The sequence below is a fragment of the Diprion similis genome, chromosome 13 (assembly GCF_021155765.1).
Source record: "Diprion similis isolate iyDipSimi1 chromosome 13, iyDipSimi1.1, whole genome shotgun sequence".
Taxonomy (NCBI): Eukaryota; Metazoa; Arthropoda; class Insecta; order Hymenoptera; family Diprionidae; genus Diprion; species Diprion similis.
Genome location: NC_060117.1, coordinates 6,614,569 through 6,686,657, shown reverse-complemented (window position 1 = coordinate 6,686,657; position 72,089 = coordinate 6,614,569). Strand labels below are relative to the sequence as shown.

At 38.3% G+C, this 72,089-nt stretch overlaps 2 protein-coding genes and 1 long non-coding RNA gene across 5 annotated transcripts; 1 reads left to right on the top strand and 2 right to left on the bottom strand.

The window, feature by feature from the left end:
• Positions 1–36,212: 36,212 nt before the first annotated feature.
• Positions 36,213–47,586, bottom strand: LOC124413945. 3 transcript variants are annotated; one of them, XM_046894758.1, is made up of 5 exons: positions 47,389–47,586; positions 47,107–47,260; positions 42,449–43,949; positions 42,237–42,328; positions 36,214–41,663 (listed from the first exon to the last, which is right to left on the bottom strand). In XM_046894758.1, the coding sequence occupies exons 2-5, from the start codon at positions 47,185–47,187 to the stop codon at positions 36,720–36,722; spliced, it is 6,618 nt and encodes a 2,205-aa protein (XP_046750714.1). In that variant the 5' UTR covers positions 47,188–47,260; positions 47,389–47,586; the 3' UTR covers positions 36,214–36,719. The 3 variants fall into 3 exon arrangements, with proteins under 3 accessions (XP_046750712.1, XP_046750713.1, XP_046750714.1); XM_046894756.1 differs by having other exon boundaries at positions 36,213–42,328; XM_046894757.1 differs by having other exon boundaries at positions 36,213–42,325; positions 42,449–43,943.
• Positions 47,587–47,643: 57 nt separating this feature from the next.
• On the top strand, positions 47,644–63,432 carry LOC124413946. The gene is made up of 2 exons (XR_006929910.1): positions 47,644–47,820; positions 63,303–63,432. It is a non-coding gene; the product is annotated as an uncharacterized LOC124413946 (long non-coding RNA).
• Positions 63,433–64,727: 1,295 nt separating this feature from the next.
• On the bottom strand, positions 64,728–65,385 carry LOC124413833 (putative per-hexamer repeat protein 5). Its single transcript, XM_046894620.1, has one exon. The coding sequence runs from the start codon at positions 65,346–65,348 to the stop codon at positions 64,728–64,730; it is 621 nt and encodes a 206-aa protein (XP_046750576.1). The 5' UTR covers positions 65,349–65,385.
• Positions 65,386–72,089: the final 6,704 nt, after the last annotated feature.

Here is a 72,089-nt window from a genome sequence, read left to right as displayed (position 1 = left end):
ATAAGATCAGAGTACAGATTGTTTTTACACTCGTGTTCGACTCAAATTGGTTCTCTTTGAATCGATAAAGACTGTCCTCCATTACCAGCAGTCAAATATTCACGTAATGATGCCAGCGTTATTAACCAGAATTAGACAAATTATATGTAAAAAATGTTTGCAGTCTGCCATATTTTTCCAACATATCGATGAGAACACCGAAATCTCATTTTGGCGACATTTGTTACCGACATGACGCGCATGCCGGTAATGTATGCGTGTAATATCGGTAAAAAATTACCGGCATGCATGAAAGGTCGGTAACAAATGTCGCCAAAATGAGACTTCGGTGTACTTCGTAATCGAAAACCAGATCAGCTGCCATTTCGTCATTTCACCATCAAATCTCATGGGACTGGACTCAAAATGTGTGTTTCATCACCGCCGAGTGGCATCATACCGGATAGTTCGATCCATTCAGTGCAACTGTGAAAATTTGGCTAATTTCTGTGGGTGGTAACCAATCTGTAAATTTTTTTTCCAAATTTTGAAAAAGTAAAAAGACGCTCCACTTTTTGCCAAAATAAGACATTAATTGCCCAAGTTTCACTCTGATCGCTTGAGCGGTATAGGAGTTTTGCTTCTCCGCGTTTTCGAGGTGCTTCATAAGCACCTTAATGTTAGGATTATGATACACCAAACCGTCACTCATGTATAAGATACATATTATACATATATCTGTGCACGACTTGATCCAGATTGTCTGAGAAGGAGTAAGATGTACGCGGCAGCGGTAAATACGTAAATGCAAATAGGATCAAATGGAGGGTAAGACAAACTGGTGGAAATACCGCAAAATGTCACGAAACATTTGGAAGTTCGTAGAAAGTTGTAGAGCATTCTCGACAGCGAATGAGAAACATAGACGTGCAATTCTAAGTCTATCCTGACAGATTGAGTTGACAAAAAATCCAGCACAAAACCTAAGTCACATGCAACGAAAGTGTCAAAAAGCACTCTTGCTGTTGGAAAACGAGTCAGGAATATCGCTTCAAGCTATGATCAACCGCCGTTTGGATTCCTAGATCAATGTCCGAGTGGATTTCACTTCCGTGTCGTACCTACCAATCAATTCATCCTGAATCCCGATAGAGAACTCCACCTTGGTTGTGGGACGGGTTATAGTTGCTCCACAAAACTCACTGACCATTGGGCAGGTCTTCCAAGAGAATTTTATTATACCATCTGGCTCTCTCGACATGGATTTTCACTACGCTGGACTGCAGATACTTTATCGTTACTACTTGTCTCGTAAACTTCCATACAGGTAGGTATACTATGGATAGAAGTCCTAACTCCAAAGCAGCAGTTAACTGAATATCATCCAGCAAAAATCTGATGTAGTAATGGTAAGTCTTCGTGAACCTTAACGTCAACTTTAGGGCCAGCTGTCAAAATCGAAAATACTGTAAACGATATTCTGAACACGATCGAATTTTCATTGCGGAAATAAAGTTTTCCCTACCTTGATCGAAGGGAACAGATGTTCCGTCATTCCCTTTTTTTTGATAAGATGAGGATGAGGTTTGTGAAGGTAATCTCATTCACACACTGAGTTTCTACAGGTCCTGCGTTTGATTTTCAGTAAAGAATTTAAACGTGATATTGATATTAATTATTATGATCATACCACGTTGCAGCTTTCCATAATCCAATAACGCCCACAACCAGCAGTGAATCAAAAAAACTAGAACTTGATTGAATGACTAAAAATGATATCATAAATCGCATGACGGAGATAAGCTCAATTAAGGGCTTCACTAATTAGCTTAAGTACTCTCGACGGGAACCTCGGACTCTCCTACAAAGTCTTTGGGGCTCGGGGCCAGAAATCCTCGAGGACGCGCCACCCTTGACTGTGCCTCTTCAGCTAAGATTCAAGTACACCGCTTGCCAATTACCATATTCTGAATCTAAAGGCAGCGAAGCAAGACAACTGGAATACAGAAGTTTTGGTGTAGACAGACTATCAATAATTTCCCACCGCGTTATCACTATGGGATAATTCATTTTTTAACCGGCTACTATGACGTGACTAATTTTTCTCTCGATTTTCCACCTCAGAATAAGATTGAAACGTTTTATTATACATATATATATTAGGTACAGACCATATGGAGTTTCGATATTGCAGAATCCGGGCACCATTTGAATGAATAGATACTTGTAGAGTAAGTTTTGCCCAGACGTAGCTATTCAGAGACAGCGCGCGTGGGCCGATCTCTGAATGCAGTTGCCTCGTTGTCTATCCGGAAACGCTTAACAATATTGACCAGGTGACTTGATCCAGCGTACTTTTCGGCTTTCATCCTGACAATACTCAACATGTGCGGTCTTATCGTTGGATCCAGAGCTAAACGTTACAGAAATCCGCACCCTGTATTGTGTTCAGTATCGTGGAACTCCGATTTTCGTACCACGTTTTATACTGACTCGCTATATTAACACTGCTTACATTGTGTATGTTAGCAACGCTTCGTAATCTGGTGAGTAAATATTAGGTATTTCATCGAGAGATAAAAAGAAGTGTGTAATTGTTTATCTAAGAGCGTCGGCAGAGAGAGAAAGAGAGAGAGGAGAGAAAAGGGCTGCGTATACGAAAAAAAATGTACGTAATTATTATTCCTTTTTATTGGACAGAACAAATGGTAAACAGGATTCTGTTGATTCAGCACAGTTTTAACAGTCAAGTGCCGGTTACCGGAAGTATGCTGGATTATAAAAATCTTTTTTTTTACCAAGCCTAATTATATGTCCCCGCTAAAGCATGAATGAGTGAACAGCCCAAAGTGAAACAGTTTGATGTGAACTTTGGAATGATGGACGAAAAAAGGAGTTAGAAGTGATTAAAATAAAAAAACAGCAGGAAATCCAGCGATATCTGGTGAATGATGAAATACCTTTCAATCTTATGGGTTTTGTTGAAAGCTTTCTTGGGGACATATCCAAGTAGTCTGCAGACTACGAGAGTTCTTCAGCGAGCGTGGTGCTGGAATTTACGCATATCAGTATAGCACGAATCTCTGTCGTACTTTCTCCTCCGGGACGGTGAGCTTTTATAACTGGTACTCCACTTCAACGTGCCATCGGCACTCAGTTCCAAGCTATATTTTGGAAATCGAAGCACATCGAATTCTACGTGGCTCCTTTCAGAGCTGAGAGTCTCGCCAGCTGACGCTTGTCGTGAACTAGAATCAGGGAATTACATCTTCGCCTATTCAAGACTGCTTTAGGAGGAAAATTTCGTCTCTACAATTCCTTCGTACGCTGAAAATATTGCCTTACTTATTGCATATGCAACTGCAGTGCAACGGTAATAAGTTGCGCGCAATATGAACCCAAAGTGCGGAATACGATCTGGCTCTACTCCATTCTACGTGCACTCGGATCAACAAAGCGAATCTAGGCGAACACGCAAAGTTAGCCAGTCTGCATGCAGACTTTAGATGACTCAAATTGACTGGCTACCGCATCCGTGTCACCCGATGAAAATTGCCACCAATATTGGGTAACGGGCACGTGATGTTTATCACGGATTCTATGGCTGGTGTGTCTATACGGAGTCAGATGCTTTGGTGGCATCTCATCCTCCTCCCTGGTCCTCAGGGCTTCGCTGCTCATTCCCCTACCGGTGTCGAGAACCTTGTTTGTATGCTAACATCCCGTGCTTCCTACCCTGCTGACGTAATAGACTGCAGACCACCCCACAAAGGCGTGTAGCTGAGTTGCGTAGGTACGTATAACCTAAATTACGACGGTATTTCAGTTGCTCCGGTAAGTCAATCACCGAATATTTTACCGATTACTTCTTTTAAAGGCACAATGAATTTACATCTGCAATGAATTTTGTAGTAAACTGACATTTTTCAATATTCAAGTGCCTGCGAAAGTCTCCACTTAGGTATTACTTTTTGATTATATGTTTAGAACAGAACATAATCAGAAAAATACCAAAGGGTGAAAGAAATTTATGAGGTACAACACATCGAGTACTTCCTTGTTTGTTGTGAAATAAACTTGAAATTTCTGTCACAGAATATGATGTAATTTGATTTATTATACCCATCAAACTCGTTCCAGTACTTCCATTTCACGCTCCTCGTTCCATTGAACATTTAAATAACTGACGATTTACCATAGACCCTCGAATTCTGACTAACAATAAGACGGGATCTCGAATAAACCGAAATACATACTCGAAGTATTATTCATGAGAAAACTTATACAGGATTTCATTTCTATCTTGATTTTTTTTTTCTTTTAAGCACTGCTACATACACATTATCGTCCCACTTTTCAATTTCTGACGCCTACAGCTTGTGTGCCGGGAAATGGAAGTGCGATATTATTTTCTTCGAGACGATAATACGATGACTTGAAAGGAACGAATCCAGGAAACCGACTACTAGACGTCGCTCCATCAAGTCAGAGGAATGTTAAAGATATTGCACAAAGTGAAATATACGAGTGGGCGTATTCCTTTGCCTTAGACCTTAACCAGCCGCTTTACAGAGAGGTTCGGCGCGACACGACGCTGGTAGATATATACACGCATAATATCTGTATATAGGTATACTATACCGAGTTTGGTTGGGCAAAGTACGGGGAAGTAAGGTAAGGTTAGATTATATGTTACGCAAGGCAAGGTTGAGTAAGGGTGGGTACCAACACTGCCTCAGGGACCTGAATTACGCTCGGGATTTATGCGTTCCAATATTGTGTAACTGGGAGGAATTTAAATCCTCCTAGATAAACTTCTATTTTCCAAGTTTTGTTTCTAGCTTTAGTCTCACGATCCTCCACGGCTATGCCGAATAATGGATGCAGATCGTTGATACAGTTACAAGTGGTGAATCGTGGAGATTTCCAATTTCTCATTTAACTTTATAACAAACAATCACATTACACGTCTATCGGATCGCTGATTGGTTGAGGGATTACTTACACTACTGAATTACTAGCGAAACAGTCAGATTGCGAACGATAATATCCACGGAATTCATCTCCAGACGAGGCTACTCGGGCTGCTCAGTATAGCTTAACTAAAAAACTTATACTGGTAGTGAAACCAATGTGTAAAGTTAGATTAGAAGAACAATATTCTAAGAGAGCCTCATCAGTTTTCAGTGTTGAATTTCGAACGAATACTTTTTCAAATCAATATTTCTAGTGCGACTTTTTGATGGAATGTTTTCACACGAACAAATTTTTAAACGGTAGGCTTTCTAATTCGTAATTTTATTCTAATTCGTTGCAACCTGCCGCAACATCCAAGTTAAAGAAGGAACGAAAATACTGATGAATTTGTTTGCGACTGTCCTTTGAGGGAAAACCATATCCACCATTTTCAAGCTTGCGATAGGAAGGAAACGATCCACCTTTTGTGGAAGGAAACGATCTTATTCGTGTTTTAACCCTCAAGATTGAAGTAGTAGCAATATTGTTCTCTACAAAAATAACCTCTATTTAACCCATAACGCAAATTATTGTTACACTGTGAATTTTTTCAGAATTCCGACAGAATCCAGAATGACTTAGCCTTGGTATTTTAGATGTTCATCGAACGCAACCATTTCAAATTCAAAATCGATTCGCAGAGATCTCTTTTATCCAAATTGGACTCCAGGAATACTGAAACCTCAACAGACATCGCAAGGTGAACTTCTAAGAATGCGTGACAAAACATTTGCGGTTCTTGTTCTAATCTTTTTAATTATGATCCGCTACCGTGTGTGGCAATTCACAGTCGTTTGCTATCGCTAAATGTCGTTGAAATAGTGTGTGACAGGGTAACAATTGTAATTCATGCGGAAGTCGAGAGCGTGGATCAATGTGTGTACATGCTGGCTGGTAGGGAGAATGAGAGTTTGGAAGGACATGCAAACTTCTCATTAAGATAAGGCTGATTGAAAAAATATCAGTGGAAAACTGCTAGTGATATCAGAAAAATATTCGATCCGACGAGGTAACTGAAAAACAGGGATTGATTAATTGATTGCATGCAATGTCGGTGCTTTGTGTCTAAATGCATGCCTGTTTGCTTGAAAGGGCAATTAGATTTGAACTAATCGGAATAATTTTAGCTTAAGACTGCTTCTAGTATCAAGAGAACATCTGAGGCGAGGTAGTCGCCCGAAAACAGGGACTAATTGTTGGATTGTTTGTGGTGTTGATGCAGTATGTCGAAATGCGTGTTTGCTTTCTTAAGAGGTCATGCGATTCCTTGCTTGCATGCCACTTTCAGTAAGAATAAGGATGAAATTTAAGCATGAAACTACTCATGGTATCAGGAGAACATCTGAGCCGAGGAGGTCGCTCGAAAACGAGGACTGACGGATGGATTGCTTGTGACGTTGATGCTGTATGTTTAAATGCATGCCTGTTCGCTTGGAAGGGCATGCAATCGCTTAGTCGATAAGATCAACATTTCAATAAATACAACCAAAGTACGGCAAATCTTGCTAATTTATTTATATTGATCTGAGTTTATTACAATAGCAACAAAACAATATACATTTCATATCTTACAGAGCTGCAATGAACCAGTACGTTGGTCAGAACTCAAACTCTACTGACAACGGAATGTAGAAACTATCTTTTATAACATATGTTATTTAGGGCTTGATGTAGTGTACATTGCATTTTTTACATCCAGTATAATATTCTGATATCTCATGTTATCGCTAGTTATATTACAGCATTCATTTTTATGTGTTTTTTTGATATTTTTATCAACTTATTGGAGTACTTTACACTGGCACTCGACACTTCTAGTAATAATAAACTGAAACTGATCTGATTCTGGAACCTTATGGCTTTGAGTTTGTTATTTTTCCTTCACACCTTATTGGAGCTCAGTGTAAATTTTATATTTCACGGCCGTTACTTCGGATCCGTTGTTCGCAGCAAGTCAACACTTTGTAGTACGGGTTGCCTTCCAAAAATTACTCCGATATAGTGCATGAGAAAATTAATTAGAAAATATGAAACGGTTGGCCTCACTTTTTTGAGCAAAACATTCCATTTATACAATCATTTTGCATGATCTTTTCCGAACCAATTAAACCGCAGGAAACACACGAAAAAGAGCGTTGGACCAACAGCACAGAAACTACGATAAAAACCTCTCGGATTTTGACTGTGACTCATGTTAGCCGTTGCTCGCAGCTTATTAGGACTGCGCTGAATCGATTTCTCTCGCAAAATTACGTCGAAATAGTGCCTCAAAGAATTAATTGCAGCACTTCTCAGAATCGTCGAAATTGTCGCCACAGATGCAAAGGCTTCAGCCTCTTCTCCTTGACCAAGAGCCTTTATTATCAGTATTGTTATGTACAATCTTTTCCAGACTTATTGGGCCCGCAAGCACGCAGATAAACATACACATCAGCGGAGGACCAACCGCCGAGGAAATACGGCTGGGCGCGGACACATTCATAAATACGGTTTTTTCGTGCTTATAAAAATGGTCATACTACAATATAATGTATATCACACATCCTGCGTCTTAGACTATACTCACAAAACACAATTATAACTATCCTCAATCATATTTCACCTATTGTCGTTCGATAATGTACATTGTGCTACTCCTTCTTGGATATAAGTCAGATTATTTACGTCATATTTTATTATTTTAACTATATTTCGATCCTCTTGGAGTTTAATAGCATTTTACAATAAGTTATATATTGCTATACACTGACACCACAACAGTTGTACTAGAATTAAGGTTCCTGAATAAACTTGAATTAAAAATTTGTGACTCGTTATTAGTAATCCCCATATCCCTCCATCCGTTGCATGTAGAGGAATTGGACTGATTGCAATTGAATTCCCCTCTGACTATCAAGCAATATACAATCTAAGTAAATAGAACTAGGCCCTTTTTGAAGACCTCGAAGAACAAACGGTGACAATGGGTTGACATTCGTCCCGGTTCTACTAACCTTTTCATTCCTGATTATAGATACAAAAACCATCAAAATTTCAGCAGAGAATTAGTTCTGGTATCAGGAGAACATCTGAGCCGAGGAGGTCGACCAAAAACAGGGACTGCTTGATTGACTGCTTATGATATCGATGCTGCATGTCTAAATGCATGCCCGCTTGCTGAAGAGGGCATGTGATCGCTTGCTTACATGCTACAGACACTTAGAATTAAGCGAATCGGAGAAATTTCAGCCGAAAATTGCTCCTGGTATCAGGAGAACATCTGAGCCGAGGAGCTCTTCCAAAAACAGGGACTGATTGATTGACTGCTTGCAACGTTGATACTGTGTGCTTGATTGCATGCCTGTTTGCTAGAGAGAGCATGTGATCGCTTACTTACATGCTACAGCCACGTAGAATTAAGCGAATCGGAGAAATTTCAGCCGAAAATTGCTCCTGGTATCAGGAGAACATCTGAGTCGAGGAGCTCTTCCAAAAACAGGGACTGATTGATTGACTGCTTGTGACGTTGATACTGTGTGCTTGATTGCATGCCTGTTTGCTAGAGAGAGCATGTGATCGCTTGCTTACATGCTACAGCCACGTAGAATTAAGCGAATCGGAGAAATTTCAGCCGAAAATTGCTCCTGGTATCAGGAGAACATCTGAGCCGAGGAGCTCTTCCAAAAACAGGGACTGATTGATTGACTGCTTGCGACGTTGATACTGTGTGCTTGATTGCATGCCTGTTTGCTAGAGAGAGCATGTGATCGCTTGCTTACATGCTACAGCCACGTAAAATTAAGCGAATCGGAGAAATTTCAGCCGAAAATTGCTCCTGGTATCAGGAGAACATCTGAGCCGAGGAGCTCTTCCAAAAACAGGGACTGATTGATTGACTGCTTGCGACGTTGATACTGTGTGCTTGATTGCATGCCTGTTTGCTAGAGAGAGCATGTGATCGCTTGCTTACATGCTACAGCCACGTAGAATTAAGCGAATCGGAGAAATTTCAGCCGAAAATTGCTCCTGGTATCAGGAGAACATCTGAGCCGAGGAGCTCTTCCAAAAACAGGGACTGATTGATTGACTGCTTGCGACGTTGATACTGTGTGCTTGATTGCATGCCTGTTTGCTAGAGAGAGCATGTGATCGCTTGCTTACATGCTACAGCCACGTAAAATTAAGCGAATCGGAGAAATTTCAGCCGAAAATTGCTCCTGGTATCAGGAGAACATCTGAGCCGAGGAGCTCTTCCAAAAACAGGGACTGATTGATTGACTGCTTGCGACGTTGATACTGTGTGCTTGATTGCATGCCTGTTTGCTAGAGAGAGCATGTGATCGCTTGCTTACATGCTACAGCCACGTAAAATTAAGCGAATCGGAGAAATTTCAGCCGAAAATTGCTCCTGGTATCAGGAGAACATCTGAGCCGAGGAGCTCTTCCAAAAACAGGGACTGATTGATTGACTGCTTGCGACGTTGATACTGTGTGCTTGATTGCATGCCTGTTTGCTAGAGAGAGCATGTGATCGCTTGCTTACATGCTACAGCCACGTAGAATTAAGCGAATCGGAGAAATTTCAGCCGAAAATTGCTCCTGGTATCAGGAGAACATCTGAGCCGAGGAGCTCTTCCAAAAACAGGGACTGATTGATTGACTCCTTATGATATCGATGCTGCGTGTCTCAATGCATGCCCGCTTGCTGAAGAGGGCATGTGATCGCTTGCTTACATGCTACAGCCACTTAGAATTAAGCGAATCGGAGAAATTTCAGCCGAAAATTGCTCCTGGTATCAGGAGAACATCTGAGCCGAGGAGCTCTTCCAAAAACAGGGACTGATTGATTGACTGCTTGCGACGTTGATACTGTGTGCTTGATTGCATGCCTGTTTGCTAGAGAGAGCATGTGATCGCTTGCTTACATGCTACAGCCACTTAGAATTAAGCGAATCGGAGAAATTTCAGCCGAAAATTGCTCCTGGTATCAGGAGAACATCTGAGCCGAGGAGCTCTTCCAAAAACAGGGACTGATTGATTGACTCCTTATGATATCGATGCTGCGTGTCTCAATGCATGCCCGCTTGCTGAAGAGGGCATGTGATCGCTTGCTTACATGCTACAGCCACTTAGAATTAAGCGAATCGGAGAAATTTCAGCCGAAAATTGCTCCTGGTATCAGGAGAACATCTGAGCCGAGGAGCTCTTCCAAAAACAGGGACTGATTGATTGACTGCTTGCGACGTTGATACTGTGTGCTTGATTGCATGCCTGTTTGCTAGAGAGAGCATGTGATCGCTTGCTTACATGCTACAGCCACTTAGAATTAAGCGAATCGGAGAAATTTCAGCCGAAAATTGCTCCTGGTATCAGGAGAACATCTGAGCCGAGGAGCTCTTCCAAAAACAGGGACTGATTGATTGACTGCTTGCGACGTTGATACTGTGTGCTTGATTGCATGCCTGTTTGCTAGAGAGAGCATGTGATCGCTTGCTTACATGCTACAGCCACGTAAAATTAAGCGAATCGGAGAAATTTCAGCCGAAAATTGCTCCTGGTATCAGGAGAACATCTGAGCCGAGGAGCTCTTCCAAAAACAGGGACTGATTGATTGACTGCTTGCGACGTTGATACTGTGTGCTTGATTGCATGCCTGTTTGCTAGAGAGAGCATGTGATCGCTTGCTTACATGCTACAGCCACGTAGAATTAAGCGAATCGGAGAAATTTCAGCCGAAAATTGCTCCTGGTATCAGGAGAACATCTGAGCCGAGGAGCTCTTCCAAAAACAGGGACTGATTGATTGACTGCTTGTGACGTTGATACTGTGTGCTTGATTGCATGCCTGTTTGCTAGAGAGAGCATGTGATCGCTTGCTTACATGCTACAGCCACGTAGAATTAAGCGAATCGGAGAAATTTCAGCCGAAAATTGCTCCTGGTATCAGGAGAACATCTGAGCCGAGGAGCTCTTCCAAAAACAGGGACTGATTGATTGACTGCTTGCGACGTTGATACTGTGTGCTTGATTGCATGCCTGTTTGCTAGAGAGAGCATGTGATCGCTTGCTTACATGCTACAGCCACGTAAAATTAAGCGAATCGGAGAAATTTCAGCCGAAAATTGCTCCTGGTATCAGGAGAACATCTGAGCCGAGGAGCTCTTCCAAAAACAGGGACTGATTGATTGACTGCTTGCGACGTTGATACTGTGTGCTTGATTGCATGCCTGTTTGCTAGAGAGAGCATGTGATCGCTTGCTTACATGCTACAGCCACGTAAAATTAAGCGAATCGGAGAAATTTCAGCCGAAAATTGCTCCTGGTATCAGGAGAACATCTGAGCCGAGGAGCTCTTCCAAAAACAGGGACTGATTGATTGACTGCTTGCGACGTTGATACTGTGTGCTTGATTGCATGCCTGTTTGCTAGAGAGAGCATGTGATCGCTTGCTTACATGCTACAGCCACGTAGAATTAAGCGAATCGGAGAAATTTCAGCCGAAAATTGCTCCTGGTATCAGGAGAACATCTGAGCCGAGGAGCTCTTCCAAAAACAGGGACTGATTGATTGACTCCTTATGATATCGATGCTGCGTGTCTCAATGCATGCCCGCTTGCTGAAGAGGGCATGTGATCGCTTGCTTACATGCTACAGCCACTTAGAATTAAGCGAATCGGAGAAATTTCAGCCGAAAATTGCTCCTGGTATCAGGAGAACATCTGAGCCGAGGAGCTCTTCCAAAAACAGGGACTGATTGATTGACTGCTTGCGACGTTGATACTGTGTGCTTGATTGCATGCCTGTTTGCTAGAGAGAGCATGTGATCGCTTGCTTACATGCTACAGCCACTTAGAATTAAGCGAATCGGAGAAATTTCAGCCGAAAATTGCTCCTGGTATCAGGAGAACATCTGAGCCGAGGAGCTCTTCCAAAAACAGGGACTGATTGATTGACTCCTTATGATATCGATGCTGCGTGTCTCAATGCATGCCCGCTTGCTGAAGAGGGCATGTGATCGCTTGCTTACATGCTACAGCCACTTAGAATTAAGCGAATCGGAGAAATTTCAGCCGAAAATTGCTCCTGGTATCAGGAGAACATCTGAGCCGAGGAGCTCTTCCAAAAACAGGGACTGATTGATTGACTGCTTGCGACGTTGATACTGTGTGCTTGATTGCATGCCTGTTTGCTAGAGAGAGCATGTGATCGCTTGCTTACATGCTACAGCCACTTAGAATTAAGCGAATCGGAGAAATTTCAGCCGAAAATTGCTCCTGGTATCAGGAGAACATCTGAGCCGAGGAGCTCTTCCAAAAACAGGGACTGATTGATTGACTGCTTGCGACGTTGATACTGTGTGCTTGATTGCATGCCTGTTTGCTAGAGAGAGCATGTGATCGCTTGCTTACATGCTACAGCCACGTAAAATTAAGCGAATCGGAGAAATTTCAGCCGAAAATTGCTCCTGGTATCAGGAGAACATCTGAGCCGAGGAGCTCTTCCAAAAACAGGGACTGATTGATTGACTGCTTGCGACGTTGATACTGTGTGCTTGATTGCATGCCTGTTTGCTAGAGAGAGCATGTGATCGCTTGCTTACATGCTACAGCCACGTAGAATTAAGCGAATCGGAGAAATTTCAGCCGAAAATTGCTCCTGGTATCAGGAGAACATCTGAGCCGAGGAGCTCTTCCAAAAACAGGGACTGATTGATTGACTGCTTGTGACGTTGATACTGTGTGCTTGATTGCATGCCTGTTTGCTAGAGAGAGCATGTGATCGCTTGCTTACATGCTACAGCCACGTAGAATTAAGCGAATCGGAGAAATTTCAGCCGAAAATTGCTCCTGGTATCAGGAGAACATCTGAGCCGAGGAGCTCTTCCAAAAACAGGGACTGATTGATTGACTGCTTGCGACGTTGATACTGTGTGCTTGATTGCATGCCTGTTTGCTAGAGAGAGCATGTGATCGCTTGCTTACATGCTACAGCCACTTAGAATTAAGCGAATCGGAGAAATTTCAGCCGAAAATTGCTCCTGGTATCAGGAGAACATCTGAGCCGAGGAGCTCTTCCAAAAACAGGGACTGATTGATTGACTGCTTGCGACGTTGATACTGTGTGCTTGATTGCATGCCTGTTTGCTAGAGAGAGCATGTGATCGCTTGCTTACATGCTACAGCCACGTAGAATTAAGCGAATCGGAGAAATTTCAGCCGAAAATTGCTCCTGGCATCAGGAGAACATCTGAGCCGAGGAGCTCTTCCAAAAACAGGGACTGATTGATTGACTCCTTATGATATCGATGCTGCGTGTCTCAATGCATGCCCGCTTGCTGAAGAGGGCATGTGATCGCTTGCTTACATGCTACAGCCACTTAGAATTAAGCGAATCGGAGAAATTTCAGCCGAAAATTGCTCCTGGTATCAGGAGAACATCTGAGCCGAGGAGCTCTTCCAAAAACAGGGACTGATTGATTGACTGCTTGCGACGTTGATACTGTGTGCTTGATTGCATGCCTGTTTGCTAGAGAGAGCATGTGATCGCTTGCTTACATGCTACAGCCACTTAGAATTAAGCGAATCGGAGAAATTTCAGCCGAAAATTGCTCCTGGTATCAGGAGAACATCTGAGCCGAGGAGCTCTTCCAAAAACAGGGACTGATTGATTGACTGCTTGCGACGTTGATACTGTGTGCTTGATTGCATGCCTGTTTGCTAGAGAGAGCATGTGATCGCTTGCTTACATGCTACAGCCACGTAAAATTAAGCGAATCGGAGAAATTTCAGCCGAAAATTGCTCCTGGTATCAGGAGAACATCTGAGCCGAGGAGCTCTTCCAAAAACAGGGACTGATTGATTGACTGCTTGCGACGTTGATACTGTGTGCTTGATTGCATGCCTGTTTGCTAGAGAGAGCATGTGATCGCTTGCTTACATGCTACAGCCACGTAGAATTAAGCGAATCGGAGAAATTTCAGCCGAAAATTGCTCCTGGTATCAGGAGAACATCTGAGCCGAGGAGCTCTTCCAAAAACAGGGACTGATTGATTGACTGCTTATGATATCGATGCTGCGTGTCTCAATGCATGCCCGCTTGCTGAAGAGGGCATGTGATCGCTTGCTTACATGCTACAGCCACTTAGAATTAAGCGAATCGGAGAAATTTCAGCCGAAAATTGCTCCTGGTATCAGGAGAACATCTGAGCCGAGGAGCTCTTCCAAAAACAGGGACTGATTGATTGACTGCTTGCGACGTTGATACTGTGTGCTTGATTGCATGCCTGTTTGCTAGAGAGAGCATGTGATCGCTTGCTTACATGCTACAGCCACGTAGAATTAAGCGAATCGGAGAAATTTCAGCCGAAAATTGCTCCTGGTATCAGGAGAACATCTGAGCCGAGGAACTCTTCCAAAAACAGGGACTGATTGATTGACTGCTTGCGACGTTGATACTGTGTGCTTGATTGCATGCCTGTTTGCTAGAGAGAGCATGTGATCGCTTGCTTACATGCTACAGCCGCTTAGAATTAAGCGAATCGGAGAAATTTCAGCCGAAAATTGCTTCTGGTATCAGGAGAACATCTGAGCCGAGGAGCTCTTCCAAAAACAGGGACTGATTGATTGACTGCTTATGATATCGATGCTGCGTGTCTCAATGCATGCCTGTTTGCTAGAGAGAGCATGTGATCGCTTGCTTACATGCTACAGCCACGTAGAATTAAGCGAATCGGAGAAATTTCAGCCGAAAATTGCTCCTGGTATCAGGAGAACATCTGAGCCGAGGAGCTCTTCCAAAAACAGGGACTGCTTGATTGACTGCTTATGATATCGATGCTGCGTGTCTTAATGCATGCCCGCTTGCTGAAGAGGGCATGTGATCGCTTGCTTACATGCTATTTCGGAGAAATTTCAGCAGAAAATTACTCCTAGTATCAGGAAAACATCTGAGCCGAGGAGGTCGACCGAAAACAGAGACTGCATGATTGACTGCGTATGATGTCTATTCTATGTGTTTTGCCGCATGCCTGCACGCTTAAGATAGCATATGATCGCTTGCTTACATGCTAGTTCGGAGAAATTTGAGCAGAAAATTGCTCCCAGTATTAGGAGTACATCTGAGCCGAGGAGGTCGTCCAAAAACAGAGATTGATTGATACATCGATTGCATCGTTCATGTTGTGCGCCTGAAAGTATGCCTGTTCGCTTGAGAGGACATGCTGAGACGAACATTACAATAAGTACGACCAAAGTACGGTAAATCTTGCTGATTTATTTATAATCATTTCGAGTTAATTACAATAGCAACAAAACAATATACATATCATATCTTACAGAGGTGCAATGAACCAGTACGCAGGTCAGATCTCAAACTCTACTAACAAACGAATATAAAAACTATCCTATATAACATATATTGTATATGCCTTGATGTAGTGTACAATGTCTTCCTTACATCTAGTATGAGAGACTTATATCTCATGTTATCGCTAGTTATATTACAGCATTTATTTTTATCAGTTTTTTTGATATTTTTATCAACTTATTGGAGTACTTTACACTGCCACTCGACACTTCTCGTGATAATAAACTGAAACTGATCTGATTCTGGAACCTTATGGCCTTGAGTTTTTTATTTTTCTTTCTTGCCTCTTTCGAAGCTCGATGTGAATTTCATGTTTCACAGCCGGTACTTCGGATTCGTTGTTCGCAGCTAGTCAACACTTTGTAGAACGGGTTCCCTTCCAAAAATTACTCCGACATAGTACCTGAAAAAATTAATTAAAAAATATGAAACGGTTGGCCTTACATATTTGAGGAAAACATTCTATTCGTACAATCGTTTCGCATGATCGTTCTCGAACCAATCGGACCGCAGGAAATACACCAAAAAGAGCGTAGGACTGACAGCCGCGAATCTACAACATAAAGACCAGCAGCAAAAAAAAATTGAGAAAATAAGTCATTCGTTTTTTGGCTCTAACTTTTGATGCGTTGCTCGCAGCCTATTGGGACTGCGCTTGATCGATTCCTCTCGCAAAATTATGTCGGAATAGTGCCCTAAAGAATTGATCGCAGCACTTTTCAGAATCGTCGAAATTTTTGCCAAAAATCCAAAGGGGTCAGCCTTACCTTTTTGCTCATTTTCGGAGCCGAAAATTTCTACTCTCGGAATCGATTTGTATGACCATTTCTAGAGTAATTCGACCTCCAGGAACTCAGAAAACACATGAAAAATAGCGTCGGACCAACAGCAGAGAAATGACGACGAAAATCTGCGGTTTTTCGGCTGTAACTTTTGATGCGTTGCTCGCAGATTATTGGGACTGCGCTCAATCGATTCCTCTCGCAAAATTACGTCGGAATAGTGCCCTAAAGAATTGATCGCAGCTCTTTTCAGAATCGTCGAAATTTTCGCCAAAAATCCAAAGGGGTAAGCCTTACTTTTTTGCTCATTTTCGGAGCCGAAAATTTCTACTCTCGGAATCTATTTGTATTACCATTTCTAGAGTAATTCGACCTCCAGGAACTCAGAAAACACATGAAAAATAGCGTCGGACCAACAGCAGTGAAATGACGTCGAAAATCTGCGGTTTTTCGGCTTTAACTTTTGATGCGTTGCTCGCAGCCTATTGGGACTGCGCTCAATCGAATCCTCTCGCAAAATCACGTCGGAATAGTGCCCTAAAGAATTGATCGCAGCACTTTTCAGAATCGTCGAAATTTTTGCCAATAATCCAAAGGGGTCACCCTCTTTTTCGACGCAGGTTATTCTTTTAGATACGTTGCTTGCAGCGTTGATTCTTGTTTCCGACGTTGGTTGCATGTATACTTCAATATACCTGCGGATTTCGAAGAGCATGCGAACACTTTCCTAATCCTTCCTGTTATTTCAACTTTTTCACTCGTCAGGAGGAGCTTCGACCGCATAAGGTGGTGCGAACATCGTCCTTGATGGTTAGATTGACAGCTAAGTTGATACTATTTGGCCGCACACCTTCTTATCATACGAAAGGTCGTCAATGAAACTTCCGCATAAAATACAGAGGGATTGTTCTTGTTCGCCAATGTTCACTTCAACTTGCAGCTTCAAAACTCCACCATTTTTCGCAGTTTCTTGATGTCTGAAGTGATGTTTCAGATTAGTTCACTTTACTGCCAACCATCAATCTATAGATATATTTTATACTTTTCAACATATAATCGTCAATCTCACATACAATATGACCTCTTCTTAACGTCCGCTGATCAAAACGACAGTTCCTACCGTGTCACATCCAAGAATCGGCTCTCCGAGTGGTGGGAAATAGTGGGGGACCCTTGTGGTCCCCGCGGTCAGACCCGTTGCACGGCGTCCATATAATACATCTACATACATATATATGCAAGCAGATACCCAATTACAACATGGATGGCGCTGGTGCAACCTTGATTAAAATAAGTCCTATACGGAGCCGATTCCACAACTGGCCGTCAAAATGAGGTTCTGGTATACATACGTAATCGTGGTAATGTATATGCTTGGGGCTTGTATACACAGGCGTCACAGCATAGGTTAAGGTAGGATTGGTGAAGAAGGTGTTGGAATGTACACCATTTTCCCTCTTTTTCTCGTAGTGTATAATATAGTGGGTTTATGGTTAAATAACCTCAGGATTTAAGGCAACAGCAACAATAGCAAAAGAATGTATTCAGATGTAAATAAAGTTACAGAAAAAAGGAAATTCAATAATGATGCGTGAGACAAAAATAATAGGTTTTGAGATTTCGTATAGTAAGAGCACGGTAAAGATTACAAAAAGTGAATGGAAAAACAGCAAACTCATCTACGGGGCCATTTATTAATTACGTAAGGCTCCCCAGGGGGAGGGTGGGTTAAAAAAATCTATGCATGCCCTTATCTTGGGGGAGGGGGGGGGAGGGGGGGGGGTAAAACCCATTCTTACGTAATATTTTACAAGTCGAAATTTATTATTTAAAATCTATTTCTATTTGGGATGCTGAATGATTTTTTTCATAATGTGCACTTCGATTTACATTTTATTTTACAAATTTTTATTGTTTATTAAAATCTAAAAATCTTAAATATGTTCATTTTCATCTATTTAAATGTCATAAATAATAATTATATTATAGTGAATTCTTCCCGCGTATTAATTTTATTTTAATCATTTGGAAAATAAAAAATGATTCTTGTGTTATTCGTTTAAAGATTGTTTAACTGATTTATGTTTGTTCACTTTAAGATTATTTAAAAACTTACTTTTAATTATGATAATAATATTCCAAAGTCTAGATAGTTATCTAATTATGTAAAGATAATCTATATCTGATAGCAATTATAAAGTATAACCTAAATTATCTGCGAAAAAAGAAAAATCTTTGATTTACGTCAAACTCTGAGTTTTAGTCTAACTGATCCTTTTCTGACAACGTTTTCTTATTCAGAAAAACGAGATTGAATCTTACGTAAGAAAAGGGAGGGGAGGTTCGTAAAATCTTATATATGGGGGCAGGGGGGGGTCAAAAATCGTCAAAATCATCCTTACGTAATTAATGAATGGCCCCTTCGAGGTTTTCAAAGTGTTAAAATTGAAAATCATTAAATCAAACAGAACAAGAGACAAAAAGTGTATAGAAATATTTTTTTAAATTTCAATTTTATTTATAAGTTTGAAATTTTCAAACGAAATTCGATATTCATTGATAAACTTAATAAATATAAATTCAATTCATTTTCTCCAATCCAGCCTTGCAACTGTTGCTAAGTGTATCACACTCAAATAAAAATTCATTATTTTTATGATTCTAACTAAATAAATAATAAAAAAAAAACATGAAACACATCATCATTAACGACTTATAGTGAATGTGTCAAGTTTTCACATCGTTTGTGAAAACAACGACTGCCTTTGAGTTACAGCACAATTATTAAGTACAGTGTAAAGAGCTCTGTGCCAGAAAATTTCGAGTCACGCACGCACACGTACAGAAACTTAAAGCAGAGTACATGCCGAATCGTTCTTGGTTCCATTGTGATAAATCGTCGCCACGTTATCATGATATCGGGCTCGCGATTCCAACAGCGTATTTTTCATGCTTAAGCTTTCTTTCTTTCCGCGGAAGTACGGAAATATAAGAAGTTACTTCTTCGATCTTACTCGTTCGAGTATAGTAATAATAATGGTTGAACTTTCGGATCGTACGAATTTTTCCCCATGCTATGTATGTACACGAACTTTTTTCTTCGCTGTTTCGATAGAGAATTTCACGAAAGTTAAGATAGGTTGGTTGCCAAAAAATCGATACGTTTTCTTAAATTCATTACGTTGCAGACGTACACTAAGTAATTATCAAATCATTACGTTTGTAAGCTGCTAAAATCTTTTTAGAGATGCGAAAATGAAAAATACTGGAAGTAGATTAATTTGAAATCGCTTTGATTCGTTAAAAATCTCGTATATTCCTTCAATTTCACTCTACGACGACTCGTTTTATTCATATCGAGACAACTTTCTGCAAAGTCACTGAAATGGGTTCTATGTTTTTTTTTTTTTTTTTTTTGTACTATTTAATTTAATATTACCGTGTATCGATTATAATCAACGTATGAATACTGTTAGTAATGTTGTTAAATTGGACATTTGGCAACTGTAACATGATGAAAAAGAAGTGAGTCACTGAACTGGTAGAAAATAATCTCCTAAATAAAAAGAGCCAACGCAAAGTGAAATGAAACGGATCTACCAAATTTTGAAACTCATTAAAAGGATTTGAAATGAAGTATCTAGATTCAGCTTGTTTCTATAATTTCCGATTTCTCTACTTTCGTCCTTATTCTAGAATAGTTGACGAGATTTCATGCATTTTGCGGAATTTTTTCGACCACTTTGAAGCACTTTTTAAAGCGTCAGGCACGAGTGACTCACCCTTACCATTTAAGGGTTAATTTTGTGCCAGCCATAACTCCACAATCAAGATTATTTCTTCGAACTATTCCTACAGAAGTATAAAACTTACACGTTACGTACCTCTCCCCACATCTCGACGAGAGCAAGCGTCTGTAATATACATATATAGGTAGTTTTCTGCAGCTCGTTTATAAATTGTTCACATTTATCAAACGAGATTTACATGCCCATCCATTTGCTCGTTCAAACGCTTCGCCAGTTTTTATCCATCCAATGTATTCCGTTCGCACTGCACGGCACCTGCAACTTCGCGCGAGTTTTATTACAATATGTCCAAAGTGAGTTTTATATTCAAATATATGCGTGTGTGTGTGTGTGTAACCATCGAAGTATGCCAGTGAGTGGTAAAGGAAAAATCGGGCTTCTCGGGGTAGGAATTAAAACTTAAAAATTAAGACAAACGAGCCGCACTTTCGAGACGAGCCTATTAATCTCCAGATTACTACTCAGGCGAAGCCGTTATTTGCGCTAATTGAAAGAAAGGAAGATATATACCCAACCACATCACCAAGAACGGGAGAAGAATAGTTGGAGTGAAAAATGGCGGCGAGGAGTGTTTCCTATTATTTCTTGTCTCGTGAAATAGAACAAGTCGAGCAGAACGTTTCGACCTGAACGACTCCATCCTTAATACGGACGCTATGCTAGGCTGGAATCTGACGTCCGAGAGGTTGAAGCTGCAGAATACAGAGCTTATACTGTCCAACAGAAATAATAACGCGTTTCATCCTCACTATGCATCACCGCTTCTGCAGAAGGATTTTTCTGGCGTAATACACGTTGCACGGTTCAAATGTTTGTTGGTAAAATTTTTGTGCGAAAGAATAAACCTCTAGAGAGAGAGAGAGAGAGAGATTCATACTGTCGGAATAACCAATTTTCTGCAATCCATACAATATAAGTATCTCATAAGATTTGATGGTAAAATGACGAAATGGCAGCTGATCTGGTTTTACGATTACAAAGAATACCGAGATTTCAGTTTGACGACATTTTTTACCGACATTACACGCATGCATTACCGGCATGCATATAATGTCGGTAAAAATGTCGCCAAAATGAGATATCGGTGTTCTTCGTAATCGAAAACCAGATCAGCTGCTATTTCGACAATTTACCATAAAATCCCATAACATTTCCGAATTTCCCAGGAGTTAAAACCTACTTTTCCCTGACATTTTGCCAGTTTAGTAAAGTACAAAAACCCAAACCGTCCAGCTTATTAACTCTAATTTAATTGAAATTCAATTCGAATTGAAGAAAAATATAATATACGAAAAAGTGAGATTAATCCAATTTGTCTTCTCGATGAAAAAAGTACAATTGTTACCTCAGAAAATTATTTCCAATTGCCATGATGGAAATCTAACATTTTCAGTTTTTCCAGGTGTGTGGCCATCCTGCGTTGTACAACACGAATAATCACGTATAAAACCCAACTTATTATGAAGAATATATGCCGAAGAAATGATTGTAATGAAATTTTTTCTCATCACCAGAGCGGATTTCGTGGATATCAACACAGGATGGATATCGAAGAGTAAAGTTGAACATCAAGCAGCTTTGCTTCGTTACACATATTTTTTTTCTCAACACGTAGGTATACCACGCACCCTCTTGTTTGATTTCCCAACAGAGTTCAATATAGGACGTTGTTCGTGCTACCATAACGAGCATAGGGATTATGACAAAGCGGATCGTTTCGAATATTCGAATAGGGTATCGCGTTCAAGAAGATTCGAAATTCCACCGATGAAATAACAGCAACGACCAATCAATTCTTCTGCGGGAAATCCTCCGCAAGAAATTTTCGCTACAGCATGCAGATCTCCTGGGGCACAAATGGAAGTAATTCGTTCCATTCACAGAACCTTGTTTATTTGAGAAATTGAATCCGTTTAGGAGACTTATTGTCAGTCAATATACCCACGATGACTCAGGTTTAGTTATAAAAAAGACGGTAAAACATTGAAAAGCAAATCCTCTGTATCGCTCATCGTACTGACCTAAAATCGATCTGATCCCTTGCAAAGGTGTCAGGTATCCATTTAAATGAGCTCTACAGGTACGTTCAGTCAATTTGGTACCTGAACACATTTATGATTATTGCAACAGGGACTGCAGATAATTCTGTTTCCATAGGGGTGAGTCACAAATTTAAAACGAAAAAATTAGAAAACTTTCGTATATTTCGTACAATGCATCGTGTGATAACCAAAATTTTAGCAAAAAGGATCGATTACTTGATTCGCGTCTGCCTTTCGCCCGTCTATGACATTCAATGCTAATTTCATTTTAACTTACGACTCCTGTACTCGTCAGGTAAATTGAATTTCACGAGACCCAGCGTTAACACCTCTTTTGATCTAGTCTCCAGTGCCCTTATGTCTGAGTGCTGTCCGAGTCAGGTAATAACATGGCCACGATGAGATGGCCCATCAGGTCTTTGCCTCAGGCTGTCAGTACCTTCGCTAGTTCTAACGAATTTATGTATGCCAGTATGCTCCATATTTTCTGTTCAAGACAATTTCATATTGCAAATCTCTTTAATTAAATTCAAAGGGTTAAAGCGGAACTTCGTTGTAAAAAGGTTGGTGTGCGGGGATTTTTTTTTTCTCGGCGCCATTGCACTTTGGAGTGGTGGAGGAGAGAAGTAATTTATCTGGGCAGAAACGGATTTTTCGTTCAGATTTTTCGGTATTGTAAAATATGCAAAATAAATATGTTTTTTCATCTGAAGCTCCAGCATAAAAGTTTGAATATTTGAAATTGTAACCCAATGATCACTGAAAAGTGTATACCGCTTAGTGTTGTTTTTTAATAACATTGCCAAACACTATCATAAGGTTGCAAAATGTGAGAAGGATTTTTAGAACGGTAATGTATTATTACTTAGTTTTTTATCACTTATTGGTTTCATTTTGTAAAACATAAAAAATTGAGAAATAACGAATTTGAGTATTAAAGAAATCCTAAACATTATTTTGAAGTTAGGTCGAAGTTAATAAACTTACTGAAACGATGCGTGATTAGGAAAAATCGTTATACCGCACTTTTGTAAATGTCTGAAATCGAATAAACAATGATAAATAAAGTATAATCATATTTCGCAGAACCAAGTCCTCGAAAGTGATTCTAAGCCTGCGTAATAATTATGTTTTCCCGTTGGCATTACTAACTTCAGCCTCAGATTTTAAAGAACTCTGATAAGGTCTAGGAAACCTTATTCGAAAGCTTATAGTCCATGACGAAAGTTTGAAAGCTTTGAAGACCTGATACCGAAGGCCTGTGCATTTCGCGTGATTGAATATCCTACAAACTTAAGTGCCCTGGAAAAATTTTGTTGAGCTGCAAAAAACGAAACGCCGTTCCCCGTAGAATATCACTCTGAGAAAATGCAATTTTGGCTGTGAATCACGCGAGTTGAATTTACGTACATCCAACTACTAATAAATGGAAACTCACGGAATGGCGCGTATAATTTTAAAAGAATGGTTAAGGGGTAAAATTCCACTGACGAGAAGAACGTTACGAGGGAATTAAATAAGCTCTACGTGGTATTAAGTGGCACCCAGTTTGTCCTCCTGAACTGTTCTACTTGGGTTGCGTCAGGTCCGCGAGGAATATTTATGGCTTAGAATTTATTCACCAGCTAGCTTGCACTCCGCGACCTTCTTCGTCGGCGTGCAATTCTTGTGCCGGATTTTTAAGTTCAACCAAGAATGAGCTCGTTCGCATAGCAGAGACAAGGAACTTTGTCTTCCAAAGTCAAGCGTAATTTCTTATTCTCTACCCTCTCTAAGTAATATTCTCAAACTTTAGGTCACTTCTTTTAACGGAACGGTATCTTTCTTAGAGCCCCGTATCTCGCCGGTTTTTCCCTTTTCAGACTGCGAGATTAATATCAGATGATCTTGGAAACTCCTCGACCTGTATTCCACGATTCTACCTTGTCACCGGATTTCAGCGAATCCATTTATCACTCTGAAATCTCGCAGCAGCTTTTCTTGATCATTCCTGCAGATCAAGTGACCCTGCAACCTTAGTCAAGATCACTGAAAGATACGTTATGACCGCATAGAAATGTCATCACCTTCCTTCCAAGAGAAAGGAATCCTCGATTCTAAAATCAAAATGTCTTATCAAACGTGGATTATTGATCACCTCGATTCCTGCAGCGACGTTATCCATGAATGAATCTTCCAGAAAAAGATGTTAGAAATTTGAAGTCTTTTTTACTTCCTTTCAGATCATTGCTGTTCCTAAATATAAGAATTTGGATAATGAAACGGAACAACGAGAATCCATAACTTACTGATCTTTGAATAAAACATGTTGAAACACGTTGGGTTGAAACTTAGATCCCGCAAGTTTTCGTCAAAAGTTCACAAAAAAGATTTTGTGTACGAGTAACCACGATATTCAAAATGCATTTGGGATAAAGAAAATTGATGTAGATTTCTCGAATCACCGTAGATACTGCGGTCTTCAAAGTTCACCGTCAACCATTCCATTATATTGATGAATTCAGGTCTTCTTCAGTCAAGAGAGTTTCGAAACTTTATGAGATACGAAAAGGCAAAGGTATTGGCCATCTGAAAAATTACTGCAAGTTATTAATCTTTTTTACCCTTTATCTGTGGCCGTTATTTCCTCTTTGAAAAAGCCTTTCTTCAACGTCGGACCCACGTTATACCCATGCCCCTACTCAATTTGAACGGAACAACCGGGATTCAACACCTACCAGCGTAGATGGATTATATAATCTCCGTATACACTCTGTCCCAGTTTAAACGAGTGTATGTGTGTGTTAAGACCGCGTATATAACGTGTGCAGGTAGTTACGTTATATATATACTTAATCACAACATTGCCAGATTAAACGCAGCGTTATAATGGAACGGTAATTAGAATCATCGCACTTTGAGCTGTTCCTCAAAATCTGCGTAAAATGAGATGATGAGTAGAATCGCGTAGCAACTGAAGCATCGATTTTGATACATCGAACCGCAATGCAGAGGCTGATGATGATAAGACTTTGTTCCTTATATGTAAAGAACTTCCGATACTTACGAAGACGTGGGAGAAACGCGATCGAGTGTTTTGGACAATTCTGAAATTGGTTTTCATCACATGAGCCAGAGTTGACTTTAGGTCTGAGAATTCAACCTCCGGTTTACTTTGGCGTATGCCTTAGAAGTTGTGTATTTTAACGTGGTAGCAAAATACATTCAATAATGTATAACATATTTCAGTAAGGAAATTACATGTCAAAGCTGTCGAAACCTAAATCTATAACTCATTCATGCGAGCCGAGATCTCGAAGCTGACGGCAAAATAGGGGATTCACAATGGCAGTACTGTGTTTCGAGCCCGTATCAAAGCTTTGATTTGGCTTTCAACCGTACTTGGTAGCCTACTCGTGGTGTGAATTTTACCGAAGCGTTAGCCGCAGGCGTTTTCTCAGATTTTCCAAACGACTCCGAGTCTTTGAAAAGACTGAAGTAAGCTGGGAAACTCAAAAAAGTAACAGAGTTTATCACTCTCTAAGAGTTTTCAAGTTATTACAAGAGTGTCGATTGAAGTAGAATTGAATTTGCGATTTGTGACATTGCTTCGTTCGCAGTTTAGATTCAAAGAAGGTAACTTCCATAGAAAATTTTATTGACGTCTCGACGTCTTCGACATCTTAAATATTCTCTAGATACTTGATTATTTGGACATCGCTTTTCCAAGCTATGTAGCAGAATATAACCTTATATCGACAAAAGCTTATTAAAGCCACGTGACCACCGTGGCATATAAATAAAATATTTATGGTTTTCGGAAGGTTGCCTTATCTTCTCTACACTCTATGTGTCCCTCGGAGTATCGCTTGAAAAGTGCTTCAAATAACTCATTCAATTTTCGATTCAAGTGTATTGTTTTCAAATTCAATATCGTAAATTTTTTTTACCGGATTCCTTATTTAAAACCAAGTATTTACGGGTCGATAAAAAGCACGGAAAACTTTTAAGTTCACTCGACTTCGGACAGACACGAGAAGAAGAACATATTGACAGATAAACACATATATTTGATGTTTTTTGCTACTTCCGGAGCTTATATTTCCTCTTCGGCGTGAACATGTTCCGATCGCTCCGGAGGCAAATAAATATTCAGTGAGCCTCGATAGGCATGCGAAAACGTATGTCGCAAAAAGATTCATGGCGGCCTGCTGCTGCTGCGTACATATTACACGCATTGTAAGCAAGCATAAGACGTAAAAAAGAAGACGCGATTTCTAGATGGCAAGGAAAAAATGTCGCGAAATGTTTTTCTCACGGCGTTACTTGGTATTCCGGGAATAGAAAACGTAGAAGGGAATACCGCCAACTGATTGGTGGTTCTCGCTTCTGTGACGCATCGCCCCCTGTCTCAAGGGCGTCGTTATATATCGCGTCGACCCAGTTTTTTCAGCTCGTAAATCTTCTCCCTAACCTTTACAAGATTAGACTTCGCCTTTAAGTTGAATACCAAGAGATATTATACAGGGTAATCCACCAGTGTAGCTACACCACCAGAGGGTGGATACTACCTACCTACGTGATAATTCGTTAGAATAATCTTCATTTCCAAAAACGTAAAAAGAACGACCGTTTCTGAGCTCGATACTATCAGCTCTGGGTCTCTACTGTTATTTTTTGGTTCTCTGATTCTCATTTACCGTCGAAAATTTCGATAAGATATTCTTGAATACAAAAGACTTGTGTATTTCCTACTTCAACAGGTTTTTGATCGAAATCTTTTGCTGATTCTTTGAAAAAAAAATTTCATGTTAGACAGTTATGAAAGATGGAAATTTCCGATTGGCACTCAAGTTTTCACAGCGGGGATGGAGGGTTAAGTTTACCTAATTGTGACACTTACCTCTTGCCTGGTCAAAACTCCAACTAAGACACGCCACACAGTCACTACGTGAGTACTACGTGAACGAAGTGAATGCAATCATAAGCCTCAACGATAAAAATCCACGATTATAGTTGAAAATCCATGGTTTTATTCTGTCAAGTTGCAAAGGTAGGGGAGCCTGCACTAGCCTCAGACAACAATTAGAACACCGCCAATAGGCTAGCAGCAATCCAGCATGGTAATGTGAATCGCCATAATGCAATATAGTTGCGCATCGCGTAGCTGCGGAAGGAGCAGAAACAGGTCGATAGCATGGTGTAGCAGCAACAAAGTATTTTTTGAAACGATTGTCTAGCAATGGGATTTCGCCATAGTTCCATTGGAACAGTTGTTCTTATCCATCGACATACTTACACCCTTAGTTATGAAAGTTTCAACATTTCTGTCATTTGGTCAATTGAAGCCGGCATACTGAGATCAGATGACTTACGTTTGACTTACTTATAATCAACAGAAAATTAGTAAGATAGTGTAGCGTCGGAAAACTGTCCAACATGGAAGGCTTCCGTGATTCTATATGAAAAGCAATAAGAATTGGAGGATGAAATATGGATCGAAATAAATTTGTCTAAATACTCAATTGAGCCAAGAGAAATTGTTGCAATTTATTGGCTCACAGGGGAAAAGCCGCTGAGGCATAAAAACCCCTTATTATTACAGTAGTAAAGTTGTTTCAAGAGTGTATAATGAGGTGTTAGTGTACGATCAATGGTTGTGTCTCGCAAGTGGAGAGCTGCCGTGAGATTCAGAGACCGAAGGCGTGAATCTACGGAAGTTCGATCGGCTGGGGAGAATCTACTGTTTAAATTGGAGAGGAGAGGAAGAGAACAAGAGAGTTCCGAGCGTGACTGGAATGGCCAGAGACTCGAATCAGGCTGACTAACCGAGCGTAGATTCCCGGTCAGTTATTTATTCTTCCAACGATCGGCGCCATCTTTGCGGTTAACGACGATCCACCCAATCGCGTAGCCCCGCGATCGCGCCTAAACTTACCGCAACTTGTTGGTAGCGGTACGAGCGGTAGAGATTTCGGGTATCAGATGTGGTAGAAAGTACGCGCGGATATGGGAAAGCTGTAAGGATTGGTACGGTGTGAACAGATGGTGACTGTACTCGTCTGGGATTTAGTAACGATCACTGTCAATAAGTCTAAAATCAAGGTTATGTCGACCGTATGTCCACGAAAGTTCTCCAAAGTGTCGAGATCAAGACATAGTGAAACTGAAACATAGATATTACCATATAGAACCTGCCACAGAGATTCAATGAGATCAGTAAAATCTGGTAGTTAAAGAAATTTCAAAGTTTCACTCAAGTGTTTTTTGATGGCGACAAGTCAATTTACAGTCAACTCATACACTGTTGCCTGGAAATCGACTTTTATATAAGTGGCCATTAGTCAACGTTTGGTTGACATCGAGCGGATATTTACTCATAGATCGAGTGATAAACGATTGCAATGATTTCAAACAATTTCAAGGGATTTCAAAGCGATTTGAAGTTACTCGAAGTGATTTGAAGCGAATTCCAAGTAACTGCATTCCAAAGTAATTTGCGATTACAACAAGTGAATACGCGTGTGATTTCAACCGATTTCAAGTCACTTCAAAGTGACTGCTTCCTAAAGTAGATTGCGATTTCAACAAGAAAGTTCACCGGTAATGTTGACCGGCTGTGATGTCAAGTATCGAGTCGATTTGTAATTCATAAAACTTGAAATACTTGACAATCATGCGCTATTATGAGTCCGTGATTTCATGTACCCAAGACTATAAAAGATATAGGAAAGAGTTTTGCGTATAATGCGAAATAATTTCGTACAGCTACTTCTCTTCCGGGAGTCGTTTGAATTTTACTGGCCACTGTTTAATTCTAACTGTCAGAATCACTATTGTCAGATGCAGCATTTATGGTTATTTTTCGTGAACAGATTTAATCAAATACACGTGGCAAGAGTTGAAGAGTAAGATACATAGTGTTGGGATGGGGAGGGGGATTCATAAAATAAAGCTTCTGCAGCTCTTGAGCCACAGAAATTACGTATTATGAGTGCTATGTGTTTCATGGCGTATAAACACGCGTAATACGTCTCATCTACAGAAGACTTTAAAATATACATAGCCATTAAAAACTCGTATTATTGTCGTGGAATAAAAACACTGCAGGATTACGGTGAACGTATTGTCGTTTGAATGCATCCCTAGTATTCAGGAAATCGTTGATTGCATTCGTTAAATGGAACTGCATAGTACCGCGTTGCGAATTCACTTTAAGTCCTAAAAATTAATCGAACAGATTTACGTACATGCGTGTAAAATGTTGAATTGATGTTTTCGTGTAGTTATTTACGTACAAGTGGCCGTGGTGAAATTGTACGATGAAAAGAATACATCCGTTTTAATATTGGAATCAGATCTGCGGTGCTCACCCCAGTTTAAAAAATGAGTTCAGCTGCAGCTTGCAGGATAAGAGAGGAATGAAAGTTCGACAATTTATCACGCCGGACGAGGATAAATTCTCCAGTTACTTTGTATGCCTACACGTATAGGTGTAGTATATACAATATAGTATACAATACGGTATACAATGTTCAAGTAGATATCTCTGAAGAAGTTTAACAATATATTGTTCATACATATATCGCTACCGGTACCTTGGGCTAAATGTAATTAATAAACTCTGTGAGAAGTGGAGGCATAATGGATCACTGTACGGCTCATACCTTTCTACTATCTCCTTCTAAACCCATTCATTTATCAAACTTGCATCTTGTATTATACAGAGTGTTTCCGAGTAAACGCCGCAGTGTGTTGGACTGCCTACCAGTGAGGAGCACATATACCGGTAAAAAGAACTACCAACTTATCATTTTAAAGTCCTCACGAATAGCTGGACTGCCCGTGTTGGCAAGTTGTGTGTAACTCACTCTCGAAGAGTTTGAACGAGTTACCTACCGAGTTAGCTACCGATAACTGAGTAGATCTGCCTTAGCGGTATCTGTGTCCCTCGTTGATAGGCAACCCAACATATGGTGGTATTTACTCAAAAACACCCGATATGTACATATTTTAGTTAATGTGATTGAGAACCACACTGATTTTCATTAAATCAATCTTGTGAACATGAGAAATATACTTTTCAATATTAAAGAGCAAGTGTGTTACCACGCTGAAATATTGTGAGTTTAAGAAAGCCATCAGATACGCCAAAAATTGCAAAAATTTTCTTTCAAACAGTCTAACGAATATATTTTGCACAAAACTAGCAGCAGCCACTTTTGGACCCAGACTAACTGATTTCCTTGAAGTAAAATGAAGTAAAAGATCCGAATTAGACAAAAAAGTATATAACATATAAGCACGTATGACAAATATGACCCTTTTCGTTGCTTATCCCGAAAGAAAGTGGAGAAATTGGATCAACTTATCAACAAGTTTGGAAAAAGGAATGAAATGGGTCAATGGAGATAGGTGAAAGGTAACTTTGAATTGGGAAAATGGCTTCTAAGAACTATTGGAAACAGATTATAGATAAAGGCTAATTCATTTGCCCAGGTGCGCAGCCGAGTAAAACTTCTCGACGAGAAGGAATTTATGGCCTAGCTAGATAAGTAGTAGTAACGTGCGTTGTTCGTTGAACTTAATGTATGCCAACAACCGGCCTCAGATTACGTAACTCTCCCCTTATTCATACCCTTCTTGTACTTTACTCCCCGCACGAAGCCACCCTTCCGCACACAAGAATTACACAACATGTATTTCAACCAAAGGAACAAATTAATGCGTTACATACACCCCGGATGTACTCAGAACGTTCGCATGCCAAGTGAATCCTCGATGATTCGCATACTATTAATTTCCAGATACTTATAGATGTTCTAATCACAATCGCGTATAAAATTTAACGGTCAAATTGAGGAAAAACTTTCCAAATATGGTTAAAATAACTAATTGTAAGTGAGAATGTGAGTTATAATGACTGAACATGTACCGTTCACGTTATTAGATATCTTCATAGTTGCAATAACATGTTTTTCACCTGAAGATTCAAAAAAGAAACGAGTTCACATGACTTATTATTGACAATAATTGTGACTCAGCTAATTTTGTTTATACTTCTATCATGCTTAAAAATTTGGTAAATAACTGCCGTCATCCTTTATCTATGATCTTCATTTCTGTGTCGTTTTTTTTTTTGTACTGACTAAACAGTTACAATATTGCAAACGCTTACAGGCGACAATTATGTACGTTTCATATTAGCCATACTCGAACGATGAAGAGGACATTTATATCGCTAAACGTAAGACATTTGCGCGCTGTTACATAGAAATCGAAACTCTTTAGTTGAACTGACGGTAATGGAAGACACTGGTTATCGCCATTCACTGGGAAATGGTAGACGACGTTTCCACTAACACCGTATTGTAATGTCAAGAATAAGTTTCCGTCCGTTAAACTGTAAGTTAAAGCTAACAATATCAACGTGATAAACGTTACTGAGATTATAAAGTTCAGAGATTATTTCTTCGGACGAGTAAGGTTAAGTGGTTTTTAACTTGTGTTTGGATTATGTATAACCGTACGCCATCTCGAAGGATTTCTTGACTTTGACCCTTAAGAGACTTATGGGTCACTAAAACAGACTTTCTACCTGTCTAGTCCCCTAAAGTAATCCTAAATGTACTACTTATACTCCCCCATTCTAGGGTGTAATTTGAATGTATTTCAAACAAGAGAATATTTCTCCAGATGCAATGTCGTAATACGATCCTTAAAAAGTTAATAACGATGATGATGAATATTTCTAAAAGAAATTTTCAAGGCAAGAGAAATAAACAGGATTCGAAATTTTCGAGATAGAGATCCAGAGTTAATGTTTCACGCAAAGCGTTACGTTTCCTCTATAAAAATTGAGCATTGAACAAGCCGGACTTACAATACTCAATTACTCAACAGATGTATGTCGTTGTGGATTGTTGATGGTGAAAAGCCATTCTTTTTATTAAAACGAAACATTATGTAAGTCCATCTCGATCGATGCTCAATTTCCAATGCCTTCCGGTACTTTTTCCTCAGATTCCGTGCAATTTGACAGCACTTTGTATATCGAAATACTATACATTACAATTGATTGAAACACTGATCAGGATGAAATGACAATCATAACAATTGTTGGTTTCTACTCTAGTGCGCTTCATGTCCAATTATGCTACATATTTTTGATCCATTATAACAATGCACGATGCGTCGAAGTAGAGGACGCTACCATAACGTAAAGCACTTGTAAAGCATAACCTAAATTCGGAGATCTCTCAAGTCGAAGTTTTACATTACCACTGTATTGCATTGCTTTGATTGTTCATTAATGTTACATGATAGCACGTCCTTGTATAAGCGATGACTGTACGATAGATCAAAATTTTCATTCATTGTACATACCCATTACGAAGCCGATGTTATAAAGAACCACAAGTATCATAAGCCCGAAGTAACCATTCGATTGTGCTTAACGTCATTCTTCTTGAAAGTAATCGTCTTTCCTTCCATCCAGTAGTGAAGTGTCCGTATAATTTGGACTAATAGAATCACACCTTAGTTTCACAATGAGGGGCTTCTCACGTCCCGGCACTAACACCACTCATTCGGTTGCCGTATGAGATTCCTAACTTGCGTTGCAGCTATTTGATGTTACACGGCATTAAGTCATCACAACTTCTACCAGAACATCGAGATCAGAGTATCGACTAAACTACAATTCAACCGTCCAACTGGTACCCGTTCCGGTGTTAATATGGTGATAATCCAATCCACTTTTTGCTATCATGGTTATCTGTTTGCCACAGTATTGATCAAGGATTATCAAGCACAATAGAGGAAATATGTGTAGAGTTTATTCGTTCAAAACTCTTTGAGGATCATCAGTCTGAGTTGACTCGTTAAAGACTGAAATAATACTAATTTGGTTTAAGATCGTTTGCCTCTCAGAGAATATACGATCGCAGTTTTCGCAGGCTTCCTTGTCTTCAAGTCCATGCTGGGGTTTTTTTTGACTGACATTTTTGTAAAACATACTTTGAGAAAAAATTCGACTTTGGTGAAATGATTTGAAAAAATATTTTTTATACACGCTATGATAGCGAAGTCAATTACTTCAGTATGAACCGAAATAATGAGTGTACAAAAAGTACAGTAACGGTTCAGTCACAAGCTGGATTGAAATAAATTTTTATCGTCGCGGACCTAAAGAAATAGTTAATTGGCTTAAAGTTTCTTTTCTATGTACAGATCGGCTTTTAACTCGCGTATATTCAGTTTGTGTTTACATCGTACACTGCTTTGTTCACGACACGGACGCGACTCTCAAACATAATTTATGACTATCAAAATTGTTGTAAGTTTTTTTAGACACGTAAATTGTTCATTTATCCCACAACTATTTTTCACAGTATGTGTAAATTAATGGAAGACTATTTTTATTGATTGAAATAATCCTGTATCGAGATACTTTATCTCTGATCACAGTTACAAACTGTCACACGGTAATCTAAACTTGACTCAATATTTAAACAAGTTTAGGTTCCTATTTTACTGAATTAAATTCCGGAGTTACTTTTCGCGGAGATCTCATTAGTTTAAATTCCTATTGAAAAGTGAACTGATGTGAACTGACTGTCGAGTGTTGAGGGTTCTCCTTTTGTATTCTATGGACACACCCACATACCCTTCTTGGACTAGTATTGGTTCTTCCAGAATGTTCTATGATATTCTATATTTTATCCAAGTCATAATTCTAGATAATTTCATCTTGATTAGCCAAATTTAGATACCTTTTGATAGTGTCGTTTGACTAGTGTCATTTGTTATTATAATAGACACAATTGATTTCAAATTATTTGTTGATAACCATGAGAATAATCAACTTATTTTGCTTCTCTCACCATTTACAATGCTTGACGGTCACTTTGAGATTCTCTGAGGTTCAGTGTTTTTGCTGGTTACTATTTGCTCGGAGAATCTTCTACATGGTTCGATGACCTTCCATATCCTATTGTAGACATTCACGTATATTCAAAAGCTTGTTTACCACTCTAGATCCTTCTCAATTACTTTGTGACAATCGTAGAAAGGTTGCAGTAGTACGATGCGTGCGTAGACTTCATGATTACACTGCCTGACCTAGAAATTAATTTCTGCTGTAATGTCAATATCATCGAATGTCATTTTTGCGATCTTTCAATATTCTGGGCAACCCATGAAATCCTAGTCTCGTTACATTTTTTATAATCTCTATGTAATCTATATATTTCCTATATTGTTTGTATTTTCTTACGACTAATCCATGTAACCTTTGTAATCTTTTCACAATCTCTTTTCAATCCTTGTAATATTCTGAAAAACTTTGTGATATTCGTAGTCTTTCCAATAATTGTAATCAATGTGATATTTGTAATCAGTACAATCACTTTGAAATATTTATAGTCTTTGTAGTCTGCGAAATTACTTTGTAATCTGTGTAATCTGCTCGAAATATTTATGGTCTTATTGCATGATTTACAATTTTTAGTAGCTCTGTTATTCGTTTAGTCTATTTCAAATTCGTGTAACTTATGTATAACGTTATTGTCACATGTTTAGAATTATTAATACATGATATTATTGTAACACTTGTTAGCTTCTTTTGGTCTTTGTAAACCGTTTGGAATCCCGCATAAATGTAATCCGTTGTATATGGTTTTCACTGTGATTAACCCCATGTGTCTAACGTTTGGCAGTATCATGATTGCAAAAACTTTTTTTTCATCAAATATTGAGCAAGACAATTTACGAACAGGTGTGCTTTTACATAATTGGTACAGGGTCCTACAGAATTGAATTATTTTCCACTCACCCTTTTTAATGCCGCAATATAATGTATTCATACTAAAAATCTCCAAGTCTAACAGCTTTCCAGTGTCCACAAAGTTCTCCTAGAAATTTCTGGTTTATGTTGAAAGAACCATAAAAAGCAATTCTGAATTTACGCACGCGGGATGGAATGTAATAGACGCGAAAGTCAATATCGATTGGCATAAGACTAGCTACAAAAAACGAACTACATATCATTATTCTTATATGGAAGCTTTTTTTGCCAAAACTTTCAAGGTTCCAATGATTTACGACACGTCTGAGTTTGTTGAGTTGGAAAAATTCAGAGGATGTATCATTTTATCTTCAGAATCTAAATTTGATGAGGGTGAAGATAATACCATAAAGAAATGCGATATAGATTGTGCATCATTCTGGACATAACCAATCCACTTTCATTGATTAATTTTGTTTCTTCTCGATAACTCTTCGTTTACATTTACGGCAAAATAGCTCGGACGATATAATACTCAGTAATGGAAAAACCAGTTTTGCGTAATACGTTCAAAACTTGAATGTAATTTTTTATTACATGAGTTGTGAAGTTTTCACGTTACCTGTGATCGTCGACTCGTTCACCGAAGCGGACGTTATACTGAACGAATACCTTCTTCCACAGCAAATCTTCATTAAGACTTAAGTGTTTTCCACCTAAAGTAAGCCTATACTACGTACTTACTTTAGAAACTAATATTTGCTTCCTAATTCACGACCTATTAAAATAAACACATGACTATTTTATTGATTATACCGATTCTGAAATCGATTTTTTACCATAAAAGAAAGCGTTGACATTACTGATTTTCCGCATTACCGAATAATCATGGGCAATTGTTTATGCCATTTGAAAATAATTTATTGCATGCATATAGACAATAACACCTATGTAGTGTATAAGATAAGGTCATATAAATCTACAAGAATACAGTTTCATTTTATTTTCATTTGTACAAATTATTTGAAATATATGAGAGCTTTAACGATTAAATGTAACATAAGTATAATAGCGAATGTATTTCTCTGTAATGGAAAACCTTTCGAACGGCGTGTCGTTTGACGAAACCATGCAATCGACGAAACCTTTTGAATCTGACATTCTGATTCAGGCACGAATTAATCTTCTGCAGTCAGTATAATGACTCTTAACAAAGTTTCGTCGGAGGAATATGGTGACAAGCGATAAAAACTATCAAATCGTGCTAATTGGTTAAATTATTATCTTTTATCGCGATGAACTTACAAATATCAATACTTAAGGCTTCATGTTTATAATTTTTAAATTTAGACGGCACCATTGTGAAGTGAGAATCGATATACAATTCATAGAATAAGTCAAAAGTAACTAAGTAAGTAGCTACCGAAGCAAATATCAAAAAGTTTAAACACGTGAGTTAAGACTTGAATATATCATTGAAACGAAAGATTTCATAGCATTTAACGTAAGGCTTAAAATTTCATAGTATTATTACTAAAATAAAACGATTAGTTGATACAATTAGCGTTCGAACTAACGAGTAAAAATCGTTGAACCAATCGAGTACATATAAAAAAAAAAAAAAATCAAAAGCTATTATAAAACTTGTCAACTGTTACAATTTACTGCGTTACTATAAAAATAAGAATCTAACATAAAGTACAAGTATGAAAATCTACAAGTACTCGAATTTATAGCTGTTTGTGACATCTTGAACTTATAGCGAAATACATAAGGTAACCTAACTGCTTTCTAAGCGATAAAGTAACTGGAAGATTCCCAAAATTATGTGTGTTGATGAGAAAAATTTAGTTTCCTGTAACCACACACTTGATCAATCATACTTTGTGACCACTTTCATATTCTTGGTGCGTTTTTTTTTTTTTTTTTGTCCCCCTCATGCGTAAAGACCGTTTACACTTTACATGCCACAATATTTAATTTTATATTGCTCTATGGGCCTCCATATGTTTCGTCAAGTTACTCTTCGAACTAAATCCCAAATTACAAATGGAGCAAAGGAATGACAAATGGCTTTTTCTAAAGTGAACAGACATTTGAGAAATGGTGCTAAAAGTCTCCATGCAGATACCGCATTTCATAATACGATCGGGCGAATCTTTTGACGTTGGTGTTATTGTTCTCAATGGGGGCGGAAGCACGGCATTACATTTAGTACAAAATACAAATGTTCCTGCAGGATAGCAGGGAGGATCATTGAAGAAATTAACCTTATTGCATTTGATACATTTCGAACTTCGATGCTCGGGTAAATGTTGTTGGAGTGCTTTATCGTTTGAGAAACTCAATCCGCATGCAGGGCATTGATTATTCGCTTTGTGTGCCAGCATGTGCTCAACTAGTTGATTTTGTGTTTTGAATAGCATTGTGCAATAGCTGCATCGCAAGATATTATTTATACGTTGCAATTCTTTATTGACGTTGTGACGTGTCAATACCTTCGTGTTCCCATTACCTCCTGAACTGCCGCCTCGTGGAGCGCAACCATTGGGTAAATTATTCCCATCACCATTGCCCGCTTTACTGTTCCGTTCAAAAGAGGAACTCCGCAGTGGACTGATGACAACATTTGATCGTATTGGCAGTATTTTTAAACGTCGCTTTTGGACACCGCCTTGCAAGTGAGGCTTGAGATTACGATCCTTCGGTGCTACTGTTGGCTTGTTATTGTCAAGCTCACTACCAAACTCTGAGGATGACTCAACGCGTTTGTAATTGAATGGGCGGACATCGGGGCCTGATGTTGATGGTAACAAACGTGAAAGTTTGTTAGCAGTGTGTTCTTTCACATGAGGTTTTTCAATGGGAGTACTTACTACATCCAATACCTCACTGTCGTTAGAACTATCCACTGTGGGTTGAATACAAACGAGATAGATTGAGTTACCGGTATCATCTGAAGAAAGGGGTACAATTTCTAACCTTTTCTCATCTGCACAGTCGCTTGAGCGTGATTTTTGGCTACGCGAACTATACGTGTGGTCAGGCGTTCTTGAACGTCGCATGGTGGGTACGATGGATACTAAATTTCGACCAGTGCTCAAAACATGTGATTGCAACGATGGTTGCTTCTGTTGTGTACATTTATATTCAATATCTTTTATTGGAGCGTATCGCTTTTCAATATCATCATTAGTACCTGTTATCACCATTTTGTAAGTCAAATTTTCATCACTTGAATTCCGTGGAATTTCACTAGAACTTTCGTGGTAACGTATACCGACTGACGAAGTTGACTGTACAGGATTTACGTCAGATTGGAAGCTAGCAGAGCTTTTTATTCGAAATTGCGCAACCGATTGTTCTGTTTCACATCTTTTTGTATCGTCAAGTTTATTCGATAAATCGGTGTCTTGCTGTGATTCAAGATTCAATTGTGAATCAACTTTTGATGATGCATCATTTGCAGCGTTGATCTGTTCGTTGATATCAGGTTCATTTTCATTTTCGGCAATTGGTTGTATTTTAGCAACTCGGCTTTGCAGACTGGACGATATAGTTTGTTTGAGTAGTTTATCACTTGAGATGGGAACTCGTCTCAAATTACCGGAAATATTTGTGTTCACTAAGCTGCTTGTAATAGCGGCCCCATCTTGAAGTTTATTGTCCAGCATGACTTCGTATTGCATACGAATTTGAACAGTTCGGTCATCAAGATTTAATTGCAAGCTCTGTTGGTTCCTGGCAATATAAAGTTCTTGTCCATTTTCATGATGCTTCATGTTATGTATGTTCAATAATCTCTGATCTATAAACGTAATATCACAAAGATCACATCGCAACTGATCCTTATCAAAATATGAATCCCAACGTTTCAACGAAGTCGTAAAGTTTGAAAATGATTCATCACAAATGTCACCTTGACCCAAGGTAATCAAATTATTTGAACTTGGTTTTTCACTAGATTTTGAAATGGTGTCAGTTTCATGAAATAACGAGATCTGTAAATTTTCCTCGTTTTGCTTGTTTTCATGATGATTTTTGGGTGAACTCGTGTTACCAGCTAGTTTCATGACTTGCCGTAACTTTTCACGACAACATGTATAATTTTCAGAATCGTCATCGAGTCCAAAAATGTGGCGTTTCAGATCCATGAAATACGAGAATATTTCCCCACAAAACGTACATGCATACTCTCCATTCATCATATGAACAGAAGTAAAATGTGCTCGAATTTCTTCAGTGGAGTCAAAGTTCTGTGTGCAAATGGTACATATCAACTTCTCCAACTCGCTGGTGAACAATTCTTCATCGATTGAGACTGACGTTACTTCCGCTTGAGTCGAAATATTTTCATGGTTTTGCTGATCTTCGTGAACGTCATCTGTAAAATTGGATGACTGACTTTTTGCTTCGGATGGAGTAGTGCTTGAGTCATCGACTGCGCTGCAGTCTTTTGGTAAACTAAGTGACTGATTTAAATTTGCGTGTTTCGAAGGTGAAGTTTCCACCGTATCCTGGACATCCTGATCGTCAATGCTCGTAGAGTCACGATTAACGCTAGTTTGGGATTTCAGCGATTCATCAGGAATAGATTTTTCCAAAGGTTCAGGCTCACTTGTAGTCGATTGTTTATGATCTAATGTATGATAATGTATAACATGAGCTCTCAAAATATCGTTAGTCCGAAATGTATTTTTACAGATCAAGCAGAGGTATTTGGAAGAATTTGTATAATATGGACGGTAGGCATGTTTCTTCATATGATTCGTCAATAAAGACCTGGTACCAAAACTTACTGTACAGAAATCACAACAGTATGAATTTTCAAGCACCAGTTCCGCAGATAATCTGTTTGAAATCTTTTGAAACAACAGTATTCCTTCATCTTCGGCTATTCCGCTACCCATGACAACATCCAAAGTATCATCGGTATCATGTACCTTTTCACAATTTGATATACTAGACTCGCGACTTTCACTCGTTTCAGAAATTTTCTCGAACATAAATTGAGGTCCGTGTAAATGCAGTCCGTGCATTTTCAAATCATCTTCCATTGTGAAATCTTCCTTGCAGACATGACATTTATACATGCAGATCGCATCTTTTCGAAAGTGTTTGACCTTGTGTTTCTCCAGATGACTCTTAGTCATAAATTTTCGGTTACAAACATCACACGCATTGGTACCATAATTAGAATATTCCCATTCATGATCGAGTATATCATGTGGCTCCATAAAACTTATCTTGCATATGTCGCATTTATATTGACTCAGAATATGTGTCTTGACGATGGGACTATTCGTAGTTTCACGTATTGCTTTGTCGCATTGAATTTCGTTTTTGTGTTTACCAGAAATTGAACCATTCATTTCAATGTTTGAATTGATGAACGCGTCCTCGGTTTTATCTGAGAACTCGATGTCTTCGAGATGTTGATCCGCTGGTGCATGTGCACCTTTCATATGCGTCGTCACAACGGAATCGTTATCTTGAACCACATGCAAGTGTCGGACGTGGGCTTGCAGCGATAATTTATCGGGAAATGCGCAGTCACACGTACTACACGAATACTTCCAGACCTTTGGTTCTTCGGCATTATGGATCTGCACTTTGTGGTATTCTAATGCATATTTAGAGTTAAATGTTTTATCACAACTATGACACGGCAAGTTAATAGTTTTGGAATAATATCTTCTACGGTCATTCAAGTATTGACTGGTGTCGAATTTTATTTCCGAGACTTGACATTGGATGAATTTAATGTTGTGAAAATGTGCGAGGTGAATCCTAAGAAACTTTTTATTATAAAAACCCTGATTACAAATCTCACACCTGATTCTTCTGGAGAATAGGGGTTTCGGATTATGAGCCATTTTCATGTGTACAACCAATACATGTTTCCAAGCAAATGTTAGTCCGCAAGTTTTACAAGAATTTTTTCCCTCTGTCGAATAGCGTCTTTCATGTACTTCCAAATTCTTACTGCAACAACAATTCAATCCACATGTCTTGCACCTGTGATGGAAAGACTTTCTGGTATTGCTGCGAAAATGAGGCCCTATCATACGACGTTTTACCGAGCGTGTTTTTCTTTGGAAAAACTCGGGCCTACTTCGAGTAATTAGTTTTTTGATACATTCTTTATCATGTGCGGCAAAATTTATTGATTTGAAGCGTTTTTTTGATCCCACTTTTAAAGTTTTCGTTCTACTTTTATAACTGCAAGTCCTGGACATCTTTTTATAACCATGAGACATAAAACCAATCTGAGTTTTTGGTTTGCGACATTCTAAATCAGTTTGCACCATACTACTTTGAGAAAACGAACGATTAGATCCAGAGCATTTCGAATTTTTTGAAATTTCGCGGGACGTAGTCGAACATTGAACTTTTAAGCCGTTTTCAGCAGAATCATCGACTGCTGAGATAACTTTAACATCTTTTGGACTTATCACACCCAATGTTTCATGTAGCAATTCACGACTATTGTCTGAAGGACTTATTTTCTCACACGCTAACGTGTGAGCTAATTGTTGTTTATCCAACACGGAAATATTTCCAAATATTCTTTGTAAAACTTTACCCCTACTAAGCCTTTGTCCTTTTATACAATCTGCACAAATATTTTTTAATGAAAAAATATTCAATTCTCCGTTGCAAGATCTACAGAATCTCCGACAGATTTGTTCAATTGACGTATGACAGTGCTTAAATATATGACTCCTTAACCTTTTTGGACGCTTAAGATGCGCATTACACAAACAACATCGAAAAGATCCAGGCTCTATATGTATCTTTATGTAATGGGATACCAGTGATCCCTTACTTTGGAAAACTTTGTTACAAACGTAACAAAATCTATCTGGTTGTTTCGCAGTTTCCCATTCCCCACGTTCCTCCGACGCACCGTCATTTGAAAGTACCTGTGGACAGTAACCAATAGCACCGTGCGTTTTTTTAACAAATGATCTTGATTTCTTATTGTATTCAACATTTTCTCGTTCTTTCTGCCGAGAAATACGCCATCTTCCTCTATTTGCGAAAGGTTTTTCACTTACATAACAATTCGGCTTTTCAGTCTTCGTTAATCTAATAATATCGCAAACCGATGATTTCGGAGTATTAATTTCTGGCAAATCCACCATATTCTCTAATTTTACCAACGACACTTTGACATCTTTATTAATTTGATAATACGGAATTTCATAATTTCTTAGCATGGTTGCATCATGGAATTCAATATTATCCGAACCTATTAAAGGAACGCCTAAAGCTGAAACAGCCATGCTAAGGGATATTGATTCGCAGTTTTTGACATCAACGTCTTTATCCTGATGACCGACGAAAATTGACTCGCGTGAATCTCCAAAATCATTAGTTTCATTTAAATTATTTCCACAGTTGATACGTTTCACAGCTGAATTATCAACGTCAATATTCATTGTGGATAGGTCAACTTTTTCTTCTAATTCATCGTGTGATAAAACTATGCCTACCTGATAATTCAACTGTTCATATGACGGGGATATTTTCTTCTCATTTGTACCATCTTGCTGCAGGTCGAACTCTTTTGCAACAGATTCATCTTCTGCAACATTCAAGCATTTTTTCTGAGTGAACGAATTTCCATTATGTCCCGACTTTTGGGAAGAGTCTTCTACGCTAGTCTCTAATGGTTGGTAAAGAGATTCTGCCATGTTCCACTTACTGGCTGATTTTGCTATGCCCTGGAATGAATCTTGCTGTAGTTGCGGCGGACCATCTTGTGACAAATTTGAGAGGCTTCTCTCACTCCCACGTGGTAATCCATGTAGTTGCTTACTATGGTCTTTCGATTCTTGCATACCTCCATTTTCATTGAACACTCGTTTTGAACTACACACACTATTACCCATTACTTCTTGAGATTTTTTCAATCCTATGCACGTTTTTTCTGAATCCTTAATTAATGGTTCAAGTTTTTGCTGCGTCATAACTTTGTCTCCATCGCACTGGGCTGAATTTGATTCTTCGACATACTTCAAACTTTGTCTAGTTGACCTTCTATTAACTTTTTCGTTATTCGAATCGACAGCGCCGTTGGTAGCTTGATTATCTAGTGAGATATTCTGACACCCGGAATCCTGTTCAGATCTAAATGTTTCACCGATTTGTTTGTCTTTATTATTTGTATCTCCCACAGACTCTATGAAATCTGTGTAAGACTGAGTTATTTCGACCGATGATACTTTAGAGTTGTGAAAATTGCTTGGTGCTGCAGATTTCATGCTACGCTTAGAGTTCTTTACGGACGTTTGTGGTCTCCTTCTTTTTCCTGACACAATGTTACTTAGAACTACTTCTTTGTACAACCTTTCGCTTTTTTTATTCGATGTCAATTCTTTGGCGTGCAAATGTGTCGTGTGTACAATCAAGCTTATTCTCGTTTTAAAATGATCCATACAAATATCACATTTGTACCGATACCAATATTGACGGGGTAAGGTGGAATGCGCAACCCTCTTGTGTCTCGATAACACCCCAAATCTGGAAAATCTTAAACCACAAAGGTTACATTGGTATTTTCCGTCTGTAGAATAATAATTTTTGTGCGCTTGTAAATTTGGATAGCTTGTAAAATGCAACCCGCAGACGTCACAATTTATGTGCATGTTTCCACTCTTACTCAAATCGATCATCGGAGTTGAATTGCGTACGGTTTTGTTTTTAGCTTTGTCATTAGTTTCTTTTAGTTTTGACGAATTCAACGTAGCACTTTTTTTCACATTATCACAGTTTGAACGTATTTGTTGAAGAATTGAAGACCTCGTATTACGCCTCTCTGATGTGACACCCGATTCAGATTTACGCCTTTCTGACGTGACACTTGATTCAGATTTGCGCCTTTTTGATGTGCGACTTGATTCAGATCTACGCCTTTTAATTCTATCCGCTTCAAATGAAGTTAGTTTGTCCTCTGTCAAGTATTCACGTTCACGTTTCTTGTTTTTCCCATTTCTTCCATAGCTCTGTCCTGAGCGTGTCAAAAGATCACGAAATTTTATCACAAGGTGGGGATGGGTTTCGCCTTTACCATCGATGGGCGGCATTTTTGATGTGTTTGCAGATGCGGGCTGAAGATTATTTGCTGATTCTGTTTCAGGCAGTCCGATTTCCTCATCCGGCGGAACATCTTCCACTTCTTTCTTAATCCCCAATACTCTCTGAAACTAAAAAAAAAAATAAAGCGTCTAATTTCATGTTATATTTGTAAATCTACAATCTGATGATTGCTTTGTATTTCGACAACATAATTTGATGCCGTGTCACGATGTACAATAACATTCATCAATACCATACTCTTCCGACTATCTAGTTTTTGGTCCGAAACGAAATGCGGGTTTCATTCTATGTAAATTATATTAGAATAACTTCCGTTCTATCACATCAGGTGAAATGATAATTGGTTGTGAAATGAATCAGAATTTATAACTTGGCGTAAGTAACAGCATTGGGATAGCGACCTAACATCCAATTGCGACAAGAAAAGCACATAATGGAAAACAGCATTATTAGTAATTGAAATCAATAATAAACTTCCCATATCAGGATCTGAAATACAAGGTTCTCAAAATTTCATACAGCTACTTTTCAAGAACTCAAATCATCCTGTGACAGTCTAAGAAAACTATACTATACTAGATTGATTACATTAATTGATAGAACCAAACTACGCTCAAGTCTGCAACTGCCGGTTTGATTCACCAATTCGAGCAGACCTAGAGAAAGAGCTGACAAGCTTGTGCAACAAGCATGACGACAGAAGCAAGCAAATGTCGCAATGCCTGACCTTGATAGATTAGATTGTTTACTGCTGATTTGTGAAATAACTTATGCAATCGCTTTCATAATCGATGTTATTCGTGTACCACCAATTTTTCTTATTAATTTTGTTGCGACAATAACGTTACTTTCAACCACCTATTTCCACTTATTAAGAACACCGCTGAACTAACGATAGAAAGATCACGATTTCATTTCATTCAATTACTATTTCTACTTCTATTAGTATTCAGTATTATTTATTTAATCGTATAACTATTAATCGTTTGGTTTTACATTCTCATATTGTAAATTTTTATGAACCAGTCGGTAACTGAACATATCTTATAATTTAAAATAATCTTAAAGCGCTCGCTAGTTTTGACATTTGGGGAAAGGATTCGATGTGACTGATCACACGAAGTTAGCGAGCTTTGGTTAGCAGATGAAAATATTTGCTCATTCTCGCTCTTATGTATAATTCGCTGAGATTTCTCACTGCACAAGAATCATAGGATAATCTGATTTCGAACTTTGCAAACTGGAATCATTAAAATTGACAGGCTGAAGTTAATAATGTTAACGTAACAAAACGTCAAAGAAAAAATCATTACCTGGCAATCTCTGAATGACTTTCCAGGAATCGACTTTTCGAAATACTTGAGTATGTTTTGTCTATCATGGTTTACTGAATTTTAAACAATCCCAAATGTACGAAGTATCAATTTTTCTTGAACATGCATAATTACTGTAACGTAACTAATTTCATACCCATTAAAATTGTTATATTCAACGTAGCTACCTGCTGTATAACTTCTCACTCGATCTACTTCTCTTGGATATTTTTTTCAGGTTGGACAAACTTTTTTCGCTCATTGAACCAATAAAACTAAAAGTCATGACTGTTTGCAGTCATCAAGAATTCATTACCAGAACCTAATACGTAACACGGTAAGTCCAGATTTCAATCAATCAAGATTTCGGAAACATAAGATACCATATACCTTACTGTATGCAAACAAAACAACATTGCTTTATCAGTATCGGTTTAAACAATGCCAAAGGTAAAACCTTTAATCGAATCGGTTTATTCGAGTAAATCGCATGGGATACAGCGTAGCCCTCACTTCACTAGGGTTTAGTTTAATAATATTTTGATTCAAGGTGACGCTGTTTATAAGTGGCTAATTAGCTGATAACACTAAAAAGTATCGATCTTTAGTTGCCACAATGAAATAAATCTTTCAATAACGGACGTGTGATTCAGCTGATTACCCTACATGATAAAAAAGGTTCTGCGATTTTAAGTTGCGTGGACAGGATATCCAGTAACTTGGTGATAATCAAAAATTCTTCAAGAACTTTGAGATTAACAGGAAAACAACTTATTCAAACACCACGTGTATCATACGTGCAGATGAGTAAAATCTGACTCAAGTGATTACAGCGCACGCTTCGGCTAATGCTGTGTTCATACTACAACTGATGTAATTAGAGCACTAGCCTGTACTACTCACGCAGCCAACTTCACATGCATTGAAAATCACCTACTTTCCACACTTCTATGCAATATACTATTCCTCAAGCAAAAACTGCTCTAGTAAATGGAATGTGCAACACAAACAGGGTACGCAAATTTTCCTGGGAGCACAAACAAGTAACAATAATGCGGGTAATCTAAGAAAGCAAATCTACCGCAGTCGTTGAATAAAATGACATATGCCGAGCGAAATATTCCTGCTAGTTGAATTCGAAAAACTGATATATTCCCTGGTGGTTAAGGTTCAAAATCAAAAGTTCGGGATATAAGTTGATTCAATATTTCTTCGGCACGTAAATATTCAAATGACTTAGACAAAAATGATCAGCTGATACACAGTTTCTCAATGTTACATTAACAAGACACTCCCATTGTTAGTCTGAACATCATATTGAATATACAATCAGAGATAATAACATAAAATAGAAAAAGAAGTATAAAAATCAAAAACAAACGTAATTTATGAAAAATTTCTGAGTCGTCCCGATTTCAAGCTTCTTCGATACTGTATTGTGTAATATCTGAATTAATTGGACACGGGAATGTTTAAAATCCCCATAGATTCTAATTGGTAACTGAAACTACGACTAACCGAACGAAGTTAACATTTCAACACTTTATGATAAAAGTAATCGAATTTGTTTACACTCGTGGTAGCATTGATCTAGTATCAATCATACAGGTAAAACGTTCAATACAAAATCTGGATACATAGTTGAAGGTCAATTGTTCATCACAATCACATTTATACTATCGTATAGGTACACAAAGCAAGATATAGATGGCACCTTATCTAAGTACAAAGGTTCAGTCCACATTGGATTATAAAACAAGTGTGATAACCGGTATAAATAACATAATTCTTGAGGTAGCATAATGAAAATAATTTTCTTATTTCACAGAATTCTGTGCACAAATTTTCATCACTATCCAATATTTATTATATGGCGTTGAAAAAACATACAACTGAAAACTCGGAAAAACAAGATGACAGACATGATGTCAATGACATGATAAATCCTCACCTGAAACTCGTGATTCGTATTCTCCGAAGCGGGTATGATTTTCACATCCAGAGGCCTGTCGTAGGTGAAAGACCGAGCCATTTCGATGTTGAACCGTGACGTAATCACTCAAATATCCATCAACGGAGCGTCAGCTTCTACCAACAGCATATCGCTGTAAAAATTTGAGGTTATGTAGATAGTCTGATCGTAAAACTCCGAATTATCGGACTGAACTAGCATCAGTTCGGTAAAAAAAAAAACAGATTCCGTCAAGACATTCTATTAATCGTAATCAAGTACCTTGTTCAGCCGTGGGAGATCGAATTAAAAAATAAGATTATCTCGGATTTCTAGCAGAACTGCCGATGCTCGTACCGTTCCGTGTGCCCCCTCTTGTTTTCAGAAACAGACGAACTGCGCCGTGCGCGTCGCGCGCACCATGAAACAAACGAACACTCACCGACACGGCGAGCCGCCATTTGCTGACCGACACTAACGCACACCAACCAAGCCGCGCTCAGCAACAGCTGCACATCAAGGCTCGTAGGGCACGCCGGGACGATGCGGCCGGGTTTTGCGGTCGTTTTTAGATCCAAACTGCTCGGATGGTGTAATGATACAAGATCGTTGATAATGGCCGCCGGGATTCTGCTGCAGCTCGAATCTATTGTGGGACGAGTAGATGCATCGGCTACCAACAACGTGGTTCGAATTTCAACGAGGTGTAAACACGTAAGTATATACATACAAACGAACGCAATAGAGGATAACGAACATCGGGCCCCGATCGAGGCGGGATTTGTAACACAGTAAGCACAGCGATAAGGAAACGCCCCGATCCCCGGACAAAAAGAATAAACAGTTCCTGCCGCTTCAATCGAGCTATGATATATAAGTCAAGTCCTCGTATGGCTCAGTGGCTGCTTTAAGTATCATTCACAATCAAGTTAGTGCAGTGGAGGAGTTTGGAAAAACCAATACCATGCGAGCGTTAAGTGGTTTACCGGTACACTAATCGGTTATGAACGCTCGCATGGTATTCGTATTTCTAAACTGCCGCGCTGCACTGCCATTGCACTAAGTCAATTGTGAATGATACTTTACGCAAAGTCACGCTGTTGCTTAACTCCGTTCTGTTTTATTGTTTTAAGCCTCGCGCCGCCTACACCTGTATTATTATTATGCCTCATTGGTATACATATAGTGCAATTATATGTCAGGGCATGCCTTGCCACTCGTACACATAACGTACTGGATTCTGACCGATTAATGCGAGGATTAATGGAATGCACCGGTTTCATCTGCCACCGTCTGTTTAATCTGTGCAGCAGCCGACACAAACGGCCCTGAATCAGTCAGAATCCAACTCGTACGTGTATATAAATATAAGGAATTGGTGTGAGTTATTCTTGTTGGCGCTTACCATTATGGGCGAAGAGTAGGGATGGAGAGTTCATGGCAGTGGTAGGGGCGACGCTCGTTGTAAGCGGGGCAGCTGTGACAGTCGTCAGTCAGACTCATTGCGCCAACGCTATGAAAACTGAATTTTCTTTGAATACCTGCGCTAGCTGCATTCCTACCTTCACAGGCGAGTGAAGATACACGCACTGCCTACCTCAGTACCGCAAAAAACCGATATAGATAGCGATACGTAAACGAATTACACGTTCTAGCGTGTATGTATGTACGTAGTTATTGGATTCAGCATTGCCAACCTATCGGACGAATAATTCTTTCAATGACGCTAGACCGATTCTTTAGATTTTTCATTTAGATAGCGCCACAATAATTCTTCATATTTTTTATTTTCACGAGTAATGTTTGACGATACTGAAACTCAATAAGTACAGGAATACATAATATATTTTATTTTTTCGCTTTATAAAATTAACAATTTTTTATATAAATAGATAATGATAATGAACAAACGACGTTACACAGACAGATTTATACTCTACAATCTGAATCATAAATATACGGATATAAGGAACTTTTACTTCTATGAAATGCTTTTAGTTTTAACTCTCTGGTCCACACCTGGGTCACTAGTGACCCGACCCAGCATGTGTATAAACGTTGCGACAGAAAATGGTGTAGACCAGAGGCTTAATATTTAGGATCACAAACTTGTCAAATAAGTACGTTTGCGAACTGCAAACGCTATCTGATCGGTGCATATTTTTTCAGGAACCTCATAATTGATTGATTTTTAGTTTGTTGTTTTGATTTCACAGACCATTTTTAGAGATATCCCTACAAGTCCTAAGATTTTGTCAGAGTTCTTTAGATTTTCTGCAGATTCCGGCCTAAGTGACAATATTTCCTAATAAGAAAACAACTCATCTTTTTTCTTTAAACGGGTCTAAAGAAATTTCTTTAAGGTTGGCAATGCTAAGCAAATAAATGTTACCAACATCGCGGGCGGACCGGTTGTGCCACTGATTATTTGTGAAAATTTATCGTCGCGCCAAACCAAGCCAACTTCTCCGTATTTAGATTTGCCGATATATGCAAGGTTTATTGAGAGCATGAATTCTTACTCAAAGCTCAAACAACCGGTCCGATGCGCTCCTCTGGCTCAGATCTCGCTGTTCCGATTAATCTAGAAATTAAGAGATAGCATTTGGTTCATCATGCGCACAACAAACCGATACGTAAATCGGTCAGCTATCAAAAATTTAATAATTCATAGATGCTGATGTGGTTTTTACAGCTTATATAATTTGGGTCACACAGATTTTCTTACGTATTTTCAAATTCATAGTATTATCGTGGAAACATTATGGCCGACTCGTGCATTGATCAAAATATGCTAAAAATAGTACAGCTAGACTGAGGATGAAGTCAGTGGCTTCGGTACAGGAATTTCCTACTCTCAATGACTCAATTAACATTGTAATCGCATGTGCGAGTCTGTACTGTAGGACGTTGCCATCATATCTACTGCCACGGTCGTGGGCAGTCCATCATCAACACCTCTTAAGAATCCTGAAAGCATATCGTGAAACAGTTTTCAAGGGCATTGCCTCGCTACTTGATGTTACACAATATCAGACTATCCTGCGCAAGCAAGATCCCTTCTCTTTCCCCCACAACCCCACCCATCTAGCTACGTCGCGCCGCCAGCGACGCACCCAGCGTATCAAGAGACACGAAAGTATCCCACACCAAGTACGTTAAAAACATAACCAAAAGAAGTTCACTCACGAGACGCGGTTGCTTTACTGTAAATAGAAGTCTTTGGTCTATACTTTATAGGGCGATAATATTATCACATATTTTCACTCTTACACAATTAACTACGATATTTCAGAGTATTTTTTAGAATGAAGGTTTGTTTCGATCAAGTTCCATTTTCAGTGGAATCAGTGAAAGGCGAATTGAGATACGTTATTCATAATATTTCTTACCTCGTGGAAATTTCGATGCATAACATTCGTTTGAAAGTTGTATGACTACAAGGATGACACAGAAAAATACCGTTCTTTGCAGAAGTTACGCCGATTTATGTATATAATATATCAGTGAGAAGTTTAACAAGACAAAAATAAGACTCGGCGTCGATCTTGCTATATCTGGTCGATGGTATCAGAGATTCGTATGAGTCTAAAAATGATATACAAAGCCGCTCGACCCGTACGAAACTTACATCGAGATAAAAATGAGGAGGTATACCGATCTGGATATGCTACATTCGCGTGATACTGTATGCGATTCAATCCCGTAAACAATCCTACAGGAACGGACGCGAGCCTGAACGGCTCGTGATTGACTGACGCTATAGCTGACGTCACAGAGTACGTTGGCGGTATGTTGCCCATGCATGGCCATTAATTTTTCTTCGTATAATTAGTGTTCTTACGAATTTATAACCGAAATTGGTTTTCAAAGGGCAACCTCAAACAATTTACCAAAAATTGATGTGAGAATGGTGATAGAAGTTTTCCGTGAAAATAAAAATTTCACCTGAGCTGAAATAGGCTGTTGTGTTTGTTAAATAATAATTGCACATTGTAAGTGATGAATGATTAAAGTTTATTTATCAAGAAGCAGAAACATATATCACATCAGGTATCAGTTTACTATTCGCGTCTCCGTTATGACTGCATCCTGTGTGTCATACCACGAACTTTGCTCTGAGTTATCGTAAGTCGAGTTCAGATTCCAACAAGCACGAAGTGCAAGCGAACAAGTAAGTCATGTTTTATATGTTAATCAAAATTTATAAGATTTAGTCGATAAATCGTGACTTCTCTTAAATGTAAAGTTTGTGAAAGTGCGTCATAATCTCAAATCGTAGATCGTAATATCAACGGAGGATAAAGGCCAAAAGTCAATAAAAATGTTAGAACATTACGACTGTGCAGTGGCAGCTGGTACGTTCAAAGTAATACGTTTTGGCATAAAATATTGTAAAGAACCATTAATTTAGTATCTTGTCTAGACGTGAATACAAGCAGGCCATCCTTTCTCATGTGAGTTCACCGAAAAAGTAAAGATTTGGCAGTTACAGAAGTCAGCTGTTGCAGGCAAAAGGCGAAAATTGAAGTTTGGAATATACAGAAGATACATGAAATATGTATATAAAAAAATGAAAAGATGAGTAAAAAATATCTACGCACTTCAAGTTGCAAATGCTTTTCTCTGCAAAAAAGGAAACTCTTCTTTGCGTAGCGTATCCGAACTTCACTAAATCAAAGAAAAAAAAGTTTTTGTTGTAAAAGTGGATTTAGATATAAATGTTTTTGATCTATTATCATTATTATTAATTTATTATCTAATCATTATTTTTACTCTTTTTTTCTACTTTATTTGAATTATTTTCTTATCTTCTTCTGCGTACATCTTCGTTATTAATCTATCATTTTATTCGTCCATCTTGGCGATCAAGTCCACAGCAATTTAAACAACACTATCGGTGTACTTTATCATAATTATTCAACAGCTTATTTCCTTATAGTAAAAATAATTCTCCACATTCTTTTATAACTGAAATTATGTTCAATAGCATTAAAAAATATTTTCTTTTTTAACTTTTAGTATTGACAGGTTTTAACCGAATTCTCACGAAGTGACCGATATACCGTGAGTATTTCTAAGAGCTAAATAATCCGTGCGCCTGAGGCAGGTAACCGGTGTTACAGCTCATGTTCAGGTGGAGCAAATTTCCCAAATTTCAACCTAAATTTGATGACAGTCCTACTCTTAATCGCCTCATTATTGTCGTAGTTGATTATCCGAATTCAACTTTTCGTTTTCGAGATTTTCTAATACTTAGGTTATTTTGACGAATCATGTTTAACATTTGGGATGACAGTGGTAGGATACGATACTCAACCTGAACATTAATTATAACTCTGGTTGCCTAGCTCGAGCCCACGAATCGTTCCGCTAATTCAAAAATTCACGTTATAGGTTGAGACCAGAACATATGCAACCGATAACACTCCAGGCAGTTGTTGCCGGGATTAGATTCCCCGTCGTGATCTAACCTAGTGACATTGGTGATTTCGTAATTAACGATAAAGGTGTGTACAAAACGCTTGTGCCTTTAACTTTTACCAGAAATAAAAAATGGCCTCCAATGATGGCCCATCAAAATGGCCCAAGTGAAAACTACATGTCCCTGGTATTTGTACAGACGGAATTATGGGCTAGTAGATGAACATATTTGAATTCTAGTATCTAGTGCAGATTTGAGCAGATAACAGTAGCCTCTATAAGTATGAATCAAGGGAAACACTAATGGAATCGAACTCCAACAGTACAATGTTAACGTCCCGTAACGAGAGTCAGGAAATGTCTCCGTGGGCAGTGTCTAATTAATCGATTTGCATTATAACTCATATAAGCCCGGACAACATCCGCAACGGGATGGATAACAACCGTTGGCCATCTCTGTTTATCATAAGTTCTGGTCTGTTCCCTACGGTATATCGGTGATACTTATGAAATTCATTTGCCCTAGTGCATATCACTATCCAGGAAGAGATGAAGAGTATGTGTAGAATGATCCTTAAATTTTTGATCTTAACAACAGCGCCGCGTTCACTGCACACGCTGAACTGATAAAAAGCCTGGTAAATAACCTAACCTCACCAATGCTATTGATATGAAAATTTGTGCAATTCCAAATTTTGTTTTCAATCTCTGCACATGCTATTGCGAGGGATGCAAGATTTCACTTCAACTTCAGAGGAATTCCGTTTGGGTATTCAATTAGTCCTGTTCAAACTAATAACCTCTTCAATAACTAAAGGAATGATCCGTTAAATTTCAACACCAACATTTTTCTCGCTTACTATGTTGGAACACATTATCCTTTCAAAAATCGATGGGAAAGAGAGGTAAATTTAAACACGGGTCGTACTTGTTTAGCCAATTTTTGTGGTTGTTGCCATATTCGATATTGAGAAAAGAATTACTGGGCCTCATCCGATTAACTTTGGCGTTTTGGCTATTTTCATGAAGATGATCAAGACTTAGGCCACCTCAGAGTTTCTTTATAGCAGATCTACCTGAATTCGATGGTTCAAAGATTCCCTGCTTTTGAGCTAATGTAACAGAATAAAAACTGTCTCCCCTCCCATATTTGCCTGGATATTGATCTCGGCTCAAAATGCTGTCTTGGCACTCGCAATTTCCTCGTATTTACATTTTACTCCTGGTGTGGATTGAAGCTTAAAAACTTTCGACCCCTCCCCTTTCATTTAATACTTTCTTACTTGGATGAAAATACTAATTCAGTACTGAACAAACTATACATACGATGCACTATCTAAGATCCGTTTCACTCAGACCTAAGAAATTATTTTTTCATTATATTCCTCGCCGAGTTCGTCATTCAAGGTTTCATGAGAGTGCCAACGAACTAATGCCTGTGATTTCACGATGTCTTCCTGTACCATGATAGTACGATTAACTTTCTTATAGAAGCTCACCTTTAACATACGACGCTCTGCCTCAGCAAGTGACGCTCCATTCTGATTCTGGGGAAACAAGAAGTCTCGAGAGTAAAAATTCACCAACATCTAATTCTTACTGGAAATTTGCATTCGGTTGGCTTATCATAAAATCATTGACACTGAACTTTATAATATCTTATGGGACATCTGTTTGTTCAAATTGATGGGTTTCGATATCCCGATGATTGAAGTGAGGTAAAATTGATCATTTTGCTAGAAGGCAGCTTGGATGTAGAACAAAGTGTTTTCATACACATTCCCTCACTATGCAGATGACATAGTGACGTACACCATCAGCAATTAATGCGAATTGATCAGATTGAAGTGAATTATTATTTGTGCGAGAGTGTCTACATAGCGTTTGACTAGGCAAAGTGAAGGATATCTCTTTAATTTTTCGATAAATGATATCCACTTACACATCACCCACTCTCTTTGGTGAAACTGCTTACCATGCTCAACGCTGTTCAGTTCGTACATCATCTCCTCACGTAAAAACTTTTCAAATTATTCCAAATGTATACGACGTTATTCGCCCAGCGTCAGCATCAACGCTTCAGCGATTTTCCTTATAATTTTCTGCTTGAGATACTTTGCTTGGCACTAATCTTAGTTATGAGATACTTCCGGCTATTGTTCTACCATCCGTGGTGCCGATATATAGAATATTTCCATAACATCACCAAATGATTTTCCGTTAACCCTGTTGCAATGTGCTGCCATAACATTTCAAGTGCCACTGCTATCAAGGTTCCACTGGAACATTGAAACGTCTATTAGACCTTTATCGAATACCTGCGAAGAATCATTTAGAGATCCGCGGTATGTCCTTCATTTACAAAACTAAATCATTGCATAAGGATGTTACTAACATGCGCTAATGTTCCAATGTGACACCCACCCAACTTTGCAAATACAGATTTTGTCCCCAGTCGTTATCAAAAAGACGTTACTCGTCGTAGAGACATGAGTAGGATCCACTCATCTGTAATAAACAATTTGTTGGTAATAATATAATACTAATTCAGCTTGGAGAAGCAAATGACTGAATGAAGAGAATAAGTGAATTAGTTTTCAGAATTCAGTCCTAACTTCGTTTGTAATTTCACTTTCAGTGTAGTTGTCTGAATAATTACAAGTTTTGAGATAAGTACGTGTTGTTATATTGTTTGAATATGAATAAATTGGACATAGCCAGAAGGGTTTTTGTACTGGTCATCACTGTTTGCTAGAACGCCACTTGACCGTAATCCCAACGCACGAACGTACAACTGGGGATCTCGATACCCAGGGTGCTTATTTCCACTACCTCTCTGAATCCAGAAGTTGACATGTAAACACAGCTGTTAGGCAGTCACTCTGCAGTTACTTATTATTTGAAACATCATGACAACCCTGCGAAATAAGTAATGCAGAAAATCGACTAATATATATTGCGGAAAAAACCCTGATGGAATTGAATGTTATCCACCCTTAAAACAATGGCGAGGACTCTTGTACGTTAGAATCACCTGAGCGAATTTCACCCGCCCTACTCAGGCCTTACCCAAACTTTGAATAAGCTTCTTCGTGTGTTACCGAATACCAAACAAAGCTTTCTCGTTACTGGTGAGAGTCTGCACCAGTCACTACATAAATCATCCAAATGTTTAAATAGATAGTGTTTTACACGCTACTCAGTGCCCGTATTTGCAAGTACTTTACCACCGAGTTCTCCGATAAGTAGCTGCTAATGCGCTTACCCTTAGTACCTACATTAACATTGTTGTTTCCAATTGCGTCTGTTGACGTAATACAGAGACTGTTGGCGATTGCTCATTCGAGCTGGGTTTTTTTTTTTTTTTTATAGTGTAACTTAAAGATTCACATGCACATCGGTTTATGGAAAGTTACTTCACAATTGGACTTATCAAAGCTATCGCAAAATCGATCATTGATAAACGGAAAAAATTGTATGAATTAAGAGGATTTTAGCCGTAGGAGGCAGTAAAAAAGTGAGACGCGTAATTCAGCTCTTAATTTTTCTCCGTTGCTGTACGGTGCGCTATTACTGAGAACAAAAGGAAATGAATGGAAGAAATATTTCAAGCATTAGCCATCCTATTGTATTTCTTCACCACCCTTGCGCCACGACGTAACTATATCTGAGCCATTAATTGCCGTTTTTAATGAAATTACTATTACATTTCAGTCTCTTTTCAATGAGTTTGCCACAGGTTGGCTATTTCGCTGGACTGTACTATAAATTTTGCTTGCACTATAAAAGCATTATCATAATTGCAATTAAAAGTTCTAGAAATTTGAATATCAATTGTGGCAGGAAATGACGCTACAGTTTCCCACCGTGTGCTTCATGAAAATGCATCGTCCTCTCAGCTGAATATTTTAACGGTAGGCCGACGTAATTGTTTTTATATTCCGTCACACTGCAGCGTGATTATAGTAACTTGAATTGAAAATATTTCACTGCAGAATTTATAGATTCACCTTTACCTCGCGTATTGGCGGTATAAAGCAAAGTATATACCGATTGCATCGTGTCTTGTTAACCATTGAAACGTACGTCGTAATCGTACTTTAGCAATGCGTTTGAAATTATTTTCACTGTGAATTATATGGGTGGTTCCACATCAAGTTTACCGCACTTGTTCTTTATAGTCAGCGATTTGAATGAAATTCGGTTATTACGTTTGGCAGAGAAACATCTTTTGGCCGAAGGATTTTGAGAAATTCAAAAAAATATATAAATTATGGATCTTGAAACTTTTTGATCGTTAATTTAAATAATTCAAATCTCCGCAACCACTGATTGTAAGAGGTCGAATTAGTCGACTGATACTAAGGAAGAGAAAGACTATGTTTCAATTCTATAACTGAAACTGGGACCTATGTTAAAAGTTCAATACAAACTAATTGCACCGTCGAACGAAAAGTTGACAATATTCATTACAGTAAACAAAGAAAACGAGCAGTGAGACAATCTAGATAATTATGTTACAGACGTGATTATACGATGATACGACAACTGTTCAACGTAAAGCATGTGCTCTAACGTGGTATTTTGATGTCATCGTTGTAAAAAATATGGCCAAATCTTCGATGGCATGAAGTAGAAATGCGTCATAAGAGACGGTGACGTGGATTAAAAAGAGTAAAAGTCGATACCTTGAGATTGACATGCCCTCAGTGATTTATCGCAAAGGACAATTGGTCTCGTTTCGTTTCCAAATAATAAAATACACGAGATTCGCGACAAGACGAATACCGCCAGACGATGTCGGCATCGTTAGAAAGGATCTGATGGAGAACTAGTACTTGGGGTTGCGAAGGAGGGGTGAATGCAGCACCCTGCAAGAAACGAAAGTCATGGTAGATACGAAAAATACAAAATTGTGGATGCTACCACTACACCAAGGACCAGTGAACCACAACCCTGAAACGAATGCTGGATAGGTGAATCGGTCTGATCTTTATAGGGATCTATCTGGACCATACCCTCTTTGTCCGATCTGTGTTTCAAGCTACTCGTAACTTATCTGTCTAGAAAGCCTCTTGTTGTCGGTAGCTATCTCGAGTCAATGGTGTTGAGACAGTTAAACTTATTGTTAGATGACAGTATCTGGCGGTAGTACATGTACTGCTCTGACTAGGTCATGTTTAATATTACTAACACGGTTTGTCATGGCAGTTCTTGCTCTTCACTGACTTGATATCACAAAATGAAAATTCAAGAACTTACATGATGTATGTCATGTGCTTTGATATCTTTCACATTCACTCACAACGAACAAGTAATCGTCTTGTATTTCTCTGGTTACTACGGAAGACGATCTGACGATCTTCAATGGCCGATTCAATGAGGTGATCGAAATTCGGAACAAGCGTTTTAGACGGTAGTTGAAGAGCAACTGCGGTGTGGAAACAAATAATTATGCAAAAACACCAGTAAAGCATCATTTAAGCCTCTACAATATCTCATTATGAGAGATTCTCTCATTCAGGGTATTTTTGAAATGCCGTTCTCTCATTCGCCGTAGATTTTATTACACTAGTGCTAACCGTTTGCAAAAATCAAGGCCAGAAATACTGTCATTGGTTTAAAAAGTTGTCAATATTACTCATTTCCTGAGCAGCCATCAAAATTACTGCCACCACAATAGAGTTTAAAATTGGCGTGGTAATATCTTAACATAAATTTCCACTAGCTACCAAGTTTCCAGATACTGATTCGTAATCAAGCTCGTCTAAACCGTATTTTGTATTCACGGAACGTTGTGTCTGACTCAAAAGGAAATCTCGTCCTCCCATATCACCTCTTCTCGACTAATAACATACACGCGTTAACTCCTTTGACAGAGCAGCCAAACTCTGAGTAGAGACGACAGCCGTTAATGCACATACTACCCATAAGTAATTGTTAATTGAACCCAAATCGGTTACTACCCATTACTGCCGCGTTTTAACATGGTTAATAGTGTAGTGTCAAATCGATTGCAACAGTTACTGCCACGTGCAACATTTCTCCAATCAGCTTTTGATCTACCCTCGCTTACTTGGTAAAACTTCTGTGCCTCGCTCTCTGCAGAGAAACAAGGAGATTGAGATAACAGGCAACCAGGCTTTAAACAAAATCGTGAACTCAACTTACGTTCCATTGTGTAGTTTAAGTCAGAGTTACGTGCATTGCTGAAATTTGAAAATGGCGGTATTAAAATAACGAGTACTGTATAAATGGAAATGCTAAAATATACTTCAAGCATTCTGACTCACAGTCAACATTGTAAGAAAATATTTTTCTAAGTTTATGTATCACCTTTACGGCATTTGTAGAGTTTGGATCATAGCTGAAGTATTTATACAGTCGCCGTCGTTCTAAATGTCTTGTATATTATTGACGAAATTCCGATGATTGGAATTAAAAGGTGACACACTGCTATGTCTTGACTATGAGTAAAGAAAAATATTATTGTCTCTCGGAACGGAACCGCCTCTTTTCATGGAACGATCAATCAAGCAAAGAGGCTTTGCAGCTTGGAATGTGTATTGAAGAGTGTAGCTTTGTAAAGACGATCTTTCGTATCGAATTTAAAATTATTAGGTATGGATAATGAATTTAGTACCCCGTGTAAGACATATCTAGACATTCGTTGAGGAAAGTAAATAAATATTTTCAAGTGAAATACCAAATTTTTATTTAGACGTAGATTAGTACTATGGAGTGTGTGTATAGTAAAGAAAAATCTTCGTAGAATACGAAATTGGAGTTAGTAGCGCCAACGTAACGAAACAAATGCAGGAAAAATTACAATTTCGCTACCATATAGAATAACGTTGAAGAAGTTGTGAGTTGACGGTGCAAATTATAAGTATATTAATCCCTATCACATGGTTCACTGAATTCGAGATAATCTTAAAGTTGTGAATTAGTGAGTTCTCTGAAAAAGCATCGTTAAGTTAATCTTACGAACTTCAACCTCTTCGACGTTTGCAATCGAATTGAAATGCGCAGTATGCTGAGCAGTATACTTTATAGACAGCGTGTCCACAATTATTTCAGCTGACAAACCTCGAAAGATAAACAAAAATGACCTCCATTCGTAGTGTCTGTTATCCTCTTCGAGCACTCAACATTTCAGCTTTGAAATTAATAACGGATGTGTGATCCTCGGTCGATTGAGTTTATGACGCATAAACGATCTCACAGCTGTAATCATTAAGCGGTAAGTGGAAGTCAAGCCTGGCCAAGGAATCTCGACTCACCTGAAAGGGGTCAGCTGGGTAATCCAGCATTTGGAAGCAAGCAAACATAACCATTTTGTGAACATAACCATGCCACGTACACAACCAATCAATTGCGTTGTGTACACAGTCATGCACACAACGTGGTGTACATGGATTTACCCCCTTCATTGCAATGGAAAGTCTATGCTATACAGACTTATATAAGTACATAAAAGACGGTTTATAATGTCCGTTATCGTAACAAAAACCGCTTCAGTAAAAAGTTGGAGAATAGATAATCGGTGCTATGATTTACAACGCCAATCGGTAACGGTTTCATAGAATCCATTTCATTGTCAGTAGAATCTAGCCAAATTTTAACTTCGTACTGAAGGTTCCACGGACAGTCAATCAGATTTTAAATATTTACTGCATGTCTGGGTATTCGTTGTAAATGCAACCAATAGCAAGGTTGTTCGATACAAAAATTGTGAACGAACCTAGAATTTTTATGGAAACTGAAACGTTTACTGAAGCGGATACGGTTACGCTTTTCCCATCTGGCGGCTGCTCCCCACTCCTTCGATCTTGCGACAGAGAGAGCACCACTGCAGGACCATGACATAGTATGAAGCGCCTATTGTGTTCTGTAAATGAAAGTACTTTTACTTGATTAGAATGTTTCTTGGTTGTAAACTCCAAACCATGGGTTCAAACCCAGGCGTGTTGAGGAGGACCTGCGCCACAGCTCGCAAAAATTGTAAAACGAATCAGACGTCGAATCAGCAAGCCGAGGTTTCAACTTAGTCCGGCTATACCTCGGTAAGGTTATCTGTAGTTTTTTTTTCCCCCGTGCGCGAATGTTGGTGTTTCTGTTATTACTGAACACCTTAAGACGACTGTAGACACGTCATGATCATGAAAACAAAGTGACTTGTCATTTGCTGAGAAGCTAGAATACTTTTTTTTTAATAAATAAGTAGTCAGTCGTTTCTAAGACTACCATATTCGTGCGGTTCTTTTTATTATAATAACATTCACTTTTACCAATATTAATTCAAGTTTTCTGAGTTTCTATCACTAGTTGATTGAGTAATAGATTCAACCAACTTGAATGATATTTTGGTAATCGATATCGATACGCTTCCAAAGTCAACTACTACAAAATACAAGGATTACAATTACTTGCATGACCCTAGTGATGTTGGTACAATTTTATGTTTTATTGTTAGTTTCGTCAGACAACTGCAGAGATTGACATAAAAACAAGGGAGTTTTTTAATCCTGCCACGTACCCAAACGTAGCTATCAAACCTGTAGCATGGAATTTGGTAAATGGAGGGCAGTGTTTACATAATTGGATCCGTGACAAAATCTTCGAACTACGACGACACAGTTTTGCCCGAGATCACCTCAACTAAATGCGCTTAAGTCTCATTCGGACAACCAGAAATTTTAAATATAGATTCGCACTGACGTGATGAAACACAGTAGACATCTGATCGTTCTGAGAGCTACGAAATAAATATACACCGTAAAGAAATCGAGTTATTGAAATTGACTAAAACTGGTCAGTATAGACTATCATGAGATATTTTTTTTTTTGTCGATTCGGAAAGTTGACATCAAATAGCGTTGAATTGATACCAAATTTTATTCTATAAAAATATACACTGGAATGAACCCAAGTATATTGCATAAACGAAAGAAGTTTGAGAGTATCAAAAATTTATTTTTCCTTCAGTTTCGAAATTCTTCTTATCGCCAGTTTGATATTCAGCTTGGCATTAAACAAAAAAAAAAAACAGTTTGTCCAGGATGCTGCGTTGTGCTTACGAAGGAATGCCATACTTTCGGTTGGAGTGTAAGTTATTCGCAGATACACACATGTACGTGTGAATACAGGAGTACCCTTATGATATATGGCGACGGGGCCACATGTTTCCCAACATTCATCACCGCTAATGAGTTAAAGTATTTACGATTTTATTTTTCCCAGAGAATTCTACCGGCTGGATCCACGCTGGCCGCTATTCTCTCACAGGATGTACTTGCCGCTATTTCCATTGTTCTTTGCTAATTTGTTAATGTCATCATTAATTTGACACGCCCAGACCGACGAAGGTTTTGTTAACGTCTACCTCACATTTGTTGTTTCCTACTGTTTTGCCGTCTCACCCTGTTTCCTCGTCTCACCCTCATTGATGCTGAACAATTCAAATACCTTCTCGTTTCAACGAAAATTAAAACCTTCTATTTACACTTTACACCAACCATACTTAACTCGCGGTTTGATGTGGGACAATATAAATCTTTAACATCATTTTTCCACAGAGTTTTCAATGATGCCAATTTTGGAACGTCATGGTTGCCTGCAGTTATTAGCCAAACGCAGCTAATTGGTCTGTGAATAACTTGAGTTGTGACTTGAATTGAGGAAGAACGAGTGCCGAATTTTCGTCCTTCGGTGAGCCTGGCGTGGTTTTTAGGTTAGGAATGGGGCTTAGCAACGAGAGCCAGGCTCTTCTAGGGATTACACACTAGACCGGCGAACCGCTGAGAGGATAATTGGGTGAATAAAGGAAAGCGGGAACGTTTCCTCTGTAGCTTGAGTCGGTCTCTTGAACAGCCGATGCGATAGTATTCCGGCTTCAAAATATTTTATTTGAAAGAGGCAGAAGATCGAGTGGAAAGTTGGATAGCTTGAATTTGGAGACGAACGTCTTTCTGATAGCTGTTCAACATCTTCACCCGCATATTTGGTTATCGAATTAGAATTGAAATATTATTAATATTAATTAGAAATACTAAGCTTTTAAAAATTATCCATTTTCTAAGTAAAAACAAAACAATCAGGTTGCCTGAAATTCTAACCTCAACATGGACAGAACTGAATACGATTGATTGTGGACAATTGGTTAGTGCAGAAACAAATCCGACCACAGTTTTAACGCAGGGAGTAAAATGTGAGTGGTACCGGTGGTGGGCGAGGCATGTCAACATGTGTTGATCTTAATTACGCGAGAATAATGGGAAAGTAGTCCGTTTGGATGGTGAAAATGAGTTTTCCAGCCGCGCGTATCCCGAAGCTGGTAAACCACGAGCGAGGCTCGCGAGGCTCGCCTCGCTCGGCACATTTTGGACCACATACATCACAGTAGCCCGTATTTCTCATACACGGCCCAATTAAAACGGCAATTCCGCCTCAGTGACCACTCTCAACCACCCTTATAGAGGAGGTGGTCACATTGATGGGGAAAAGGTGGTCGGTCGACAGTGAGGAGGCTAATAGAATCGAAACATAGGCAGAATTACACGGGGAATTTCACATGAAATCAACCACGCTTTATCGCCTGACATTTTTTATCTACTTCATAATCAAATGCCTGACAGTCTGTCCAAAATGAGTCCAACTGTATTTCAGAATCGTTCGTTTTCACCACTTTCAGGGTTTATAGTGCGTCGCTTTTCTCACTTTTGGGCAGATTCAGGTTACAACACTTATTTTGTACTTTCGATTATTTTCAGGTTGTGTACATCGTGCTCGAGTTCTACTACTTACTCAGAAAAGCTGTTTGTTCATAGGACAGGACTCTCCGAGTTGTTTTACCATCAGCTTCAAGTGTCAAGTGCTCGTACGAATAACTGCGCGACTGCAGGCCGCCGACAAAAAGGATCCGCCTCATCTCTTGGGAATTCAACGCAGGTTTTTATACTTCATTTTATTTATTATAAGATCTCTCATCCTAGGTTGATTTTACCTAATCTTGCCATTTTTCTATTTTACAATAGCAGCATGATCTGTTATTGTATTATTCGCTAGCATTTTTCTTTTCTTTATCATCAGCGTGTAAAAAAGAAACTTTGAAACCGGAAAAATCAAATAAATTGTGTAAGAATTCATAGTGTTATATGACATATATATATTAGCTGAAATTAGTTAACAAATCTTAGCGGCTAAATTTTAAAACATGATAGAAAGCAATTACACGCGTTAGATAGATGGAAATTATACTTAGTTATGATGAAAATACCATATGAAAATAAACTTTTAGTCATTAGACTTGTTGAACAATCATCAGTATAATTAGACTTTTCTTCCGTCGTCTATTTTGGCGTAATTTCGTCGTGCTATACCCGAAGGAATGCTAATTCACGAGTACTTTCGCTTCCTATTTTTTAATTTCATTATCGGTACTTATTTTTATAAGACTTTCGTTCGCTCAGTATTCCTGAGCCGGAATTCATCGAGTCATAAAATATGATCATGAGTGTTACAGATTTTTATTGTGTATATTCTCAAATTAATTTGACAATTCTTCCAACTATTAAGTTACTTCAGGGCTTGTAAAGAATAAAATACGAAAATTTGTGTTACAAATGCGCTATACAATTCACCTAAAATTTTATTTACTTATAATAATGCTTTATCATCACCCCAGCGTTTCTCTTTCCATCCACGATCAGTGACAAGCTTAGATTCGAAATTCGACATTAATCATATCAGCTTAAATCTAAAATTCTCTAATTTGATTAGTGATATTTTCAATCCATGATAACGTGAAGATGAAGTGATTGGATTATATTACGAATCACGTAGTCCAGTATTGTCCAAAATGAATTGAAGAGTTTGCATTTATATGAAATGAAAATGCCATAGTAATAGAAAAAGGTAGTGATAATGAACTCTATATAAGTAATGACCTTGAACATATGCTGATCCAAATATATTGAGAAAAAACAGAGAACGTAATGAACTCTTACTGGCACCATAGAGTTCCAGAATTAAAACAAATCAAAACTACCGGACGAAAATTAAAGAAAGGATTAAGATAGTCGTGGATTTGAAACAAGTGATTCGAAAATTAACTAGTATCCATCACTTTAACTCACACGTGGACTGACGCAATAATTGGTATAATCGGAGGGAGTTCTTCACAAAAGTTCGTCACCCTAACCGAGGGTGAGTTCAGCGCAAAGTAGTTTGTTGTCGCAGTCATCACCGCCCCCAGTGCCCGGTGAAGTTGAATTTCCAGTGCCAGTACCGCCCTCAGTACCAGTACCGCCCCCAGTGCCCCCAGTGCCCCCAGTGCCCCCAGTGCCCCCAGTGCCCCCAGTACCAGTACCGCCCCCAGTGCCCCCATTGCCAGTACCGCCCCCAGTGCCCCCATTGCCAGTACCGCCCCCAGTGCCCGGTGAAGTTGAAGATCCTGGACTAGTGCCACCTCCATTGGCAGCCTTCGGTGATTTTGAACTTCCTGGATCGCTGCCTTTATCCTTCGATGTACCTTTATTTCCTGAGCCAGGGTCTTTGTCCTTTCCACTTCCCGACTTATCGTCGTTGCCCTTTTTATCGCTACCCCCTTTGCTATCAGATCCTGCTGATGACTCAGCAGTTGAAGCAGCGCTTGTCGCCGATTTTGCCGTAGACTTTCCAGTATCTGTGAGTCCTTCAGTTAAACTACTTCCCTTAGCATCGGATGTCGACGATGATTGAGAACCACTAGATGGCATACTCTCTACCAGACAGTGGCAGAGAGCAGCTACAAGTACTAGTATAATTATTTTACTCATCTTGAACTTAGGTAACTCTGTAGACGTGTAACTTCTATACCTTCCAATTCTTTCTTTTTATACTCGTGCGCGATAACCGTCTGAAGGAAATCATACCACTTCTCCTCCAAGTTCATCTGGATAAATATTATGACATGACTAGTCCCCGAACGATAAAAAATGTATCAGAAAAATTCTAGCATCATGACAACCTTGCGCGTATACATACTGTACTACAATAAGGTTGCAGAAATATTGTGATATTTAGCTTGCATTCACAATATTTCATGCAGATTGCATCAATATTGTCATATTTAGCTTTCATTCACAATAATTTAGACAGATTGCAGCAACAAACTGAATCGCTCATCGCAGAATGATATTTTTCAGATGTGTGATCGTGATATGGCTAGAAATATTCATCGAGTTGACTAGAGTCAACTACGTAAGTGTATAATAGATATCCCCGTTCCGTCTTTAGTAAATTCACATAAATTTTTTGGAAATTCTGATTCATAAAACTGCTTTTTAGATCCAAGAATATGCAAGGATTACTTTTTTAGACACTATCGATCTGTCGACTACATTTTTTATCCCATCCTTACATATATCAGGAATTGTAAACTTTGATGCAATTGACGAATTTTACACTGAAGTATAGTGTTCCCTCCAAAAAGCGGCTTTTTCTAAGAATTGGTTGACGCTTTTCCCAGTACATATGTTTTATTGACGAGCGTTGGACAATTACGTTTGTATAAGAACCCGCGGCTCTATTCCTAAATCAAACCGGTGGCCAAACGAGTCTAGCTCGAGCTATTGGAGGGGCAAAGTAATTTGAAACCATGCCGGTTCTTCGTTTCAGAATAAACGGAAATGTTTTGGGGTCTACTGTTCGGTACTGCGTGAAAAATGGGGCTGTTATACTCTTTTTTGGATACAAGGTGCCTAGAGTCAAATTTCAATCGACATAAGTGACACGCCCACATTTTCACAATTCATACAACATCAAATTTTGTCGATTTTCAGTGATTTTATGCTTTCATTAGAATCTATTTCTCCAAAAAAAACATCCAAGGCCACGATAAAAAAAAAACTATTTCGATACACCGTATTGGAAATTATTTTTTTTTTTTTTTCAATAAATCTGTTAAGATTCTGTTTGAATTTATGTTCTAAATACAAATTTGCAGTTTTTTGAACTTCGTACTTCCTATGTATTCTTAAACACAGAGTTCAAAAAAGTTTACGTGTAACTTCTTTATTCGTACAATCCCTTTAAACAGTTTTATAATAATACAAAATTCAAAAAACGGTTCGTATAACGATTATTATACTTATGCAATTAAATATTTTACATCAAAGTCTGAATGGGGTTTAAGAGGCCCCAACTGCCTTTATTTTTATAAATTATATATTTATATTTATATTATATTTTTGTAAACTCCCAGTTACAATAGTAAAATGTGTATCATAGTACTTCGAAGGTGCAGTTTGGAAAAAAAATTACAGAAATTAAATCTGTGTCGGTTTGAGGACTAAAAATGTACAAAAGTGCTTGAATGGGGATAAACTAAGATCTACGTAAATGACTCGGATTTTGATTGCTGGTCATTATTTGGAAACAATTTCACATTGTGACCCTTACGCAATGAAACTATCGACGACACGAAGATACTCTGATGGAGATTATCAAAAAACTAATAAAAATCTGATGGTACCGACTGATTTTCAATATTACACACAATATTCAAAATATGTTGTCCTAAAAGCAAAACATTTTTCTACAAACATGTGAAATCGTTAAAATGAACCGTCAATTGTTATATTCATTACGATACGAATTTCAGACTCACTGGTCAATATCTGTTGATTCTACGTATTCTGTAAATGCAATCAACACCGTTAAAAATGCTTTGCGTCATGTTTTTTAATCGATTAAAAACATTTACGTTAAGTATTCATACTCCTACTTAATCATTTCCTCACAACTTCTTTCTTTCTAACACTTCTAATTCCACTTCATTTGCGATAGACATTGCGGAAGATCCATCATCATAATTACTGGTGTTGATTTTAAAATTATTATCGTAAGGCGTTTGGTTACTTAACCTTGTTTTTTATTTATATCTTCTTCGTTGCGAATGTTTCGCGCTGCTTGATTATTTTTCTCGCCTATTTTTTAAAAGTATTTTCATTATTTTTCATATATTTATTCACATAGCTGCAAGTCTGCAAGTTGTTGTCTATACCCCACTGGATACGTGAAAATAGGGCGTTCCGTCGCTACCACAAGAGAATAATATTCACGCTTAGCTGCGATGACTGGCTAAAATTATTTTATGCAAAGCACACCGAGCGTCGAACGCTCGTCTGGGTTTCAGTCGTATAATTATTTACTCATTGCAATTGACAACCTAACCATTTTACGAGTTTAACAATAATCGTTACCGGCATTACGTTCCGATCTTCACGATAGCCAGCTCAAAAATATTGGCATGAACATGAGCTGTTACCTGTATCTATTATTACAACGAGGCATGACTAATTTTATTATACATGATGAAGTTGATTTTCGCTAAATCAGTGCGTTCCGCATTGCATTCCATCAACACAATCAACCCCTTAGCGTTCAAAACGCCCCAAAGACTAAAAACCTATGGGGTATTCATGTTTTTTTCTAACATTCTACTCGGTAAAAAAAAAGCGACCCGAATTTTTCTCAAATTTTTTTACCACACCGTTTATTTTTCGCAAATATTTCAAGTCGATTGCAAATGCCGATTTTTTTAAATCTGAAAAAAATTTCAGAAATCCAGTGAATGCCACAAAACACCCCTCGTGTTAAGGAAAAAGTGGATCGAATTTTTTTCTATTTTTGTTTTTACACCTAATTCGGAATTTCGAAATTTTTTAACTCAGCATTAACACAGGATCAAATCGGAAGCGTCAAATAAGCGTCAATTTACTTTTAAATGTTCGGTTTCACCAATTTGATGATGCGCAACTCTATTCAGTAAAAGATATCTACAATTACACCGAGAGAGTGTAGTCATGTCATAATGTGTCATTCACTGGGTTTTTGAGAATGTTTTTCAGATTTTAAAAATGGACATTCGCAATCGACCTCAAATACTTATGAAAAATAAACGATTTAAGAAAAAGATTTGAAAAAAATTCAAGGTGCGTTTCTTGCCAAATGGAATGTCAGAAAAAAAACATGAAATGATTTTGAGACTGTCGGAATTTAACGCTGCTCGAGTTGTTTTCAATGGTCACGAAATCCTTCAAGCACCTCGTGGAAAATCCTACGAAAGATAGAAGTTTCTATTGAAATCGAGAGCACTGGAGCGAACGTATTGTGGTACTTTTTGTCGTGCCACAACAAACTGCGCAGAACGTTTTGCGCATGACTATCGGGCGCGACAATATTCATGTTACGCACTTTTTCATCCAATGATTAAAAAAATACGGTACGATACGAAGCGTTGTGGCTAGTGCGATGTTTTCAGAACTCATCTTCGTCTCGGCTCCAGCTACGGTTCGTACTAAAAACATCATACTAACCTATAAACGTCTATCATGTTGCTCTCGTATCGTAATGTATTATTGTTTTAGTTCCATAGGTGTAAATAAAAAGTTTTTGAGGTATGAGGTTTCAATTTTAGCAGTCTTCACACAAAACCACCAGACCTCAGGTTTTACTTTACAGATGCTGCTTATCACGCGTATCATTATCAAATTTCAAGCTTCAGGAAAGTCTTTGAGAGTTTCTTTACCATCCTTAAATCTGGATGGAAATATCCATCCGATTGCGAATTGTTCTCCGAAAAATTCAACGACGACATTACACACTCACAGTTCCAGAATCGGTGGGAGGTTAGTTTATCTTTCAGTAGCCTGACGAAGAAAGGAAAGCCGTTGTGCGAATGAAATCAGACGCGCTGATCGTGAGCCTCCATCGGCGACCACCATAAAACCGACGTATAAAAATGATAACATGCTTTTTTAGAATACGCCTGAAAACGACGCTATCTCAAGTATATATATTTTTCTCGAAATTAGGTTGATAACATTACCGCTCGGCAAATAAGAATTCAAAAACTTGCATAATATCGTGCAGTAGAACTTTGATTATTTGACCTGCGATGATTCAAGTACTTTGCAGTAACTATAAAAGAGAACTCGTGGGTATCAACGACCTAATACGCAGGTTTTTTATTTTATTGAAATCCACAAAAATATTTCACGACTAAACCACCCATCAAAGTGCTCCTTGCGATTTTAGCCAGGTGTTACTTTTTTTCTATTCTGTACTCTGAAATGAATTTTAGTTATATTTTATCATTTAGAGAAAATATTTAAAAGTTTTTAATAAATCTTTACCGATAATATTATTACCTAAACGGGACGTCCACAAGTCTAAGCATAAGGAGGTAAAATACAGACAGCCGAAATAAAGAATTGACAGGATTTTGCAATCATTATACGTTTTAGCTTACTATATTCTTGTCCAATCTGACGATTTTATACCCTCAGTCTCTGTCTCTACATTTTTACATTTGATTTAATTTTTATAAATAAGGTTGCCAACCTAATTTCAGAAAAAATAAAGGTATACTTGAAATAGCGTCTTATTCGCTCGCAATTCAAAATGGCGTTTTTCCAGTCGTTTTTTGAGATTTCATGCTGCTTCCTTGATACGTCGAAACGACAAAAACAATCAGCTGGTTTGAATAAGGTCTTACCGGTAACTCACTTTTCATTTTGACCGGAAATCCACTTTGGATGCTTTCATACATTTCTACAAATTCTCCTGACACAAGACTGAATTCATTTTATAATCTCATTTTATATATTTATTGATATTCAACGAAGCTGGGTAATTTCTGAAATGTTCCCATTTCATTTCATAGAAAGTTAATATACAAAGCTTTCACAATGATATAACTCGTCGTTGCCAAACTCTGAAAAATCTAATACGTTAATCAGACATGCAACGCAGTCGAATTTTGACTATCTACGTAATGTCCCTAAAGCTACCGTAATACAAAGGACTGCAGGTGTTTGTAAAGAATAAAATTAGGTAGGCACGTCCAAAATAAAATAACAATGAATAAAGCGTATCTCATCTATTAGGAAAAATATAAATATTTATAGTATATAGTATACCACTTTATATTTTACAAATCATTTTAATTCGTATTTCACATTTATCACTTGAAATTCATGCATGAAAACATGTTACCCAGTTTTTGTAGTTAAGTAGTTAGACTCACCAACAAATGGTAGTAAAGAAGATAAACCTACAATTGACAACAATTGTCTTATTTAAGCATTCGAAAGTTGTAAGATTTCGTTTCAAAACGAAAAAAAAAGTTTTCAAACATCTTATAAATTAACTCCTGTGCATCAGTTCAAGTGGAACTTTGCAGAAAACGTTTCGCAAAACGGTGGGCATTTTTGCAAATGAACGCCATATCTAAAATACAAAATCCAAGACTTTAGAATTTTGTCGATTTTTTAGGAGTTCTTAGAAATCAAAATTTGCCTTATCTGCGGTTTTTTTCATTAGATTGCGACTTTTTGAAACTTTTGCGAACATTTTTGTTAATCTCTCCAAATCAAATGGTCGAATCAAAAATCCGTCTCATTGGAGCTTGGAATATAATAACATAAACGTGATATATGTATAAATTACGAGATAATCTGATTAACTTACGGATTATCGAATTAGTTGGCGGATAAATATAGTTTCGAAAACCCTAGGTATCGAGTTTTGTGCAGCAATTTAACCGTGATAGATACTCGTACTTGTCGCACGTTACTGAATAACAGACTAACTGATACAATATACAAAATGTTTGCATCACACTTTTAGCATAGGAACGAAACCCTCGAGTTTATGTAGAGGAGGGTTGGAGCACGACGGCCCCCCTCAAAAATTTGGCCAAAAAAATTTTTTATTTCATTCTGCCAAATTATCGTAAATTTGATGTATTTACTTATTTTTAGCCCAATATGAGATATCTGGAGCATAATGGACCACCCCAAAATTGAGTAAAAAAAAATTTCTATCCTGTTTGCATTGTTGCAAATTTAGAGTATCCACCGACTTAGGCTATTTCAGGCCAATTTACCATTTCCTGGAGAAAATTGACTTTTCTATTACTTTTGAGAGGGACCGCCGTGCCCAGAAAAAAAAATGTTTTTTTTAGAGTTTTGGTAACATTTCTGTGAATTTGATCAAAGTAAAACAAAAATAAATTAATTTGATGGTAAAAGGCCACAAAAAGTTGTAACCGGCTTAGGGGGGCCGTCGTGCCCACTCTTCCCTATAAGAACCTGATCGCAGTCTTCCATGAAACAAGCAGCAACGTGTCGCGATCGACTCGCGTTGTGCTGCAGATTCAACCGCATTACAGCAAGCGGCAGCACCGTGCTCCATACATTTAGCCATAGCTTTTTCATTTCAGAAATTACGAGGTCTTCAATGACTCAAAATAAAGCAAAATAATAACATTGTAGAATGATAAAATATCAAGTACCCGAAAATCTATGTGTTGCAAATTATCTAGCTAAGAGTAAGATTGGAGAGATAGGAATTGAATAGATAGATTGAATTTATCTTGGGTGTATTCAAGGTCCTACTTTTCCACCTTTGCTCGTAGCCTAAAAATGACGAAACGATTTAGCGAACGAGTAAGTCTGTAGGTAACAGACGAATTTTCCAGATGAAGCTGTTGAAGTGACCGCAAAGACGTT

Excerpts from the sequence above, each read along its gene's own strand:
- LOC124413833 (XM_046894620.1), bottom strand. The coding sequence starts at position 65,348 with ATGAGTAAAATAATTATACTAGTACTTGTAGCTGCTCTCTGCCACTGT.
- LOC124413945 (XM_046894756.1), bottom strand. The coding sequence starts at position 47,187 with ATGGCTCGGTCTTTCACCTACGACAGGCCTCTGGATGTGAAAATCATA. Across the intron at positions 43,950-47,106 it reads ATACGAATCACGAGTTTCAG|TTTCAGAGAGTATTGGGGAT; the intron begins GTGAGGATTTAT and ends TTTTTTTTTTAG. Across the intron at positions 42,329-42,448 it reads GGGCATAGCAAAATCAGCCA|AAGATGAATCTGTTGCAAAA; the intron begins GTAAGTGGAACA and ends TGAATGTTGCAG.